Source organism: Argiope bruennichi, chromosome 11 (assembly GCF_947563725.1).
Source record: "Argiope bruennichi chromosome 11, qqArgBrue1.1, whole genome shotgun sequence".
NCBI lineage: Eukaryota > Metazoa > Arthropoda > Arachnida > Araneae > Araneidae > Argiope > Argiope bruennichi.
In genome coordinates, this window is record NC_079161.1 from 33094210 (window position 1) to 33158095 (window position 63886).

General features: G+C 30.9%; 2 protein-coding genes across 3 annotated transcripts; both read right to left on the bottom strand.

Moving 5' to 3' along the window:
- Positions 1-25556: 25556 nt before the first annotated feature.
- On the bottom strand, positions 25557-42074 carry LOC129957467 (uncharacterized). Of its 2 annotated transcripts, none has more exons than XM_056069782.1 (5): positions 41970-42074; positions 38245-38311; positions 34715-35059; positions 30577-30777; positions 25557-25833 (listed from the first exon to the last, which is right to left on the bottom strand). In XM_056069782.1, the coding sequence occupies exons 2-5, from the start codon at positions 38249-38251 to the stop codon at positions 25634-25636; spliced, it is 753 nt and encodes a 250-aa protein (XP_055925757.1). In that variant the 5' UTR covers positions 38252-38311; positions 41970-42074; the 3' UTR covers positions 25557-25633. The 2 variants fall into 2 exon arrangements, with proteins under 2 accessions (XP_055925757.1, XP_055925756.1); XM_056069781.1 differs by having other exon boundaries at positions 41903-42074.
- Positions 42075-47703: 5629 nt separating this feature from the next.
- On the bottom strand, positions 47704-60587 carry LOC129957474 (uncharacterized). The gene is made up of 7 exons (XM_056069794.1): positions 60456-60587; positions 58706-58757; positions 56942-57088; positions 55262-55384; positions 54431-54490; positions 50221-50412; positions 47704-47989 (listed from the first exon to the last, which is right to left on the bottom strand). Exons 1-7 carry the CDS (start codon positions 60516-60518, stop codon positions 47793-47795), a joined length of 834 nt encoding a protein of 277 aa, XP_055925769.1. The 5' UTR covers positions 60519-60587; the 3' UTR covers positions 47704-47792.
- Between the last annotated feature and the right edge of the window lie 3299 nt (positions 60588-63886).

The window sequence follows — 63886 nt, forward strand, 5'->3', positions numbered from 1 at the left end:
TTATATAAGCCGCAGGTTGTGCTGTTAGATAAAAAGGTCGTTTTGAAAAATGAAGATTTTGCACTTATAATGATGAATAATGCCAAAAATGAAATGCTTAAAAAGTATGGATCTGATTGTGTCTGTGTTGTGGAATACATGGTTTTAATGATTATGGACAATGAGGCAAATTGTCAATATGATGCCTTTTTCTGAAAAATGAGTCAGTAACTTCTTTTAAACAAACAGGCTACTATAGAGCAATTGGACTGAAGTGATGGTTCTAAGAGGAAAAAAAAAAGAAGTTAGAAACTATGAATTTGAATAAAGCACTAAGTGATAGGGCTTTGATAGAAACATTTGACTTAAATGTTTCTACTTAATTGAGTAATTATTCATCTCAAATTTCATGTTAATGAATTTTATAGTAATAATAATTTTTTTTTTTTTCCTTTTCTAATCATAATTCTTAAGGAACTGTATAATATTACTTGAAGTTTCACATGTGAAAAGTATTTATTTTTAAAGCTTTAATTTTCAAACATAAGTGAAATTTTTAAATTTTCCGTCATGTGAACGTGGAAAACAAAATATGCTTTATTAATAAAGAGTCATATATGAATGAAAAGGAAAATATCTTTTAAAATTAACTATGTAACTAAATAAAGTTTGGATATACTAAATTAAGGCTGACTTCCATTGTGCATTGTGTGCAACATTTTTGTCCTACATCTCCTTTACATGAAGATACAAAAAATTTCATTAAATAAAACCTTAACATTAAATTCTTAACATAAAACTTGAGATAACAACTTAAATAAATTTGAGAAAGCAGGCCAAAAAGTGTGTTTTGTTAAAAATTCAATGACACAACATTTGGCTCATTACTGCCTTATCTTGGATGCCAAAAACACATTGGCGTCCTTGAAGCTTGAACCTGCACAGTTTTGCCTTTGGCAATTTGTGATGGGAGTGGACTAAGGTCCAGTCATTTTCATTGCTTCAAATATATCGCATGATTCGCTGACATTTGGCACCTGATTGTGCTATGTTTATTATTTTCATTGAACATCGATGTGATTGTTTTTGTTTGTTTGTTTCCTCAATTAAGAATACTTGAAATCAAATTTCAATCATGATGGATATGCATACTTTTTAACTTTTAATTCTCAGATGCTAATTTGATTATTGTTTCATTGTTTTGTGCCAAAAAAAAATAACAATAGTATTGATTTCATTTTACTGTTTATTGGACATTAGTTAATATATATCAATATATAGAAATTAATATATATCGATAGTTTCCCAAATAATAAAATTTTACAAAACTCCAACGACAATCTCTTTCTGAAACAGACTCATTGTAGCAAAGTTAGCTTACTATCTTAAAGTATGTTAAACCCAATGATTACTAGAATATTAAACTTGATAATAAGTAATTACCAGAATATATGTGTTTAAAACAATTCAACCAATTAACTGAAAATTGTTAAAGTACAATGAATAATCATTCGAAGATACTTCTGAAAACACAGAATGCTGAAATTTAACTGTTAATGTGAGTATATATATATATATAATATAGTTTTGAAAATCTGATTAAGAATGAAATAATTATTGAGATAATTTATGCATTTTAAAAATTGATAATATTTTTACCTGAAATAAATGCTTGATTTGTGAATTTTAAACATCAAGATTTACAAAGAAACCTTTCATAATATGCATTTTATAAAAAGAAAATTTATATTTATTTCAACTTATGAAACTTATCTCTTTAAAAACTAATATATAATTGCAATATTAAATCAATATATACATATATCAATATATGCTTTTATATTAAGTCTGATGATTTGAAGTAATCAAAAATAAATATCTTTACTTGCTTCATTCATCAGCCAGGAACTAATTATGATATTTGAAACTGATTACTAGAAAATTGAATACATTGTAATTGTTTCAGTTCAATTATCGTTAAAAATGTAGATTTCTTTTTATTAAATCTTTGGTATTTCTGAACAAAATAAGGTCTTCTTTATATGTCAACATTAAAATTCTTCTACTTAAAGTATATGTGTTGTTTTTGATAAAATTATTAAACAATAATGTTTATATTTATACACACTCAAGAGTTCTTCACTGCACAGTTTGTTACATAATGGATTCCTTATTTTAACATTATAAGACACAGTAGTTTAGCATATTAAATTTTTTTTTATTCAGCAACAGTGATAGCTTGAATTTAAAATATTTCTACAAAATAAAACTATTTTTATGTTAATAACTTATTTTGATTTTATAAAATTTTATACGATTAATTTAAAACTATCTGAAATTTCTTTTCCTGTTAGTTTATATGATCACTTTCTTTGAACGATAAACAGTTTATTTCATATAGATTAATAGAAATAAAGAATTTATCATTTAAATTCTTTTTCCTGTAATGGCAGAATTTATTTATCTGATTTCTTATCAAAGTTAGTGTAGTTCCTATTAGGATTGACTGTGAAAATGAATTAAGGCAGTTTTGCTCATAGATGATAAAGCTGAAGGAAATGTCAACATATATTTAAATCAAAATCATGTCGCAAACATTAAACGCTTTTTATTTTGCCATCTTTTAAAAAAACACCTACATTTTCACCTTTTTTTCTCGCTTACATCTGTTGCCACACCTGAATAGAGAAATTTACCTCTCATGGAGTTCAATAGTGTTTGCAGAATAGTTAGATAACATTACAGAGAAGTTTTGAAATATATGGTAAGCAATAGTGACAATGCATTCATATTACAGTAACTGAATTCTACTGAATATTTTTAGCTTTAAAAAGAAGTAGAAAAAATTAATGAATAACAGATACATATACCTATTTCATAATGAAACATTACCTCATATTGTGATATTTTATACTAAAGTCCAAAATACATAATTGTAATTAAAAATTATGAGCCAAATAATGGTTTCACTCATTATATTTCCAGAAACAACAAGTAATCATGGTCTGATTGCAAAGAATAGCAATGAAATAAGATTTTTTTTCTTTGTACATTAGATTATAGGAAATTCGATTCTGCCTTAATATTTTAATACAACTATCATGCTTTTGATTGAGTTATTTTAAATTTTAGCAAAACAAATTGCTATGAAAGTACATTACACTAGTCAAATAAGAATATTAATAAAATTAGAATATAAATTTATAATGGTATTTTCAATATCCTGCTGTATGTCAAAGTGTTTTTCAATGATTGTTAGGCTCGCATATAAAAAAACTTTATTTGTATCTAGAATGTAAAATCAATTATGTACCATTTATATTATTTAATTTGTTAAAAATGTCAATATAAGCTGCATAGTTTGATCATTAAAGCTTTCTAGTTTACTTTATTAAAGAAATTTAAATAATGTAAAACTAACAGCTTAAATATTGTTACAGGATCTAAATATTGACTTTACCTAGATGAATGTATTAATTTGAAAAATTGTTTATTATACAATTAGGCATAAATATTTTTCTTAAGGAAATTTAAACATTCAAAAACATATATGATAATCATAGTTTTTTCTGTTGCAGTCACTTTATATAATTCAACATAATTTCACAGCAAAAAATATACTGAATAAATCTATAGTGGAATTATTAAATGAGAATGAAGTATATTGACTTAGCATACAACAAAAAAAAAGTTTTATTAAATAAAAAAGGTAATTTTCAGGGTACATCAAACATGTACAAAATACCATTTCACATATAAAAAAATCTTTGAAAAGAAAAAGTACACTTGATATGTTATAATAAATTCACAAATTCATCAAAAAAAAAAAAAAAAAAAATTCATCAATTCAATAAATTCATCAAAAGAAATAAATTCTTTTAAAATGTAAATTTTTTCTTTGGTTCCCATTAAAAAAGCATATATTTAAATATTGCTTATAAGATATTAAAGAACATGTGCATTTTAAATTAACCTTAAAAAGAATATATATATATATATATATATACTCATTTAAGTAAAAATCATATAGTATTAAATAGCAAAATAAAAAATTACGATAAATTTAATTTAAAAGAATAATAGGTTTAATAAATTTGAAAATACACTGAAGAATGAAGCTTAATTAAAGATAATTTTCTGGATATATGACCAAGAAAAGAAAAACAATCCACATCTTATTTAAGTAAATTCATCAGAAGGAATTATTTTTTTCACAAAATTAAAATACATGAAAAACATACTTTAATAGATTTCAAGATATAAAAAATAGACATTCATTTTAACTTTTTCTGAGTAATAAAAAATTTGTACACATTAAAATGGAATCATGAAGTATGAAACAACAAAATCAAACTTTACAAGAAATTTAGTAAACAAGGATATGCTTTTATGAACTTAGAAACACACCACTGAAAAATGCTTCATTAAATATAAAGGCAATTTTCTGGATGCATCACCAAGCAAAAAAAAAATTAAATCCCCCTTTTTTTAATAAATTTTCCAAAAAAGAAACAATTTTCTTGAAATATTCTCATTCCACATTTTTTTTATGGTTTTTCAATACACGTGAAATATAGTTAAATTCAAAATTACAATCAGATCACGTATACGGCCAATTAGCACCATTTTTATTTCGCCAATAATGCATACGAGTTATCTTGTGATTTGTCACAAGAACAGGTTAAGCATGTTAGGCTTAACTTTATAGCTCACAAAATGCATGAACAAATATTGTAATAAAAATTAATTGAAAACATAATTATATAAAAAGAGACTTATTAAAGTCGGGAGGTGACGCTGTCCCTCCCTGAACCCCGGAAAAACAAATATGAAAAAGTGAATACAACTTATATACTTATAAAAGTGAATACAACAAATATGAAAAAGTGAAAATACAACTTGGCCTTGATTTAGTTCTAAAGTTTAGGTTAAGAGCATAGAGCTGAGATACTGATATCTATATATCAGTTCTATAGTTAAGAGGTAAGATATAGGGTTACCATAAAGTAGAGCAAAGAGGCTGGTTACGCAGGAATTATGTTAACGTCAAAATTATCGCCAAGTTGGCGTACGCCGTAGCAGATAGCAGAACCCTTGTCACGTATCAACGCGGCTTTTTTGGGGGGAATTGTTTCTCTGGCTTAATTTATTTAGCAGGTAGGCTGTAAATTTTCGAAACATTCTTTTTCTTTTAATATCAATAATTTCCTAAAGAAATTAAATTTTTATATGACTGTTTAATTTTTGAAAGAAGTGTATTTTATCAATTTAAGTAATTTATGCCTTTTGTTTATGAGAAAATTCAAATAAGAAGTTGAAACTGTAAAAAGTATAATTTAAAGTCAGTCAAAACTGTATATGAAAATGGGAGAATTTTTATGAAAATCAATATCTATTTAAACAAAGCAAATAATTATATGTCAATTAGAATAATATTATTATACTGCTGAATTTTTCTGTGCAAGAGATGAGAGTTTATTAGTATTTCATACTAAAACTTTTGTAAAATTTTGAAATTTATTTGAATGAGTAAGCAGTTGTTAATTTGAAAATATATAGTTCTGATAAATTTGAATATAAGTGATATTCATTATAGTCATTTTAGAGTCGATATCTTTATATCAAATATATGAATGATTCATAAAAATGCTGTACAAAGAAAAAAAATTAAGATTCATTTTTACTTCATAAAAGTTAATTTTCCTAATAACAATATAAAAATTTCTATATAAGACCCGTTTTTCTCTTGACACCTTGTTGAAGGTATTTGTTTTGGATTGAATGGAATAAAAATGTACTCCATTATAATTAAGTAATGAATTAGGATAATTAAAGCTAAACAGAAAATGAGATATATTGTAATTTCTTGAAACATTTCTGTAATTAATTTCTATAATAAATTTGTTCAATTTTTTGCTTCCTTCAAAATTTAAGGAAATTTATTACTTCCTTTTAAAAAACTAATATGCATTTAAAAAAATATATATAACATGTATTCGTTAAATTTTATAATGATAAACTATCTTTTGATATTTTTTGACCAACTTTGAAACATATCTTTGTACCCTTAAAATTGTGAATCAAATTCTAATCCCAATTATTATGTTCTTAAAGACAACAAAGGATCATGGTCTGATTCCGTAGAATAGCTATGAAAATTTAGCTTATATGACTACTATTTCTATCTGAATTTTTTAAATCCAAATACAAATATGTTTGCAATTTAGCTTCATTAAAAATAAATTTACCAAAGCATGTTGATTAAACAATTTACAATGAAGCATATTAACAAAATTATCACATAAAATTTAATATTTACCAAATTTTTCCAACCCTAATATATATCAAAATATTTTATGAATGGTTCACATATAATAACAATGCAAGATTGGTAATGAAGGGTTTAAGATATCAATATAAGCTGCTTAGATTGAAAATGAAGTACTGTAAAAATAACTGTTTTAAAAACAATAGTAATAGTGATTTGCTTGAATATTTATTTGTTATGAATTTATTTTTCAGTTTATTATATAAAATGCCTGCATTGGTGTGTAATATGATATTCTTATATACATTGAGCCTAAAAATGACATTAGGAAATATAAGCAGCTATATAGTTTTAATTTTATGAAAATTTTTACAAAATTGACCAGAGAAAATAAATGCAAATATATATTTATCATACAAAATTTATTTAAATATTAATCCTTTTAGTTTACAAAGATTAAATGAATAATAATGTTGTAAAGAAATTTTAATTTTATTAGTAAAGAAATGAATAATTTTAACTAAATTAAAAATAGAAAATGTTAAGTTTGGTTAATAAAAGAGCCATTAATGAAAACTAAAATTAAAGAATTGCTTATAATTCTTTTGGAGTTCTTAGACTAGTTTAAGCATTAATCCGAATGAAATTCACATTTCACAATCAATGGTCAAAAGTTTGAATTTCAGATGATTTACATGAATTAACTTTTCCTATGCTATCTTCTTCACTTATAAATGATTGTACATTTTCTTGGGTCATATATTTATCATCTGGTTCATTACATTTCAATTTCTTTCTTTCAATTGGTCCTATCATCCCATTATAGAAGTTATGTGATCTGTATTTGTTTATAGTTGCTTTATCGAACATCAGACTTTTTCCTTTCCTTTTGCATTTCTTTCTCATATTCAAATTTTTATAAATATAAATGTAGTATGAGCCCCTATGCTATTCTCCCTCCCTCGCCTACAGATGGCAGTAGTATTCCGACTAGACGGTGAAGCAGACAAGCGAGTCAAAACGGTAGTAAGGAGACGCTTGGAGCGGGAGAGTATGAGCGGCGAAGTTGAAGGATAACAGCCATTCTATGACCGCCTAAACTGCAATCTACCCTATACTTTTTTTTTCTTTTGCTTAATGTTCGTGTAGTCCTGTTTTCGTATATTAAAACATAGAAAAGGCAAACGTGTAGTCTTCTTTCGATTGGAAACACGACCCTACATAAATAATAAGCATATTTTTTCCTCTGAAGCAACAATTAAAAAGTCTAATTTATTCCCACAAAAAAGAGTATAATGAATACATTATATTTAATATATGATGATACAGTATATAAACTTAGTAATACATCCCAGAAAACAGCTTTGGTAAAATATCCATGTAGCACAAAAGTAATAAAAAAATATAAAAAAATTCCTCAATCTTGTAAGAACTTGAAATGAAAAAGACATAATAAAGCTTATACAGAAATTGGTTTCCCATAAAATGACCTATATAAAGCTTTTTAAAACACTAATCAATGAAATGCACTAAGATTTTACATAATATTTAATTCAACAAACTTATTCATTAACTAGCCGCCTTTGGCGACCAGCCGGTTCGTCACTCTTAATGCTCGTTAAAATTTTAATAATTAAATATTTTACGTAACTCCTGCCTTAATAGCTTCTTCATCAAAATATTTTAAAACTGCAAATTTTGATAGTCATATAACTCACTCACGATATTAAAAGGCCTTCAGTCATTACGTAATATGTATATCTCTAATTTTCTGTTAGCTCCCGTAAAATTTATGCTTTAAATTAGAGTGGAAATGATTAATCTGCAATTAATATAATAATATTTTTTTACTGAAACAAAGCATTTTTTTTTTATAATATGATTACTGAAAACAGAGTCACTGAGCGTTTAAACTTACTGGGCACTAAAGAATATCTTTCTTAATTTATGTAATATCTCAAAAATTTGTCAACACTAAGAATTTTCTCAGATTCATTATCTGAAGAATTTGTCAACAACAAAATTTTCTCAAATTCATCATGAGCAGATCGATTAATTAACAATGTTCAGTTTTAAATGCATCAAACACTAAGAAAATAAACGGAATGGTTTAAAATAATCGGTTGAAAAAAACTACTTAAAAAACAATGTACTTAAAACTATAAGCATATACAAAAAAATATATATAACTAACATAAATACACTTTAATTACAAAAGCGTACAACTAACCTAAAAATAATTTAAATCAAGTGCACATCCGTTGAAAATAGTTGTCAGCAATCAGAACACAATGCACATGCGTGAATTTTCAACATCAGTTATGGTGACACAAATGCGTGAATTTTTCTATGCCAGTTGAGGTAAGGCTATGCAGATTAGAAATGTTTAATTTTTTTTAATCTATTTTATTTTAATTCAAAAGTACTTCAGAAGGAATCTGAAACATGGATTAATTGACAGTGTTTAATTTTAAATGCATAAAACATTAAGAAAATAAACAGAATCGTTTGAAATAATCCGCCGAAAAATGTTAACCCTAGCCTCATTACTGTTGGGAGAAAAAAAAAACTGAAGCCTTACTGATTTGGCGGTGGGGAAAATGGAAGATTTTTTTGGCGGGAAAGTTAATTTTTAATTAATAATTAAAATTCTAATTAAAAATTTAAAAAAAAGGGATCCCAGGTGCACATTCCCGACCTCCAAGGTATACATGTATCAAATTTGGTAGCTGTAGATCAAACGGTCTGGCCTGTAGAGCGCCAACACACACACACACACACACACACACACACACACACATTGAGCTTTATTATAAGTATAGATGTCAGAAAAATTATAATTAGAGGTAGCAATGGAAACAGATAATACAGGAAAGTTTTTATAGTGCAAAAATCAATCCTGTAAACCCATCACCAGATAAATTCATTTATCACTTACAAAATAATGGAAATCTACAAAATTTGCATTGATAAACTGAAAATTATATTGAAAGCAATATAAATATTTAATAAATATCATACTTGATTTATACAGTACTATAAAATGACATTTTAAAAAGTTTTGAATAAATAAATATGACTTCATGTTTTGTTTATAAATAGCAATTGATGATTTGTTTTTATATAACAGCTTTGTAACACAAGCATTCCATGTATATCACTGTAATGATAATATATAACTCTGAAATTTATGACCAATTGCTTATATAATTCAAAAATATCAAACTCTACGTTCATGATTAAATTAATTTTATATAAACCTAACAGCAAAATTTTGTAGAATTGAACAAAATTTCAAACATTTTTATGCAACAATCTTACTTAAAAAAAATCATACTATAATTTACAATATACAGATAATAAAATTACGGATTTCTCTTCAAAGCAAGAATGTTTAATAGATTACCTTAGATAAAATCAAAATATAGCAAGCATAATTTTTATTTTCTTCAAAATAATATTTCAATACTTTTCTTATAATGAACAAAAACAATCAATTTCAGTTTAAATACACGGAAACAATGATATTAGATTCTTTATTAGTCTAAACATTACTAACTTCTGCATCTCGAAATCATCACAAGTCGGCAACTGCGTGCGAAAAACAGTTGATCAAAATGTGATCAACCGTTGTTGGATAATCAAAAAATGGGGGAAATCGACAGCCGGTTTGGCTTGAGAATACCGATTTGACCGCTGAGCAGCGCTTAATCATCAGCTGATGTTTACCTACGGTTGGCGAATACGGTCGTTAATCGAACAATTCTGTTCAAAATTAAGATATGTCAAACAGATCAATCAGTCAATCAAGAAATTACTAAATGTTGAAATTGTTGTATAGAGTTTGTATGATTTTTGTTTCAGATTTTCGATTAGCAAAATTTTGTTTTGAAGGAATCTTAAGCAGTTTGGGATTTTAATTGTTCACAATGAATTTTTTTTAAATTGGAAGAGCCATTCTTCGATGCCTATGCAAGGTATTTCACTAAGTACTTTTTTTTCCTTCATATTTTTTTCTTATTAATCTGAAAAAATGGCAATCTGTATAGATGTATTTATTCTTCCATGAAATATCCAAATTCTTTTAGTGCAGTTGTATGTCAATTTTTGTAACATTTGTTGAGATCTGTTGATCGATTTGTAAGAAAATCTGATTATTAATGAGAATATTAAGTTTTGATTTTGGAAGTATTCAAATTTGTTTTGTGATAACAATTTTACTTATATTCTTAACTATGTCTATGCTTATTTTAAGATTAACTTTAATTAAAAGCTTCGTAAAGATGCGTTCTTTAGTACAAATATCCTATAATTATGTTTTGTTTAAACAAATATCCTTTATATTTATTGGCATGCCGGGAGATTCAGGATAGCGTATCAATAGCATAAAGCAATTCATATTTTTTGTTCTGATTACAAATGGCTATGTCCTAAGTTGTTATAACGACTATGGCTATAAGCGTATAATGGCTTCTTGAAAACAACGATACGAAACAAACAAACAAAAAAATGTACACAATGCAGAAGAGAATAATAATTTCTTTGAGATTTCCTTTAAGGACTAATTGTGTATTATTTCACGTCAGATATTGTGGAAGTTATTTTCTACCATTCATGTATTTAACCTGCATCAAAATGGTTCAAATGAGGTTCGTATGGCGAATTATCAGTGCATTTTCAACATTTTCTTTGTCCTTTTAAATCATAGCTAGCTTATGGAATGTTTGTACATAATTTATAATCAATAGGATGGTTAATTTAGATAGATAAAATGCTGTAATTGTGCAGCTTTTGATGTTTCTTGTTTCTTGCGTCTTTATTTCTTGGATATAATGGGAACTCTGTTTTAATGCATCTTTGACTTGTCATAGTAAATGAAATGAGAGAATGTTTCACGTGATCATGAAAAGGGCGGTTGAATCCTAGTTTAGTGTGCCACCAAATTTGTCGCCAATATGGTAACCCAAACAAGCAAGCGGAATTATTTTCCTAGTAACGTTAATATTGATTTCTTTATAAATTTTTTCTCTTGTTGAGTTGTACATCCACAACAGCAACTTTGTAAATAAAAAATAATCAATCAATAAACATCCGTTAAGGATTTTAATTAAATTGCGTTTTATAATTAAAAATATTGCTACTAATAATATAGTTGCTATAGACTATAATATATATAACTATAATAGACTATAATAATATATTGCTACTAAAACTAATAATATAGCTACTAATAATACTACTTTTTAAAACTAAACTACAGTGAACTATAAACAGATAATATTTATTCTTTTGTAATTCTTTCAGAATTAAAATCGTCTGTTAACGAATTTTGCCAGAACAGAAAATAAAAAATTAAAAATATCTGTTAAGCATTTTGAAATCGTTTGCCTTTATTTCACAGTCTTGCATTTTAATATTATGTTACCATTTTAACGGAATTCTTTGCAATTTGTTGTTCTTTCCTTGAATTTTAATTGATTATTCGATAAGTCTGTAAATGTTCAATAATCCGATGTCTGATTCGATGCTGGGATAATTAGAAAAAATTATGATCATGGATATTATGAGAGCTACTGTATTTGAGAATTCGATGTTTACATTACAAAATAGGCGATAGAGCGACGTTTGCATTTCTGAATTGTTCCACTGTTCTTTTTTAACGGAAATTCCTAAATTCTGCTGAAATGAAGAATTAGTTGAATTGAGTAAGAGTATTTAATTTATCAAAATTCTTCTTAGGAAAAGCCTCAATCTCTAGTACCGAACTTTTAGGAACGGATGCTTTCATTTTTCCTTAGGCCACTCTTGTTATTCCAAAATCCTTACGTATAATGAGCTAGTGAAGCTACTTGGTTTACACTCCTGCTGCTAGCGAAACCATAGGATATTTTTAATTTAAAATATTCTCCCCAATGCCTACTTCAGATGTCGAAGACATCACGTGTTCGAATTTTATTGTCTAAATTTCAGACCGGCACAGCAGGTTTGCAAAAGTTCGTTATTTCTGAATTTAAAGAAAATTCAGCATTCGTGAGCCATAAAGTTCCAAAAAAGAAGCTCTTAGATAAAACAGCCATGATCAATAAATATCATAATTTCAACATAAATGATGGGTAACTGTAACTATTTCACAGTATTATCTAGATGGTCGGCATTCTTCATTGGCGAGTTGGTATCTTTGGCGAAGGCTGTCAACTCGGATTATACAATCGGACTACAGCTTGGATTTTCTTCAGGTAATAAAGAGAAATTATCTCATATATAAAGAAAAAGCTTCTGCTTTTTTTCCAATAATAAAAAAATCATCCATTTTTCCGTTCTCCTATTCTCGCTTGCATCAACTGGATGTATAGCTGGATTGAGAGAACGTTGTGAGAGAAGCGGCAAACCCTCGAAAGTCACGATAATCCATAAGATTGAATGCTTCACCACACTCAGAGACTTCCCTAGTAATGATTCGTTTTGTGATCTGTAATAAAATGAAGAAAACTCAGTACGAAACTTGGATTCCTTTTGCAAAGATAAAATCCAAAATTTGACATGGATTCGCAATTTTGACTACAAAATCGCTTACCGAATTTTATTTATCTGACCCGTTTCGTTTTCTATTCACATGTAAGAGAATATGCAGACGAAGAAATGATTAACTCCCCTTCGAACAATTTGGTTAAAAATTTAATACAGATCTAAAATTCTAATGGTAAATCTGTGTATCAAATTACATGCATATAGTTAATTGAATTTTTTGTTTTCGGTTTTACAAGCATGCGGGCAAACAGATTTTTCTTTTACGCATTTGGTTCATTGAAAAGGGGATAAAAATTGCAAAATCATTAGTTTCCTTTATCTAATTGAATGCATTTTTGTGTTATTTTGTGCACTAATAGACATAATTCCAAAACGTATGTATCGAACTCAAGGCTGTTTCAAACATGGAGATTTTTTAACATTTCGAGGTCAAAATTTTTTGGAGATTATAATAATTTGGCTTTCTATAATTCTTATATCGGAAAGGAAACACTTTAGAGCCTTCTGTATTGTGTTAGAATCTTCTTTTATTATTGTTGTTTAACTCTTCAGCGCTGGCGTCCTGGCATAGGGGTAGTACGTCTTCCCCGTGATCTGGGGTCTTGGGTTCGAGTCCCGGTTCGGGCATGATTGTTCTTGATCTGTTCTATCTGTGAGATGTGTGAATGTACCCCCCTGTAAAAAGCGGTTGTGCAAGCGAATGTGATGCATAAGTAGCTACTCTTGGCCCTAGTTGGCGATACTAAAACAAGAGACGCTCCCTTGGCTTAAAATCGCCGACTTCGTCAGCGAACTTGTCCATGGCAAGTGCCATTATTAACAAAAACAACAACCCTTCAGCTGCGTATTCCGCGATTTCCGTGGGTTGGCAATCAGTCCATTTTCTGTTGCATCCGGCGTTTTTCGCAGTTTAGAGTATTTATTTTTACAATTACAGATTATTATTATATTATATTATTACCGTGTAACATATAGTAACCGTTCATTTTCTTTGAAAAATATTTGAATTTATTTGCAAACATCGTACCTAAATAGTGATTTTAGAAAATTACGCAGCCGGAAGGTTAAAGTAAGTTCCTGATGTTTGGAACTAGAATGAACGTTTTTGATTACCTTATGCTATTATCAAATTAGTTTTTCATTGACTGACAAATCTAACTATTTATATTCACTAATATCTCAATAAAAACTTCATTTCAGTTTTGCAATTTTAACTATAAAATTGAAACTAACAATAGGCACTTCTCGCTTCTTGTATCTATTTAACTACACAGGTCGAGATAGCCTGTTTGGTAGGGCGTTGGATTCGCATCCCTTGGGTTGTGAGTTCGAACCCGCCAGCCGAAGACTCTCCGTGTGTGGTGGTGGCTGACGCACGTATAAATCTGTCGTAGTCACAAAGCCCTCCATGTCGAGAGTGATACCACTGGGGGTACTGGATCAGAGGTGATAGTTCTCTGATTCATGTCTAAATTACGATCTGTGGTTAAATGAAGAAATTGCATGAATGAAGTCCGCCCCATAAAAAGGGTTGTGACGCGTGAGTAGCTAAGTCGTATTCTTGGACCTAGATGGCGCTACTGAAAAACAAGAGATGCAAAAATTTTGGCTTAAAATTCGCTAACCTAGTCAGCTGGGCTTGTCTATGACAAGTGCCATCAGAAACAACAACAACATTTAATTATACAATTAAAGTAGGATTATAGTATTGCTTTTTATAAATTTCGAAATGATAAATGTAAAAGAACATTGGTATACATTTTGATAGTTACATTAAAATTTCAATCATAATACCTTTGTTATATAATCATTAAGTGTATAATCAAACATTGTATAAAGTTACGAATTAAATTGATGGATTGCCCTTTATAACTGAATCGCTACGAAAGCAACGAAGTCACTTTTTTAGAGTTTGTGTTCTGAACTTAACTTTTTAAAAAAAATAATTCTTAAATTTTTTGTTTTATTAACTTGATTAGAAAAGAATATAGAGTCAAAAGACGAAGCAACTAGTAAATTTAATAATTTAAAAAATATGATTTCGTTAAAATTTACAAAACTCATAAGATCATAGCATCCTCAGATTTTCATCTGTTGGATAGGTGAAGTTCCTTGGCTCTAAGAAGTTTAAAGGAAGGTCTCTAACGACCTTATTAAATGGGCCGAAGCATTCTATGAAAGTAGGATCTTCAAACTGATGCGGCGCTGCAAGAAATGCCTGAATATGAATAGCAGTTGCGTTAAAAAATAATAAAAAGGTAAAACTTTCATTTCCGTTTCATGTTGTCATTCATTGCAGTTTTTTATTACTATGTGCGGTCAAATAATTTAATTTTTTAACATAAAAATGTTACCTTAAATTTTATAAGGTAATTGCCACAAGATTGCATACTATCTGCTAAATGTCACATGCGTGATGAAAAAAAAATCATTCAAACCCATCTGCAGGTCAGTCTGTTGAACATAGGTACCACATTTGGAATCTACTTATTTATTATTAGATGACAAACTCAAATAGTTTTTCAAAATTTTAATAAAATTTTAACTTTTTTTAATAACTTCGAAATATATCATTGTTCAAAAACAATTTTATTTCACCTTAAAATTAAAAATAATGCCTTTCAGTGATTCTATTTTCCATCTCGAACATTTTATTTTTTCTAATTTTAATAGTTTTCAAAATGTTTTAATTCATTTCTTTATTTTAAATATTGAATTTAAAATCCCACTCATTACAACGATATATATTTTTTGTGTGTGTGCGCACGTGTTATCGCTGCTATAAAATTAAATTTTCAAAATATTGATAAATGAATCAAGCCTGAAACAATATCACTCGTCAATACTTCGAAATGTATGTTTGAATCTTCTTTAATTGGTTATTTATTTTTGTATACTTTCGACTTTATAAACAATCCTTCAATTATTTTATGATAGAATAATTATATAATTATCTGTAGATTAAATCATTTAAATAAGTTTTTGAAAAGGATCAAAACATTTTGTCATTAATTTTCATTATTTTTATTTGGATTAGTTAGAACAATCATTATTATTGAAAATGGGCAGTAATTTTTTTTATTTCCAGAATTCATCCTGAATTTAATCATTATTTTTATAAATAACCAAAAATCTGAGAACTATTGAAATGGCAGGTTTTATTCCTTAACTTTCGTTTTTAATGCATTTTTTTTATCTAAATAAAAATGTAAATGTTCGTTTGTTCAAAACCGATTATCTTCGAAAGTTCATCGTCAATTGCTTTGAAATTTTGATACAATGTTAATTCGAATACAGGCGTGTTTTTATATATTTATTATATAGATAGATGTCATACAAGTAACAGATATATTTTTTCGCCGTTACTTTGATTATAGATTCCAATAGATGTCGCTGTTTTATATGGCGCCATCTGTTGGTTCCTTTTTTCCCTTTCCTCCTTTCTTTCTTTTCCATTTAACCAGATGAGTCATAGCAATATGACCGATTATAGCTATATAGTACGTCATAAAATAACTATTAGATTGCAAAGTGTATAAAATATATACTGCTATAACATACGCAAAAATTATAAATCTGAATAAAACCTCAGATACAGATCTCAAGCATGACAATTTTAAGTCATGAATCTTTAATGATAAATGTTGAAATATTTATATATTAATTGTTTCTTAATGAAGAATTAAAAAAAATCACATGTTCTTGCGCATGTTATCCATTTTTAATAAACATTTTTCATCTTCGTAAAGATGGAATTTTATATAGAATCTTTTTCTCATTTGACATGAAAAAACAATTTTTGATTCATTCCCGTAATTTTCTTGCAACAATTCATTGCGAATGAATGTAAATCTGCTTTTGCACGTATCGCCATCTTCTGGTGAATTAGCGAAAACAAATGATAACAAGATTCCATTTTTATCTACACATTTTAACCTTTTTTTTATTTTAAAATTAATTTTAAAAATTCATTATTTTGCTAAAGTAGAATATTTTAGTCAAAAATATAGGCAGCGAACAACAATACGATTAGGAAATGTTTTTTCTTTTTGTGATATTCGTTGTGGTTTAACATTCATTAAAAATATACTATGAATGTATTTTAACTTTCATTTCACTTAGATTAATTATATCATACCTTCAGAGTTTTGATAAAATATTCAACATTGTAGTTCAAAAATGCAAGACATTAACTTGGACATTAATGTGTAGACATATATAGAAATCTTCAGCAAATGCACTGACTTTCCTTTCCATCAATATATCGTTAAATGTAATACATATGATTAAATCACGATTACATTATGAGTGTAGGACAGTGGCATAGCTATATAGAATATTGGTAAAATATCAGGAGGTTTGTACCTAAAGACCAAAACCAGACATGCTGCAGTTACATACATTGATACTTCCGTGGTTCTTTGGTCAAAAACTTAAATAAATAAATGCTTAAATAAAATCTATTTCCTAGTAAACTTTTAGATAAAATTTAAAAAAAAAGATTTTGCAATGCGGCAAAGCAATTTAGATAATTAGTAAAACTTTTCTGCAATATGTGCTACTTTGTTATAATTTTTAATCTTCCTTTTTCTACAACAGCTTCGAATATTAATTTTCAAATTTAAAATTCATTAAATTCTTCCTAAGGAATTTCTTGAGATTAGAGAGTTTTCTTCATGCGCTGATATCATTAATTAAACGTCCTTTAATTAGAGTACAATTGATTCGCTGATTTGAGGGGCGCGGCACGGAGTTCTTGAACTTCAGGTTCTTAACCCCTGGACATTGCAGGTAATTAGAGTATTAGCACGGCATTGAGATTACTTAGCAAGTGGTTGTGAGTAGAGCATGAGATTTTGAAGAAGTAATTCATAAGATTTCTGAAATAAAAACTTGAAATAAATAATTTAAAACTATTTAATATTAATATTAATATTAATTTAATATTAAATATTTTTAAGTTCATTACAAAATTGCCAAAAATATTAATAAATATTGAAATATTTTCTTCTAAACAGCAACCTTTAAAATCTGCTAATAATATTACTATATTAATATTTAGGTTATTAAGTTCTTCAATAATAAGGCATTTTTATAATTATATATAAGTGTTTTACTTATGATAGTAATCAGTTTATTTTTCTAAAAGCTCTATCTTATCTATTTATGCGAATATTGAAATGGCAAGTACTGTACTAGCAAATATGTTACTTCTAAATACAGGCATAGAAAAACTGTTTCACCCCCCCCAAAAAAAGATATGTATCTTCGAAATAGTTGGCTTACAATTTCATTTTCTTACTGTTCAATTCATTAGGGATGAATGCATTTAATGCTAATTAATAAGTTAAGCGCGCCACGTCGATATTGCTTTCTTTTCCGTTTGGCCCGTGAGCTCCACCGATGCTGAGATTCACCTTAGACACACGATGTTTACCGTGTTTTAATGAAATCTGTTAAAATATTTTGACGAGAAGAATTTAGACGCATTTATTAATTGAAAATATTTTTTAAATATTTTATATTGTATTTTATTATGTCAGCCACCAGCGACTGTCACGATCTCTACAGAAAATTTAATGTCAGTCACCAGTGACTGAAGCGGCCCGAACGGCGCATGACATGACGCTTAACGTGATAAGGATAGAAAAAATATTAGCATTACTGCCGGTCAACAATCACTAGATCTTCGAACTATTTAAAGAGAAAGAAAGTAAAGACGCTTTCCGTCTCTTACTGAAGTTTCATTACTTCGAAATTATCTGTTTAAACACCTAGTAATTTTTTAACGTGGTCTAGGACTCGTGGTGGCCTAGTGATAAGACCTCGTTTCGGAATCGTAGGTTTCAGGCTTGAAACCCTATAATACAGAAGAACCATTGTGTAAGCGGGTCTGGCGCATGTTAAATTTGTCGGGGCTAAACATCTTTCCACTGGTGTAGGGCGGAGGTGACTGCCTGCTCCGGTTTCGTCCTCGTCATCTGACCACAGTTCAAAAGTACGAGGTCCGTTCCAAAATAGCCGTACTGTTTTGCTTTGAAAAACGGGACAATTATATAACTGAACTGAACTTTAACTTGCTCTATGTTTGTATAGATGAAACTTTTGAAAAAAAAATGTTCTGGTCTTTATATGATAGTCTTGAATTTTTGTTTGCTAATACATTCTCCATGTTTCGGCAGGGCGAAAGACGAGGAGTGCATAAGTTGTGGAACAGTGCAGACCATTATAGTCTGTGTAATTTCTGTAGGCGGTTCAAGGTCAAATTTTCTACCTCGTTATTGGTTGTCTGGTAGCAGTAACGCTGTAGAAAATGTGACCTTGAATCGCCTACAGAAAATGCACAGAATAGTCTACTATGAAATTGATTTCAAGGCACTATAGATTTAGCAGAAGTGCCTATATTCTTTTCATCTGAGACTTCTCATGAATGACTCCGCCTACGATGACCCCAGGACGACCCGCCTACTCGAAAGGGTATAAAGGCCATGAATGACTTGTAGTTCATCTGATCTAGCCGAAGCAGAGAGGTAGAGGAGAAGGACTCTATTCAATGACGAGACACTGAAAGGCAGTTGTACTGGCCAATGGGAGAGTGGAACTGTGTTAAGAGTTGTTTTGCATGTAACTTAGCAGAGTCATGTAGGAATTTCGGACTGACGAATGAGAGAGTGGCAGTGTGTTAATGAATTGTCTTGCATGTAACTTAGCAGAGTCATGTGGAATTTCGGACTGACGAATGAGAGAGTGGCAGTGTGTTAATGAATTGTCTTGCATGTAACTTAGCAGAGTCATGTGGAATTTCGGACTGACGAATGAGAGAGTGGCAGTGTGTTAATGAATTGTCTTGCATGTAACTTAACAGAGTCATGTCGGAATTTTGGACTGACGAATGAGATAATGGCAGTGTGGTAATGAATTGTCTTGCATGCAACTTAGCAGAGTCATATCGGAATTGCTCCTTCTCAAGGATGAAATCAGGAAAGGAAATCCCTAAGAGGAGAGCGAGAAGGTAACAATACAAAGCCCTTAGAATCCTGACCAGCTGAGGTGAACTACATTAGTTTGAAACTTCAAGTAAGCAAACTCCTTTTTTGTTTTATTTGTGGGATGAGTATATGAATACTTCGATTTAAAAGATAAGAATGATCGCGAGTCTGCTTGAGTGTATATCTGGTACTATTTTTAATCAAATGATTTCCTTTGTATTTTTTAATTGATCACAAACATTTTTCAATCATTATGAAAAGTTACGTAAAATCATTAGTTCAACGTATGTCTAATCTAGATTAAATATCATGCCTGGGAGATTGTGATCCCTCGTGATCTTGTGCTCTATCAGTGGTGTGGAAATTAAGGAAGTTTAATGCCTTTTTCTCTTCAGTTTTAGAACTCTTGCATTTCTTGACTGCTTCCGGTAGATTTTATTTCTTTTAGGGTGGGCTGGGATAGCCTGCTTGGTAGAGCGTTGGATTCGGGTCCCTTGGGTTGCGAGTTTGAACCATCCGGCCGAAGACTCTCCGTGTGTGTGGTGGCTGGACGTGGTCACAAAATCCTCCATGTCGAGAGTAATACCACTTGGGGTACTGGATCAGAGGTGATCGTTTTCTGCTTCAGGTCTAAATTATGATCTATGGATGAGTGAATAAAATGCATGAATAAAGTCTCCCCGTAGAAAGGGTTGTGACGTGTGTGTAGCTAAGTCGTACCCTTGGCCCTAGATGGGTGCTTCGGAAAAACAGAAGAAGCACCCTTTGTTTTGAAATCACTGTCTTCTAAAGTCAGTGGGCTTGTCTATGACAAGTGCCACTAGAAACAACATTTCTTTTAGGGGTGCTGTTTTTAATTTCTTGTATACGTAGCAGAGAGGAAATATTGTAATCGTCGAAAAATTCGAGCTTGAGATTTTGACGAATCTTCATATTTCAGAGCTCAATTTAAAAAAACTTATTTTTGGAAAATATCTGTCTGTCTGTGACAAATATTACTCAAAAACGCGTTGAACTCTAGACGATGAGATTTGATATACGGTGTTTATACCAAATTTGTAGATTTCTATGAAATTTTGAGCAACGTTCGAACAAAGGAAATCTGTCCGGCTATTCGAATGTATGTTAACCCGATAAGTACAGAAGAAAAAAAGCTAGAGAGATAAAATTCAGTACGCAGATTGAAAATCTATAGTGTAGATAGACACCTGCCAAATTTTGAACTAAACTCGAAGAGGAATTGACCGTCTGTCGGTTTGTACTTTTAGAAATATGTAAATTCGATAACTCAGATTCTGTGACTTGAAAATATCAAATTTGTTATTTGATTTTGTGACTATTAGGTGTAGTTTTCTATCAAATTTTTGTTTATGGAAAACATGCCTAAAATCAAATTCAATTTTCGGATACTATTAAAGCATGCGAGGGATTAATCGCCAAATAACTCGCCAAGGATGACGCGATAGATTCAGTAAAAATGCCACGCCAAAGGTGAATATTTAATAATTATTGTACGCCAGTGCCTTTCAAAGCGTTCTCTGGGATAACACCTTTATTAGAGAGTATAGGGAAAATTTTGAGGAGTTTGAGATCAGTAACTTCAATTATGTTTCCGTTGGGAATGTCTTTCGTCTAACTATCTTTTCGCTCTTTGTTCTTCAAGGTTGCTCGGGCTTCTGGGTCTTCTTTCGTTTTTACAGGAGCGGACAATTGGATATAAATGGTTTTGTTGTTTAGGCGAATCCGTTTTGGTTACCCTCTTGGATCCTTGGGAAGTTCACACCTCCAATCAAGAACATTTATTGGTTGGAGTTAGTGCCAATTAGGTTAATGATCGATTTGACAGTCTCTGGCTTCATGATTTTTTTGTATTTGATGCATCGGGGCTTGATGTCGCAATTTTTGTTGAGTGGTGAAAGCTTGATCGATTGAAACAAATTGTCATTGCTGAGTTTTCTGTACGGTCCGTTCAGTTTAGTTGTATTGAAGTCCCGTTTTTAAAGCAACACGAGGAAGGTTTAAGGATTGACCTCGTAATTTCGAACAATGGTCAGAAGACGAAGACGCCATTTAAGTGGGCACCCTCTTCTCCAACTTTTCCACGACAGTTCTTCGGTGGAATCAGGTCTCGAACTTGAAACCCTCCGATTCCGTAGTCGAGACGTTACTACCAGGCCATCACGACCCCCTTCAGTATGGCCCGAGTCTCACTTTTTGGAAACATAGATTGATGACTTTAGATAGATTTTTTTAATCTCCTGAGTCAAATCATTTTCATTTAAAGGAGATAAGTGTTTTTTACTTGTAATTTTTCATTTAATTTATGCAGATGATTTTGAACTTTTTGGTTTCTAGTTCTTTAATATTTTCAGTATTGGTATCGAAAGAGTCCTTTATTGGCCTGACTTCCGATGCTTCGTTTATCGTATACTAGCTATTGCCCGCGACTTCCTTCGAGTGGAAAGTTTGATGTATTTGTATGAGAACTGACCTAGGCATCTTGCGCCTCAATCAATACCTAAGCTCCGCTAATAATTAGGTCATTGTGAGTGCCATCCAGCCTTTGCACGATATCTTCTGATAAAGCGTCCTTGTATTTATCACACAGCTAGAGCGGGTTTGATAGTCCGCAAGTGCTCACTAAAATTGCAAACAGGTCATTGTGAGCAAAACGACAACACCGCCCGGTTGCCGCGGATGTCCTGCAGGCTGCAGTTTAACGCCTCTAATGCATGCTTTTGCGGCATTGTGCACTCGTCCCATAATATTTACTTGTACTGCTGCGAAAGGATTCCCTAGCCGATGTTTTTGGTGTTGTTGCTTGTTTGGTATATTTGCTTGCAAGATTAAGCGGATGTTTGAAAACGGAATGTACCGTCCGGCCGCCGTTAAGCAAAGTTGCAGCAATGCCCGGGGAAGCTACAGCCAGAGCTATATTGCGGTCCTTGAGGAGTTGGGCTGGCAAAAAATTCAAATCAGGTTCGTATTTTTTTTTTTAAATCAAGTCTATTTTATTTATCCATCGAGATTAAGATAGCTACAACAGTATAATACACATAATTTTTTAAATTTTAATTAAAATGAAAATACAGTTTTCAACAATAAGAACAAACTGCGCATGTGTGAATTTTCATTGCATATTGGAGTAACGCAAATGCGTGAATTTTGGTTGTTGGGGTAACGCAATACAGTTTAAATATTTACAATATTTATTCTGTTTTAATTTAAAAGTACTTCAGAATGAATCCGAAAGATCGATTAATTAACAATTTTTAATTTTAAATGCATGAAACACTAAGAAAATAAACAGAATCGTTTGGAATAATCGGTCGAAAAAATGTTAAGCCTAACCTCGTTAGCGGGGGGGGGGGAAACAGGCCTTACTCATTTGGCGGTGGGGAAATGAAAAGATTTTTGGTGGGAAAGTTAATTTTTATTTAATAAAAAATTAACCGGAATAAATAGTAGCCTATGTCCTATTTCAGACTATAATCTATCGCTGTGCAAAATTTCATCCAAATCTGTTCAGCCGTTCTGACGTGATCGACTAACAAAACAGAGGTAAACAAAGAAATGTATCGCCTATGCATACCACAGCTCTTGCTATTTGCACATGCGCAGAATAATTAAAATCGCAATTGTAAAACTCCTTTTTTTATTTTGATATGACTTTAATGTGCCAAAACCTTCCCTAATAAATGCTGTACAAAATGGTATAAATATCTCCAATATCCGTTAATTATTTCTCGAGTTTTTGTGGTTCAAACATACAGACGCTTTCAGGCGACTTCATTTTATAGTATGTATAGAATGGTATTGTTTCTTATTGAGCAATTCATTTATTTCGTTTGAAGTGAGGCAGATGTTTATATATCCGCATGCAAATTTTTTTCAGTATCAGGTTTATGTAATTGTTACTAAGTTTCAAGCTGTTTGAAGATTTTTTTTTTTTTTTCATCTTATGTGGTTGAATGTGTTTTATATGTTGATAAGAATACTCTTTTTCAACTCTTCTTTTATGGAGAAATTTTCTCAGAAGAAGGTTGAAAACTGACGTCAAAGGACATTTCGCTTTCTGCTTTCGTAGGAGTGAATAAGTTTGAGCTATTTTGCTTCATATAGAATTCCCACTGAAAATACTTTTAGATTTTGAAAAGCTAATTGAAAAATATCAAACATTTCTGAATAATTTGACTTAATTAATAGCGGTTTGGAAATTACCCCCCCCCCCCCATCATGTTGCAAGAGATCCTGAAACATTCTATTGACATTTCTGTAACATAAGAGGAAGATTAGGAAATTCTTTCTCTAATGATATATTAAGAACAAATAGCTAATGGCGTTCTAAAACGGAATGATGGAGTTGGAGAAAGGCCGAGAGTTACGTTCAATTATATTAATGTCCCGTTTTTAATGTAATATTGGCGTTATTTTTGGACGGACCTCGCAATTTTGAACTGCATTCAGATAACGAGGGCGACAACTGAACTGGCACTTTCCCTCTCCAAACTTCCGCACCACACCAGCGGGAGAACGTTTGACCCTTACGGATTTAACCCCATCAGACCGGCTTAAGCAATGGTTCTTAGGTGGAATCGAACCTGAAACCCTCCTGTTCCGAAGCCGAGATTTTACGACCAGGTCTCCGCGACCCACCTAGTCGAGAAAAACTACGATGCAAGTTGGTTTGTAGAAATAAAAATTATCTTGATCAGGTAAAAGGTAACTTGTGGAACAAATGGAACAATTATGCCTTCAGAAATTATATGTGAATCTAATTTATTTTAATTTTTACAAATTTCCATGATATTTATATACGACAATGAACTATAAATTAAAAATAAAACCAGCTGGAATGGTCTCCTGAACACTTTCTGGCATACACTCTAATTAAGGTGTTATCCCAAAGAATTTCTTGCATTTCATTGGCGTACAACAGTTGCAAAATATTAACTTTTGGCATGAATTTAGCAATTGTACTGAAACTGTCATGTGATCTTTGGCTAGATTTTGGATGATTAATCACTGACATGCGGTTAATAGGATTCAAAAATTGAATCTGTGTTTTATACAAATCTTTCTTTATCGGTAGAAACTGAAATTTGACTCAGAGTTACACTTGTGGCCACAAAAATCACATACTAAATTTCATATATTGCATTATCTATTATCTCCTGAATATCTAATGAATTTTTCTAAAAATACATACCGACGGACGGTCAACCCCTTGTTGAATTTGTCTCAAAATTTGATAGGTGTCTATAGAATAGATGTTAAATCTATGCGCCGCATTTTACTTATCTAGCTCTCTTCGTTTTGTAGTTAACGTGTTAACATACATTCGAACAGTTGTACAGACGGACCTTTTTTGATAGAAATCCATAAATTTGGTATTAAAACCGAATATCACATTCCATCCGGCTAACTCAATGTGTTTTTGAGTTATCATTTTTCAAAATTGTGTTTTGTGAACTCAGGAAAGTCTCAAACGTAGATTCAAAATCTTGAATTCAAATTTTTTGACGATTACTATACTTTCTCTATACTACGTATATGAGAAAATAAAAGCACATTTTTATTAGTTTAAAAAATTTATAAATAATAGTTTAAGATTTGTTACTAAATTTATTATTTAATAAAATCTTCTGCCATTAGATGATGATTCAAAAAAAACTGTGCAGTTGATGAACTGCCTTATGCTTTGCTTATATAGTAATAATTTGTTACTCTTATATCTATGAAAATAAATGAAACGTCGGATACCTAATTCAATAAATATTTTCTCCTTTATTTGAAAAATAATAGTTATATGTTTGATTAAAAGAGTAAAAATGCTTATATAGAAATGGAATTTTATGAAGAAATTAAATTATTGAATAAATCCTGGGAAGTCTAGTCTGTCAGCGTAATAGTAAACACTAAGACCAGGTATATAAAGCAAAGCTGTTAGAGTAATAATAACGCCAAATACAATATTCTTGTAATATACAAACCAATAAAATACTTCATTGCAGTAATTTTCCTCTCTTTTGTGGAAGCTGTACGACATTGTATAGAACTCCGTCATTTCTGAAACAAATAATTAAAGTTAGAGGTGCATTTTTTTCAAAATTGTCTAGAATATAAAGGATAATCCATATATAATATACAGGGTGATTATAATTAAAGTTTCACTTTGAAATGGTCATAAAAGGAAAACTACTGGACGAAATGTTATCAAATTTGGTAATAATTTAAAGAAGATCATAAGAATTTCGTTTTTGCCAAAAAAAAAAAAAGTTCAAAAACTCACCATCAGCTGTAGGCAACATTGTTAAACAAAATAGGACATGAAGACATCGGTTTAAAATTGTCCTTAATCATTTCTCACACATGTTAAAAAGCTTGTTCAATATGGCGTCCACCATTTTCTGAAAGCAAGTTAAATCGCATTTCTGAATTCTCAACAATAGCTCTGAGCATACCAGGAGAAATGTTACGCACGTCAGTGTTTTCCATCTTTCAGTTCCGCCAAATTGTTGGGATTATCACCGTAAACAGTGCTTTTGAGATAACACACACTGAACTTGCTTTGTAACACGTTTCAGAAACGATTCAACACATTTTAAACCGGCGTCTTCATGTTCTATTGTCCTTAACAATATTACATACAGTGCCATTTTCTCCTGGTGGCGAGTTTTTGAACTTTCTTGGCAGAAAAGAAATTCCTATGACCCCTTTAAATTATTACCAAATTTGATAACATTTTGTCCAGTAGTTTTCCCTTTATAACCATTTCAAAGTGGAACTTCAATTATAACCACCCTGTATACTAATAAACAACCTAATCCATTAAAAAGTTACGTTTTAACTTCCGTGGCTAAACATACTGTTCGTTTCAGGATCCCGAAATTGACACTTTTCGATGATTGTATTTCCCTAAATGGTGGTGAGGAGAAGGTTCAACGGTAATTACTCCTATTTCCTTGAATAATCCGAGTTCATCTTATTGCTAAAGGCATTTTCATCTTTTTTCGTACCCTTTTTTTAAAAACTAAGTAAACGCATCCTGACACATGCGGAAAAGTGCGGAGATTTTATTTAATATTGTCACGGAAATTCTGGAGTTCTTCGCCGATTTGTTGGTCATAAGAGTCCGTCATAAGAGGACGAAAAAATTCCTCTTATGACGGACGACGACGACGACTTATTAAACGCGAAGACACTAATACAAAGACAACAAATACACAGCTGAAACGAACACAGCAGCACACTACTAAAAACAGTAGCGCACAAGTAGAAATCGGTAGTAATAACAACAACAGCACATAAAGCGGCCAGACAGAATTCAGCAGAAGAAGGGAATCTACGTAGCTACACTCTACAGTCTCTCCAAACGCCTGCAATTCCCCTCCCTTTAGCTGTATCCAACTGCCAACTCACTACTACACAACTGGCTACTCCACACACGACTCGATGCTGCTTCCACAATAAGCACCAGGACGACACACAGTTCCGTACAACGCTTGCTTTTCACTAAATTGACCCAACTATTCGTCGTTGAATCTTTTCACGATTATGACTCAAGATACGACTGACTTAGGCTTGAGACTGCCGGCCTTTTATAGAGGCGGGCAGCGAAGACTCTAGAACAATTAGGCATATCTCGGTTCCTATTGTCTCTGTTGCCAAAATTCTGAAAATTTCCAGTATTAGCTATTTTGTCGCCGAGCCCTGAAATCACTGATTCGGCATCCGATCAGCATCCAGCAGAGCTGATCATAAAACGGTATTTCCAGTGATTGAACTAACCGTTCTGGGAAGTAACATTACATATTTGTAAAAATATTATGGAATTAAAGGTATTATTGAATTAAGTCAAACTGATCTGAATGACGTAACTATATTTTAATTTTAGTTATATTAACGTTCCGTTTTTTAAAGCAACACTAGTGATTTTTTGGGACGGACCTCATAATTTTGAACCGCCTTCAGATGACGAGGGTGACATCTGAACTAGCATCCCCTCTCCAAATTCCCACATCACACCAGCCAGAGGACATTTGACCCGATGGATTTAACGTGCATCAGACCCACTTACACGACGGTTCTTCGATGGAATTGGGTCTCGAACATGAAGCCCTCCAGTTACAAAGCCAAGACTTTATCATCGGGACATCACGGACATATATTTTACGAGTAATTAGATTATATTTAGATATTGATTTATCTGGCTTCCATTTATCAGGTTTTGAGATTTTTCTGGGTAAAAACTTAAGACATATCACACTAAACTTTAAAATATTACGGTCTTTAAGGTAACCGAACACGTTAAAAAGGTCGATTTTCGCCAAGAATGAAATTAAAAAAAAATTCTTTTATTGGATAGACCAGTCTTTGAGCTATCCAAAACAGGTTTACTTTTATCTCTACGTTAATTAGAAGTCAAGATATTAATATTTTCGTCATGATCGGTAAACCGGAAGTGGGCATTTAAATAACCGGAAGTACCGATTTAAAGGGCCAAAAACATGTTAAAAATGTGTATAAACACAAATTTAGTTTTAAATACGGAACATTTTTTGCCAATGTGATTTTCACGGTGTTTTACGGAAATTTGTACCTAAAGATGTCTTTGTTGAGCTCCGAACACTCATATTAGGGGCGTTTATGTCTGTAATATTTTTTAATGAAAGTTTTATAGGATTACTGAATGTTCTTAAGGTTATTGGAGTGTATAATAGTGCAAATGCAGTTAGAGTATTTGCTGAACTCGACAAAAACGGAATATACGAATCTAGGCGGCATTCATTGCCAAACGCAAAAATTGCAAGAAAAAAAAATGATTAAAAAGAGGAAATTATTAAATGCTGAGGAGGAAGAAGGTATAACCTATAAATGTGGTGAATTTTAAGTATGTACACACATAATTTATTATTAAAACATGTTAGTGTATACTTTAAATGCATTTTTCTCAAAATTGATTTTTCTTTTGTTTTGCTTATTTCAAATCATGTAACTCAAAATATAATTATCATATTACTATAAAATTTGGTGGACTTTATACTATTTTCTAGGGAATGAACTATAGGAATTTAGATTGAGTGAATATTTTTTTAATTTACAGCCTATTGTTTGAACAATAACGTCATAAATTTCCTAAAAAAATCATGATAAATCCTTCAACTGGTTCTAAATTTTTTATTTATTATTATAACCATACGATTGTAGTTCATTCCGTAGAGAAAACTATGTAGTTCATTTTGATATAAGTTTTGTTCGGATGAGAGTAATAGTTTTTGGTGTAGCCAATTTGATGTTTTTAAAAAAATTGCTTAAATTTATGCTATTAAATGTCAAATAAACATTAAAACTTTTTGAAAATTAAAATATTGACATCCTATTACTAATTTTGAATAGTTTTACACCTAGAAATATGGTTAAAGTATGTCTGCACCATGTTTTTCTAAAAAAGTGCCCCGAACGTTTTCGGATACCTTAATGCCATTCACTTTTGAACGCATTCATTTTAAAATTTAATTTTGAACCACGGTCAGATGACGAGGACGACACCTGAGCTGCCCCCCCCCTCTCCATGCCACACCAGCGGGAGGACGTTTGGTCATGACGGATTTAACGCGCAACAGACCCCCCCCCCCCCTTACACGGCGGTTCTTCGGTGGAATCGGCTCACGAACCTGAAACTCTCCGGTTCCAAAGCCGAGACCTTACCACCAGGCCACCGCGGCCCTTTTCTTTTGGTAAATGCACTGCAATAACTATTGCCTTCTCATAGTTTTTATAAATCGAATTATATTTATCTAGCTCTTTAATTTGGTAGTTACTATACAACTGCACTAACAGCCGGATGGACAGACTTCCTCTGAATGAATTTCGTTAAAAATTTAATAGAAACCAACAAATTTAGTCTTCATGTATACCAAATTTCATTCGTTTAGCTGAAAGCGTTTTTCAGTTATCATGTCTCCAGACTGTCAAACAGAGATATAATGCTAAAAATGTGGTTTTCTAAATCGGGGAAGTCTAAAACATGAAGATTTTCTTTTCGAGGAGGAATAATAATAATAATAATTTTACATTATCGTCAGATATTCTGATCCGTTGTAATTTCCCAATCCGACTTTATTGATTTGCTAATTTTGCAATGCTCTTTTGCCTGATCAAACAACCGAGTCGGGAGTTTTGCAAGTTCATTGCAATCAGAGCATTCCACTTCATTCTGGAATGTGCTGATGTTTACATCATTCGCTTGCGTCATGGGGACAGATTTTTGTGCCGGTGATATGATAATCAGGATGGTTGATATATGATGTTGTTTATACAAGAAGTAGCTGTAAAAATCAATTGAAACGAAAGCTGAAACGGTTTTAAATATCTATCAAATGTTGAGTAATACTGTTCAGAGGAAATCTGTCTCTCCGAATATAATTTTACACGATAGCTACAAAACGAGGAGGGTTTGGTTTGGTTATATTAACATCCCGTTTGAAGCAACACTAGGGCTATTTTGGGACGGACCTCGTAATTTTGAACCGTGGTCAGATGACGAGGACGGCACCTGAGCTGGCACCCCTTCCCCCTCTCCACACCACACCAACGGGAGGACGTTTGGTCATGGCGGATTTAACGTGCAACATACCCCCCCCCCTTACACGACGGTTCTTCGGTGGAATCGGGTCACGAACCTGAAATCCTCCGGTTCCGAAGCCGAGACCTTACCACCGGGCCACCGCGGCCCCAATGGCGCCGGAGAAGAGACATCCGAGTGCAAAGGGTTAATGTTGCTATGCGGTTTTATGAAATGCTACTTACCAATTAAAGTCATGACTATAGCAACCCAACCTAAGAGAAATGCACACATGTATCTCAGAAACTCTTCTGAACGATGTAAGACGAGTGTCCAGAGTGAATTCATGCTTCTTACACAAACAGAAAGTGTGGCAATTGCTCCATTGAAAAAAACATAACGAGGTATATATACATCGGCAGGACACAATGGCCAGTTGTAAGCGCCTGGAATAAATATAATAAAAATCAATTTTAAAAACACATACCATAGCGCTAAAGATAGAAATACTTCTAGTCAATTTCATCTATAGTTTTTAATTCACTGCTTGTTCAAATATTATAAGATCTTCAAATCATCTTTTTTACTTTCTCCTATAAGTAAGTATAGAGAAAGCACAGTAATCCCCAAAAAATTCGAACTCGAGATTTTGCCAAATATTCACGTTTTAGACCACTCTGGGTTGGAAAAACACATTTTTGGAAAATGTCCGTCTGCCAGTGAAAAAACTAAAAGGCCGCATACCGAATTTCTTGCTTTGAGCTGCATGAATGAAATTCGGTATACGGTCTTTGCATCAAATTCGTAGATTTTTATCAAATTTTGATCAAAATCCGCTAAGAGGAAGTCTGTCTGCTCCTCTGTTCGAATGTAATTTACCAGGATAACTACAAAACGAACTTCAAGTTGTATTACTAAGTGTATTGATGCACTGCTGAAGACCTTGGATTTCAGTTTCATAAGGATCTAAATTTCAGATATTGAGCCTACGTAATAAATTTAATTTATCTAGTCCCATGTGGGGCCGTGATGGCCTGGTGGTAATGTCTCGTCTTAAGGACAAGAGGTTTCCAAGCTCAAGTTCCGATGCCGATTCATGGGGGGGGAAGTGCAACTTCTGTAAGTCAAAAGACTGGAGCACCAGGAGGTAGACTGTCTTAGCTCCTTCGCCTGCAGATTTTAGCTGGGCATAGTGGAAGAACAGATAGCTTGATAGAAAAACCAACACTTATTTATCGCGCTTTGCCAGTGACCACCTTAAATGTCTTTTCTTAGGGTGAAAAATCTTACCCTCTTTGCCCGAAAGGCTGCCAACATCGGGCCTCTGCTGAGCATATCCTAGACTGTTTAGGACTTCTTTGGAGAGAAATTTATTCTTCTCCCTTCCTCGTTTTTGACTTTCTTCTTGTCAACGGATTTTAGATTTGGTCTGATTAAGTCAGGCCATGGAGATTAGCAACAACAACAACAACAGATCCGATGCCACTGAGGAACCATCGTTCTTTAGTGAGCGGGCCGGATGCATGTTAAACCGTTGGGGCTAAATGTCCTTACACTGGTCTAATGCGGAAGTTTGGAGAGGAGCTAACAGCTCAGGTGTCATCCTCGTCAAAATTACGAAATCTATCCCAAAACAACTCTAGTGTTGTTTAAAAAGGGACGTTAATACCATTAAAACTAATCCAGCTCCATGCATTTTACAGTTATTGTTTTCACTTGTAAGCAGGCAGACTTTCAATTTTACTCGAAATTTGACAATCTACAAATCTAATGTAAAAATTACATCTTTCCCAAAACATTTGAATTATATCTGTAGACAGACAAACGCTATTTCAAATATGTGTTTTTTGGACTCAAGGAAGGAGTGAAGCGTCGAAATTCTTCAATCTCGAGATCAGATTTGGATTTTTGTGTACGAGAAATTACAAACGTAGCTACAAAGCTGCCTTTGCAATGATGTTATAGATCCGTAAAAATTCTGAGCAAAACTCAAAGATTTTTATTGTTTGTCTTCCTATGTGCGTGACATGAAAACGCCAATTTACAGATGAATAAAATTTAGCGAATAATGCCGATACAAAATTGTGCAGCTACGTTCCACATTTTGAACCTTATCATTCAATGAAAACATATCTAAAACGCAAATTCCATTATCTACATTATTATTGAACAAAGCTAAGCGCAAAATATACCATGTCGTATACTGAAGAGCCGGGGAAACCTGTACAGGTGTGCATATGCGAATAACAGAGTTATGTACTAATCAGAGTATCGCAATGCAGGAACGCGTACCTTGTTGATATTAAATACTGGGGGGTCAGAAGTACTCATAATATTAATATTGTTACAAATCTGAAATGCTGCTTCCCAGCTCGGTTAGTTCAATCACTGGAAAGACCATTTTACAATCAGCTTTGCTGGATGCTGATCGGATATCGAATCAGTGATCTCAGGGGTTAGCGACAAACTTGGTGACCATTTGGCGACAAATTTAATGGTTTTGGTGACAAAATAGATAATGCTGAAATCTTCCAGAATTTTGGCGATAGAGCCAATAGGAACCGAGATATGTCTGATTGTTCCAGAATTTTCTCTGCCCGGCTCCGGGAACTATAAAAGACCGACAGTCTAAGCCGAGTAGTCGACGACTTGACGACGCATAACTATTCAAATAAGTTTGTTGTTTAATATCCTTTAATCGACTTATAAAAATTGAATCCAATATTATTTACAAGCATCCAGTTTACTTATGATTGTTTCGATGAATTGAAAATTTTTAAAAAAGGAGCTACTTAAATCTGGTCTATTGTGTTGAGTAAAAAATCGTACTTACCCATAAACAACATGTTATGGTAAATACCAAACAAATAATTTCAAACGGGAGTAGATAACCTGAAAGTAAAATTATTTATTTAAAAAAGGTGAAATACTAAGTTCCTAATTGAAACTGATTTCAAATTGCTTGCATTTTATCTGATGGATAAAATATTTATTTAAAAGATCAGCAGCATGTTTTAAAGTGCATGAAAACTATTTTTAAATGAATTCAATGTTTTGAATTGAAATCAGGTTAACACAAACAACATCGGCGCAGCACATCTGTGTATGTTTCCTTCACAGAAACGGCTGAATGTTTGGTCCGATTAACACAACGCGAAGCATACCACTTCTCTCTTTGTCTTCCCCATAATATAATTAGATATATAATTAGTCACTCAGTAGATATTTTCACTTCCTTTCTGTTGTTTTACCTCGTATGTTATAGATAAGGATTCCATATATCTTCTCCGTGATCTGGAAGTCCCGGATTCGAATCCCGGTTCGGGCATGGTTGTTCTTCATCTGTGTTCTATCTGTGAGGTGTGTGAATGTGCCCCCCTGTAAAAAGGGGTTGTACAAGCGAGTGTGTGGGTGTCATCTTCATATGAGCTAGAAGTCCGACTTCTGCTCTCGGTGCTCAGGGGTCTTTACCCTCAGAAGCTATTGCAGCCCCTTTCCGTGGTAACGCGGACACGACATCATCATCATCATCATCAAGGAATCCATAGGCACCCCCACTACCACAAAAGAAAAATGACTCCTCCAATGAGTTGAAAAGGAAGGAGAATAATTCAAATATTCGGTTGTAAAATGATGTTTTAAATTGGAAAAATCGATGCAAGGGTTGGTAAATATAAAAAAAGATACTCATTGGATAAATAGTTTTTTGTCGAGGAATTTCGAAAAATAAAACGGCGAGAATTTTGATGCCCTTCATTCACTTCTATAATAAAAATAACGGGAGAATTTGGGATAAGTATGTTCAAGTCAAAATTATTACTAATATGTGTACGAGTAATAAATCCACCGTTTTCTGATGGATTTTTATAAATATAGGCATAGGCCAAAGAGCTAGAAATCCCCATCATTTATGCCAAATTACAGACTAACAGACGATTAATCCCTTTTTGGATTTGGCTCAAAATTTGAATTGTCTCTAGACTATAGCTGTTAATTCTGTGCACTGAATTTTATCTTTCTAGCTCTTTCCCTTTTGTAATTATGGAGTTAACTTACATTCGAACAGCCGTAGAGATAGACTTTCTTTGAACGAATTTTGTTCAAAACTTGATAGAAATCTACAAATTTGGTATAAAAACCGAATGTCTTTTGGGTTATTTTCGCAAAAGTCGGACATTTTCCAGAAATGTGTTCTTTGAACTCAGAGAGTTCAAAAACGTAGGAGTTTCAAAATCTCGAATTCGAACTTTTTGACGATTACTATACTTTCTCTATATTACGTATACGAGAAACTAATAAGTAAAGATATTTAATAGCGTTTTAATATGAATATAAACATCGCATTGCAAAGTCAAATTTTAATTAAAATGATCTCTCACTTACCTGCACGTCTTAATCTCAATGCCAGCCTTGCATATTTTTGGTAGAATCTTCCCAATATTCCACAAGGTGGGGAATATTCGAAGTAATCTGACCAATCAGATGAAGAATCTGCCGTAGATAAGCTAATCGAATCGGATAACCCACAAGTTGAATTAGGAAGATCCTGATTTATAACAGGAATCACGTCTTGTCTTGGATCAGGCTGTTCAAGAACAACCTGATTGTTTATGTCTACTGCTTCAGATGTTGAAGCAGTATCGTCAGCACTTTCCTGTTCATTGGATGGACGAGTGCAGTGTTTAAGGATCTTTACAGCTGTAGCATCCTCTAAGTCAGGTGATATTGCTACAAGACAGAAGATTAGATGCATACAAAGTTGGCATTAATTATTTTTTTTAAATTTCTAAACCATTAGAGATATATATTTCAAACTGAAAAAATGTTTCAAATAAAGATTTATATTCTATATTGTTTGATTCAATAAACGTACTTTTGAAAAATTGTGATTGCTGGAATTTTTTTTATGCAGTGCTTCAATTTTTGTTAGCTATATGTGATCAAACATTTATGAAATTCTGAAATTTCGTACAAAAAAAAAAAAACATCTATTCTTTTGTGACCAAAATCTGACTGAGTTATTATGCTTTGAATTTCCTTATTTTATGCCAATCAGTGGTTGCTTCTAAGAAAACGTCATGCATTGACTACATGCCCCCTTTCCTAGATGTGGCCATTGAAATGACCTGAAGTTGTTTAAGATCTTTCTCATGTTTTTCATACTATTGATATTAAATTAACACCAATTTCATGATCTCACGAATAAGTAGAAATAACAGAACTGATGCAGATAGTAATATTGGTTTCACAAAGCAAATTAACCCTTTGTAAGGCCATGGAAAGTATGCTTCCCACCATTCCCTACCTTTGGGTGAAGTTACGTATATTGGCTTAAGTACTGGTAAATTTTTCAATGAAACAGAAAATTAGATGTTACAGTTCCTTTTCTCGCACAAAATGGCGTGTCTTGGTTTGTTACTTACTTATTAACTTAATTATTAATTATTAATTAACTTATACTTAATTATTAATTAACTTATACTTAATTATTAATTAACTTATACTTAATTATTAATTATTAATTAACTTATACTTAATTATAATTACTTATAATTATAATTATATTAAGATACTTAATTATAATTACTTATAATTATAATTATATTAAGATACTTAATTATTAATTAACACAATAAATTAATTAATCAAATTAAATGTATCTGATGTTAAATGAATCACTTTCCATTAGCCAGTCTCATTCCAAAAAATATTTTACTATACTATAACTAGAAAAAAATGACATTTTAAAGGGTTAAATGTTTACTCAAATTATTCTGCCCCATAAATAAAAATGTTATTTTTGAATGGATTGCTGTTTAGTATTTTATTTTAAATGTTAGTTTGGCAAAAATAAAAAATAAAAATCATTCCCATATATCAAATTTAGTTGTGGAATTTTTTTTACTCTCCATAATATGAAGTCAGATTTGCAAAAAAGGAAGACATCACCAATGAGGAAGAATATTACATCATTCACTTTATTATGCATAATATGACATAAACAAGGTCTTTCAGAAGGAAACTATTTTAATGCCTAAATTATTAATTGATAAAATACTATAAAAACACAAAATTTTCTAATAGTTCCCACTTTTTTGATAGAAAAAAGAAGTATATTTTTTGAATTTATACAATTTTCAAATTTTATAGATTATAGAAAATTACAGATCATCCGATACTATTTTACAAAACAACCAAACACTAATTTTTCAGTTCATTCTTTATAATTCATTTAAAATTCAATTAGTTTTCACATATGAAAATTTAAATCCCTTTATGGACGCAAGGAAACGCAATGATTTAAAATATACATATTTTAATTTAACCGAAAATGCAAGATTAAAAATTATATAATCTTTATAAAGTACAAAAACTACTTTTTTAATTAATTAAAACTGACTTAAGAAACATTTAGTAAACATTCGCTAGGGGAATATTTGCCAGTAAAATGTTAAGGAAATCTGTTCAGTAATAACGATTTTTATGAAGTATAAACTATTTCTTCAAATATACGCTAAGCCTAATACTTGAATACAGAGCAGTATTCAGAAACTTACTCGTTGGGGAAATTTTTAAAACTAACAAACCGAATAAAGCTATATTTCATATGCGGACTATGGAAGGTAAGTGGAGATGAATTCAATGAAGAAAAAAAATTCTTCTCCGCTAGCTGGAAGACAAAGATTCCTTTGCATCTAACTGCATTTTAAACATATTTAAACAAAAAATAAATTGTAATTTAAATTTATTCTTCTTTCAATTAAATGCAGACAATGACGTTTTATGATAGAAAATACTAATTTATCGTTGGATTTTTTCAATTTTATTGGAGGGAAAAAATCGTCTGCACAAAACTTCATCATAAAGTCACATCTGCCACATTTCTCCTTTTAAAGAAAATGTGAAGTGACATTCCGTAGAGGATTTTATAACCCAGATGAAGTTTTTAAAAAATATCATCATTTTAAAACAAATCAATTGGATAAAAAGAATCACTCTCACTTCAATAATAAATATGATATCCAATTAGTGAAGAACAAAAATTTTGCAATCTTTTTAAAGAATCTCTTGGATCCAAATTTAACATAAGCGCTAAATTAAACAGAATTTGAGAGTTGGTAACAACTTTAAATTTAACTTTTAAAAACTTTTTTTGCACAATATAAAAAAAACTAATTGTAACATGCATATCGAACATTTCAATTGAATTAATTGTATGGGAAACGTCTGATATTTTATAAGTTAATCGGAAATACCTAATAAACGTAATTTCGAATTCACGAAGAGGTTATATTATCGTGAAGTCGCCGATTCGTTATCAAAAACTTTCCATACTTGATAATTTTTTAAAATAAATATGAAGGGTTAAATTTATAATGGCGTAAATGGCATTATTTTTATTGGCCAAAAATTAATATGTCACAAAACATTATTCGGGAACATACATTTGACAATGTTGTCATATTAAGAAATCTCTTGGATCCAAATTTAACTTTGTAAGGACGAAAATAAGAATGAGAATAATTATAAAGAGAAGCATTTTTAATATTTACAGTTATTTACAAATAGTAATGTGGGGAAAGAAATTAAACGAAAACACAAACTTTACCAAATATTGTATCCTTCACGTCTGAACTAACATTTTATCTTACACACAACTTTCAGTACTGCTCCGAGTTCTTTAATTCTTTCTGATGGCAGCGCCACCTGCTTGCAGTTCAGAGTTCGGCAGAATATATCCGTCACAACTTAAGTGTTGAATTGACTTAAATATAATTTGCGCTTTGATAAATTTAAACTTTTCTTTTAAGAAGTGATTTAAATCATAATACTTTCATCAGTTCAGTTAATAAACATAAAGAATTAAAAGTAATGAAAGAATTTAAATTCTGAGAAAATAAAAATTTACCCACTAGTCATTACAGAATGCGAATTGATTTCACTTGCTTCTGTTGTATCAACAAGTGACTGTTGAAATTCCTGTGGAAAAGAAAATTATATATATATAAAAAAATCAGCAAACATTGAAGTGCAGATCAGTCGTGTGTAAGTTGATAGTTTGAGAGTTCATTTTAATATATTGAACAATAAATATGAAAAACCCTGCACTTTATTCTAAAATACTATTAACAAAATATATTGAGAAAGCTGGAATTTGAAATTTAATTTGTAATAAAAGAATAAATGTAACGCTGCATAAAAATATCGCAAAAGTATCCACTTTTCTCTTGATAAACGACAGTTGAAAAAAAATTCATAACAATAATGCTTTGGAATTCGAAAATGATCAACATTTTTTAAGTGAATAAATATTAAACAATTATATCATCGCTTAAAACTCCAGGATGCTATAATCATAACGATAATCTGATAAAGATATTGAGGTATGAAGAGTAGGTCAATCCATTCCAAAAGGTAATACAATATTGATCAACAACTTACAATTTTGTAAATATGCAAGATAAATAATATTAAGATACGAGTAAAATCTATATAAACACTATATATTATATTTAACTTTCTTAAAATTACAAAAATATGCATTTTGATTTAAGGAATGCGAAAACTATAGTTTATACAAGCAAGTGTATTTATTTAGATAATATATAAATTTTATCAGAAATTAATTTAACAATAATATATCCATATAACTTCATAAATATTTGTCACATTATTCAACATTTTCACAATCACTTATGTGATTGTAATAAATAAGGCATTTTCATAAATTTATCATTTCAGGAATTAATGACATTTATTTGTGGCAAATTCATAAGAAATCTTTATTTTTTTTTAATACATCCTGTTCGGTAAATATCATAATCTAAATCTGTTAACAATCATTTAGCAGACGATTCCTTTTCAGACATCTTATAACTGCTACTATTTTTATTTACTTAAGATATTATTAAAAGGTAAAAGCAAACGATTTTTTCTTTGATAAACATATTTTATTAATATTATTTCATTTATTTTTTGTATAATAGCTGATGATCTTTTGGAATCTGGCAATGTTTATAATATATGCTGTTAAGTTGAAAGTATAAACAAGCCGATGGAATTCTAAAATGTTTGGAGTATTATTTTAGTTTTTAAGAATTTAAGATGCGCTGCAAGCTATAGTTTGAAGCTTAAGAAAACGGGTAGTTTTCTAGAAAGCATACAAAAAATATCCTATGGCTTTCGTTCAAAATAAAAATAAGATAATAAAATTAAATTTATAAGCATTTTTGGAATTCTTGTGTACAGCCAACCTCCCCGCCACCACTAAACGAAGTAGTATCAATAGGATTTGTTAAGCATCCTTGGACTATAGACTGATTGAATTTTACAGTCAACCGATTAAATAAAGGATTTATTTAATCGGTTGACTTATTTATTTAAATAAATATAAAATTAACATAGCATTTAAAATCTAGCAAATTATCAAATGAAACCAAATGAATGCATTTTATTAAAATCTTCTCTATGGTTATTAAATTTTAAATTAGAATGATTCAATCATTCCTCTGCCAGACGTTGAAAAGATCTAACCAATAGCTCATAATGTTTCAAAATCAAAAGAATACACATGCCTTCATTTGAAAAACTACCTTTATATTTCAATGATCTCTAATCAGTACCATGAGATAAAAATCACGAAAGAATAAAAAATATTTAAAATAGGTACTTTTGAGTTTCGAATGCAGTAAAATATATTGAACATAAAATGTATTCTTATTCATTTTATTGTGCCCCATTTTATTTTAGTAAAAATGGAATTTTGTTTCTATATCTTTTATTCGCTTCCTGATGTGTTAGCTTTTAGAAATTTCGTGTGAACACTTACATATTCACAATGACAGTATGCTACTTAAAATTTTTAAAAACTTAAATTAATCCATTAGCTGATAATTAAATTTTTACATCATGCACGTCCTGCCACGAATCTGAGGGAAAAAATGGTTATAAAATGCTTAGAATTTGTTATAATGAATCATGGAATTTATTGAAAATTAAAATGAAGAAAAATAATAAAAATTGAAATATTTTTAAACAGATGCTTTCACCTCTAATAAAAATTAGAAAAACAATATTTTTTATCAAAAATCTGGGGATCAAAAATAAAAACAAAGTTTAAGACGCTATAAGCAATTCTTTAAAGATAAAGCTACAGTGAACGAACGCTATATGGAAAAATATTTTTAAAAGACGCATTAACTGTTTACTAAGAATTAAAGAGAATGTCTGTGCATCTATCTTTCAGTTCTGCCGTGGTACAGCACAGACCGTTTTATCTGAAGTTCCAAATTTCGCACAGATATTCTTTGAAAGGTAACAATATACTATGGGAGTAATATTTTTTAAATTGTAATTAAAATCTTCATTAGAGTTTAACCGTGGGTTTGGCTATAATTTACGAAAATATTCCCATGAATTTTTTGTACATCATTTTAAATCATAAAAGGTTATTTTTTCAATGATAGCAATTTAATGTTGCTCAAAATTCGAGATTTATTTAATTTTTTAAAGTCACTTCAAAGTATATTTTTAAACAATTTCACTATTGTGAAGGAAATCCTAATCATCTTTTATTGTTTTAGTCATAAATTTAATCTTCTGATTTTTTTTTCCTATTGTTAAAAGCCATGTGATAAGGATTCTATTCAACATCTGTACAGTTTATATGAGGAATACGAAAATGAAACAATATCGTGAAAATTCGATTAATTTTACTATGATGTCATGGGATTTGAACTATCAGGATAGATCATATTTACAATGGATTGACGCATGTAACATTATTAAAATGAAACGGCTTTGATGACTATCATAATTTAACGTTTAAAAAATGCATTTCTGGGGGAATTTATTTCAAAATTGTTAACTAATTGAATTAACATTGTTGGCTACAATGTAAGCAAGTACAACCAATATTAGTATGTACGACCAAGATTCCCGACCAACCAGCTGGTTGTCAAAGGCGGTTAGTATTAAAACAAACAACAAATGCAATGGAATTTCAGCTTATATAGGATTTTTCTTAAGAATTCTTTTTTTTTCTTTTTTAAAAATTTAATTTTAATCAAACAAATCAGCTTTTTCTAATTTTGGTACACTAATAGGAGTATTTCATAAATTATCCAAATATAAAATCGTATTTTAATATTAGCAGTCAATTTTTTTATATTAAATTATATTTAAATATATTGCTTTTACTGTTACATAAAGCAATTAGAGAAAGATTCGACAAGTACAGATAAAGCTCAATTCTGAACCAGCTTTAGAAGCATTCCTTAAATCAGCTTTTAGAACCAGTAACCGAAACCAGCTTTTTATAGAATGTCTCGGGATTCAGTTTTTATTAAGACATCTTTTAATTGTAGTTAATTGTAAATTTTCAGCAAAACTTTAGTTGGGAAAGTATAGGAAAAAATTCATGTTCCCAGCTAGTTCCAGAAAATAAAAATATGCATTGGCAATCATATGAATAATTCTACTATCAATTGACACTTAACACAGCAATTCATTAAAATATTTCAAACAAGCAGTATCAACATTATAAATTTTTAAATGTCAATAAATAAATACCTCGATATTATCTTGAAAGGACATGGCGATAGATTTGAAAACAGCAATAAGTATCAAAGCAACTTACGTTATAAAATTATCCAATGTTTGTAAGCAAACTTGTCAATTTAGTAAAATGCTAATTGTTTTTGTATTTACGTAATATATCAATGGGAAGTGCAACACATGAATGTTTTCGTCAAATTGTACGGTTGAAGTTAAAGAATATTTTTACAGGCTTATACTACGACTCTATGATATATATAGTCTCTTAAAGCCACAACTGTAGCAGCAAGAAAGGACGATAGATAACACACAATTTGTAATCACACTCTAGGATTCGAAATCCTAGTTTCTAGAGGTTTATATTAAATACCATTCTAAAACAAATATTATGCTTACTTAAAAATTGTAATGCTAAATCATAAAAAAATACATCATTATTGAAATGAGTTTTTACAAATCGAAACGATAATCGAAGCTAGAACTAAAGATCTTGAAAGTTCATTCTATTAGGAAAGACTGAAGCAGCTACTTTTTTTACTACTTGACCTCAACCGAGGAATTGAAAGGGAAATGTCATCCAAATGGTTAAATTGAAGACCTGCTCCAAGCAAAAGAACACAGGGTCATAAAGGAAGTTTACAAAAGAAATGGAAATTTCCTTAGCAAGAGTTACGATTCATTTTAACGATTTATATATCTCAAAGCATTTCAGGTTTCTATTGATTAGGAAATGTAATTAAATGCCAATGGTTCGTGATAATAAGTTCTTGGGCTTTTAGTTTGCCGGTAATAACCACCATGACAATGAGTATTATATACAGATAAGTAATTACTTGTACTTTAACTTAGTATTACTTGTACTTGTACTTAAGTTTTACTTGTAATACAATAATAGTACAAAAAAATTTGATTTTCTCAGCTCATTCAAAATTTATTCAGTGGAATTTAGAACTCCAAGATACACTCATCAATAGATTGTGAAACAAAAATCATATCCATATGAAAGCTCCAAGAATTGAAATAACACAATGCAAATTTGCCTTTTAATACATTAACAGATTTTTTTGAAACTTTGTGTCATCTAGATGAGTGTGAGAAAAATATTTTATTTACTAAATTTAACTTTTTATATCTATCTTTGATTTTTCTAACTTTTCCAAACTTCCTCTATATCCTTCCCTAGGAAAGCAAAAATATTTTTTATATTTGAGTACTCTATTTGATAAAAATTTGTGTTTAATTTAATTTAGTTTAGTTATATTAACGTCCCGTTTTAAAGCAACACTAAGGGCTATTTTGGGACGGACCTCGTAATTTTGAACCGCGGTCAGATGACGAGGACGACACCTGAGCTGGCATGCCCCTCTCCACACCACAGATAAACCTTTGTGATTTGGAAATTTAGGGATGGTTGCAATTGTTAAGAAAACAAACCCATGTTTTGAGACAACTTATATGCATATAAGAAAATAGATAAATTGACTTTAATAATAACACTAACTTTTGAATAAATAACGATTTCATTGCAAATAAACATGAATTTTAATAGATTGGTTATATTTTTAATGGAAGTACGGATTTAATAATCAATACGAAGCTGATCAATCAATGAAATGTGAGTATGAAAGGAATGAAATCGAGCGAAAAAGAAATTCATCATAAGAAAATGTACTGTATATTTCCTTCTATTTAAAGCTAAAGTGGATTTTATATAAATTAATCTAAAACAGTGTCTATAGAAGGTATTTAGATAAGCAGATATATTTTATTTCTTCTGATGAGGAATTTAACTGACATATTTATGAAATAGTTGCACAGAAACTATAATTTCAATTTGTATTCATACTAATGCTGTATTTAATAAATAATGCATTTCAAAATTACATGAAAGGGTTTTGAGAAAGGCCTTTTAAGTTTGTAGTCACATGAAGGAAAGGACGTTGCAGCGCTGCGAAACCTCGAGCGCATTTTGTATGGATGGTGAATTTGCTTTATACCGACTTCACATCAACAGCACATCATTAATGAAATTAAGCGAATCTTTGTAACACAAATATCGCGATCTCTTAAATGTAAAGATTTTAAATAAAAATAATCTCAGGTCTCACTCTCTTTTTTCTGGTTCTTTCAAAGTGATTAAACTTTTTAGAGCTGAACGACGATACAATGTAGTACTCAGACTATTGAAAAGTGTTGTAGTGAATAGCTTATAAGCCAGTTAACAGCGTCAAGTGAATCTGACGACTTTGGTTGCGGGTAGATGGCGCCACAACAGCTATATGAAGGTTGAAGGTTCGTCGTCCGAGGTCACCAATGTGGCGGATTGAATTGAGCGAGGATAGAGCCTGGGACCTTGTGGTTCGTAGCCGAGTAACATAACCACAATACAAAAGCAATTGCTCGTGTAGCGTAGCTGTTAACTGGCTTATAAGCTATTCATTACAATGCCTAGGACAATAATATATCAATGGATATGCGATGGCGCTTTACTTTTCAGCAAATATTGAAATGGATTTACTATTAGGACATTCTTTCTTTATTTATCTTCTTGTATGGAGGAAGTATTGTAAGCGTCCTAAAATTCGATCTCAATATTTCGACGTATTTCCAGGTTTCAAACCTCCTCGGTATGAAAATTACATTTTTGCTATTATGTCTTTTTTACCTATGAACATGACAATTCAAAAACGTATTGAAATAATCTGCTGAAATTTGATACATTGGTTTACGACCAAATTTGTGGATTTCTATCTATGAAAGAAATCCATTTACAAGAAATCTGTCTACTTTTTCGAGAACAAGTAAATTCAATAGTTACAAAAAGCAAAGAGATACATAAATAAAATCTGATCACAAATTTAATATCTAATATTAAGATTCGTATAAAATTTTGAACCATATCTGTCAGACGGCCGATTGTCTTTCCGTCTGTACTTTTGAGTACATGTAAATGCAACGATTTGAATCTCTGACATTCAAAATATTATCTTCCGACTACAATTGTAGTTCAAATGATCAAATTTTGGTGTCGATCAGTTGGCAAAAAAGGCGTCAAAATACATATTCTCAAGATAAATGTAGTAAAACGCTAAATTCATGGCAACGATTTATATTTCCCAATTATTTTCACCAATGCCTTGCAAGGTATTCGCAGGCTTACCCAGGGTCAACAATTTTATGTGGAAGGAAGATGGGGGAAGGATTAATTAGAGAATATGTGAGAAAATTTCAAGGAGACCACGCCCACTGACTGCATTGCATTAATATTCTTTTGTTTTATACGAACTTTTACTCGAATCAGCAAATTAGTGAAACTGGTCCGGTATTCTTTGCGCACTTACAATACTGATCAGCACTAAAAAGGTTAAGCTAGGCATCACTTGCAGATATTTTGGAGTTTTTCAGAAGATCATGTGAGGCTAAAGACCCTGAATGGATTTCAGAAAATATGATAAATAAAAGGAAAAATAGATGGCGCTACATCATGCTATGAAATGAAAAAAAAAATATTCGAATATTTTGGAATGAATATATCTGATGAACCATTCATGAATTATCTATAAATTGATGTGCTGCTTTGAACTCAACTGTCTTAAAGAAAAATATATGGAAAATTTACAAACCGTCTCAGCAGTAATTTAACGAGGCTTACTACTTTATCTCTCTTTAGACATGACAAAAAGCCAATAGCATCGCATTCTATCTTCAATATTGATTGTTCGCAAATCAATATGCTCGATTTGCCGATTTCAGGAATGTGCCTTGGAGTTTTTGAACCCGATGCACTTAACATATGGATTTAACGGTAATATGAGTATTGCCATGGCATTGAGATTACTTATTACGTGGTTCTGCATAGTGAAAGTGAAAGCAGTAGGCTCCTTCGACTGTATTTCATGTTTTTTTTAAATATAACCAAATATTTAATTTCTTTAAAGCGTTGTTTATGTGTGGTTTAAGAGATCGGATTGTTTCAGAACCATTCAAGATACATAACGAAGTGGTAAAACAATTTCAGAATACAACTTAAAAAAATAAAACAAAGTATTTAGAAGCTTATCTCATTAAATGATATTTTCTGTTATAAAAGTGTTATTACGATTTAGTTGAATCTATGGAATATTTCAATACACTATCTACCAATAAGTAATTGGACACCAGCGATAAGAACGATAAACACAATATATGCATATTCAATAGTTGTTAGAGCATCCACTTGAGGTAATTATAGTCGTAACTCTCTGAATAATGTTAATAAGAAAGCTTCGAGAAACTATATGCTCATGTTGTGACTTTAAAACTCATCTTTACTGAAGTAGTAAACCGAGTAGAAGTGTTTTTTCTGGATTTTTCTTTGTTGTATATGCCCTAATTTTTTCCACTCGGCTTGGAGAAAACACACAAGTTCTTTCACCAATTTTGTACAATTGCTGCACCCCTTAATTTGGCGATCCAACTCTTGACAAAGGTTTTTTTTCTGTAGGATTCAAGTCTAGATTCTGGGCACACCAGTAATTTCACCCCGTTGTCATGATACTTATTCATGGTGGACCTCGCAACATAACAAGTAGAGTTGTCATTATGTTAATAACAATGAACAAACCCGTAAAGTTACCACAGCTTTGTAAACACATTGTTGTCTAGAGAAGTGGAGTAGGAGTTTAGATTACCATGAATTGGGATCAAGGTTCCAATCTATGCCACGAAAAACATCCCCAGACCATAATTCTACCTTCGCCAAACTATTGTAGGGCCAGTGCATTCTGGCAAAAGGCCGTCCTCCATGCATACACTAAACCCAGACTTTGCCATCCGACTGGTAGAGATTGAATCTTGATTCATCACTCAAGAAAACCTGTTTACACACACTTTCGATGTGCTTTGCACCACCTCAACCGAGCAGCGTGGTTGGTTTTTGTAATCAAAACCGGCAGTCTCAGATTCTTGTTGGAACTCCATGAGTGTGCTGGCTACCGGTTTGATGCATTTTTCCCCGTATTTCTTTGAGCAGCACTGGTCGGTTTCTATCCCTTAGTTTCGCGAGTTTGCCTGGTCGAAGCACATTCTGATAATTGCCACTCACTTTCCACTTCTTAATCACAAAAGCCACTGTCGATTTTGGAGTGTTTAACTCACTAGATATGTCCACTAAGGATCTGCCATTTCTATGTTAATCGACAATTACACCTTTCTCAAAGACACACAATTCTTAATTTTATGGCATTTTGCATGCAACTAATGCAAATGCTGTGCTCGACACCATATTTAAGTACAGAAGGCGTGACGAAGATCAGGACCGCAGATATCCTCAATTGCTTGGGTGTCCAAATACTTATTGGTAGAGTAGTATTTATCGATTGTATGCAAGTTCTGTATCGAATTATAATGTTTATGGAAGAATTATAAACGATTTGTTAAAATTTAAATATTTTTGAAATATTAATTTATTAACAGATGGACTAATTAATTTTTTTCCTATTAAGCCTTAAATACGTTTTATAGTTCGTTATTATAAATATTCTGGAATTTCGAAATCAATTTTTCCGAAATTTACCACAAGGTGGCGCTCCTTATTCTGGAAAAATCATACATCCATTACCAGATAAATTCTAAAGAAAAAATATTCTCTAATCAATAAAGTACCATTTTTCAAAATCTGAATACCTTATGACAGAAGAAAATGAATTGTCGCTTGCAAAACTATTTTTACAAATATAAAACAAGGTTACGAATTTTTGAAAAAGTATGCAATTATAATAATTATGTAACATGCACACGATAATTATATAGCAAAAAAATGTACATAAGTTGCAAAAATGTTTATTGAAGTCATTCCTTTATCAAAATAAGCACAGTTTTTGAACAATCGTAAAAAAAGTAACAAAGTCAGATGTTGGCTTAAAGCTCAAGTTCGCTGTGAATTCTTGCGAGTGAAGTTCAAGTATAGCCATAATAGTTGGATAATTTTTGTCAAAGCTAAAATATTGAACGATGCAATTGAAATCATATTCAGGAAACCGGCATAGAAATAAAACCACTCGTTGCAATAATTCTCTGATGAAACATCAAAAGAAACAGACATGTGGAAAAACTGGAGGATTTCTGAAAATACAGAAAAAATAGTATATTGATTTTTTTCAAAATAATTTAAGAAAATTTAAGAAAACAAATTGCGTGTTAATAAGAAAGCTGCGAGAAACTATATGCTCATGCTGTGACTTTAAAACTCATCTTTACTGAAGTAGTAAACCGAGTAGAAGTGTTTTTTCTGGATTTTTCTTTGTTGTATATTTGTGTATTAAGGTGCATGTTGTGCTAACTTCTATAACATATTGAAGGAAATGGGTCATGCATTCTGTATTTTTAACAGAATGCATTTCAAATATTACACCGATTAAAAAAAAATTGGTATCCAATACATTTTGATTCAATTCCAATATATTTTAGGCTTATTCATTGTTAATTTCATGAAGGAAAGACCAAGCATTCTATTTTTTTGCTCTAATAAAAATAATCCTACATGAATGTTTATTGAGTGTTGATTTGAGCATTCGTCGAACACTTTCAAATGAAATTATAGAAAAAATCGATGAAATCTGATGAAATTTCTACAGCATCAAACGATGATTTTTCACAAAGTTTTGAGTATATATCTCTTATTGCATACATATTGCTAAACAGGTATTTTTTACCTTGTTTTCTATTCAATTTTTTAAAAACATTTTATAACATTCTGAATTGTAAAATGAAGTAAATTTATCAGTTTAGAGATTTTCCGAATTAATAAACAACTATGATGAAAAGTGATCACTTTTTGAATTTTATTTTTCTTTGATACTACTAACCATTCTAAAATAAATAAAACAGAAAAAAGATTAAAGCCAAACGATTTTTTAAATGGCACCAAAATGCAAAAATAAAAAAAGAGCAGACGACAATTTTAGTTAAATTTATCCGAAAATTTTTCTATGTAAAGCATTTTATCTGTCTTCTTAAATTTTCCTTTTTATTAAAAATAAAATCTTTTTTTCCCAGAATCATTTTAAAATGAATGAAAAAAATATATATTTTTATATTCAAATTCACTTCCAGACCGCATTCCTTTTTTCACATTTTAAAAGTGTACGAATACTTTTTGCAGCTTCTGTATATGACTATCTGTTAGGTCACAAGGTGGAACATGCATACAGATTTTAATCTGTATTACAGTAACTATGTATTCCGGTTCGCTGGTTATATTTAATTTCAATTAAATCGTTGAAATATAACTTCATGTCAGCGATTTCAGACATTAAAACCATGCTATTTTAATTGTCTTGCATATGTTCTGTTCATTGCGTACATGGATCTTTGTAATGAAGATCAATTCCATGACAGTGCTATATTAAACGTGAATGTTCGGTTCATCTATCTGCTAAAATTCGCGATATTGCAGTTCCACTGTTTTTATTCGTTCTGTTAACTTCACAGATATTAAATAAAATCTTTATTCTATGTCTTTCAACAAAGACAGGTAATCCAACTGTCAAATATTTGAAGAAACAATAAAAAAGATTTGAATATCAGAACAGCAATGTAATCTTTTGAGTCTGGCAAAAAATAATTGCAAAGTTTTAGGAAAAATTTGCAAGAATATTAAATAAGTATCATTAAAAAGTTAATATTGTGACATTTCAGATATTAAAAAATAATTTTTTGTGCTATAATATTTTTAGAAGTTACGATAGAAAAATTTCAACATATCAATTAGTTCTTAATTTTATAAAGTCGCTAGGAAGTGCACATTTCCACCTCTCAATGTGCCATGTTTGGTAATTTTAGTTCAAATGGTCTAGCTTGTAGAAAACTAACATACACATATCTATGTTATTAGTAGCAATTAATGTTTAAGAACTTCTTTCTGATAATATTCATTGTAGTTTAATACATTATAACACGGTTTTCATTGGCTACCGCTTTTATGTTTGTTTTTAACTTTCAAATACTTTCTTATAAAGTATCAAATTTAAAATAAGAAAAAAGCTTTTAAAATCTTTTACTTTTTATTTACTAATACATTTCATAATCCATTATGAATACTATGGAATCTTGACATTTTCTTTCATAGATTTACAACCAGATGGCGCATTTCACATGCAATTATCATTAATTAAAATTAATAAAATAACTTATAATCAACTTCAGAACATGTTAAAAAGTATTGTGAACTAAACATCTATGTCTAAAAAATTTCAAAATATGGAAGTGATTGAGATATCCATTTCGAAATTTTATCTTTACAAATAAGAATTAAATCTTGTTAAATAATAACTTGAGAGAAATTTAATACCTACCAATCAGTAGAGCCATCCCTAGGTACCAGTAAAATAGTTTTCCCACAATTTCCACTTTTTCAGGATTTTTAAAGTACCCTCCACGTAGATTTGAAATGATATAAAACGTGAAAATTGTTCCCATTAATCCTATTAAAAGAACGAGATACGGCAGAAGCCAGTTTGCGGGACAACGGTTGATATAATACGAACCTGAAAAGTAATCCATCAAAAATATTCTAAAAAACAAATAACTTGTAAACAAATTTAATGAAAAACATTTGTGTTTTATGACGTAGAATCATTTTGACTAAGCCAAACTGCAATCTTTTATGCATGATAAAATTATCAAATGTGATTACCTAACTGTATTCTTATGTTAATATTCGATGAGTTCAAATATTTGCACAGTTTACCAGATATTGGCGAAAAATCTGTACAGTATTCTCTAGTTTTAATCATTTCAGTTACAATAGTTCTTGAATTTATAATTCATTATTTAAATTAAGATACTAAAGTACTACTAAGACTATAGAAACTAAATTCTCAACCTAGTGGCGCCTCTTCAAAGAAATCAAGATTCATTTAATCATCTACCATCAAGAATGAACACTGAATTTCTAAACTCTAGTATAATAAAAGATGAATAAAAATCAATTACAAATTTCCATCTTATAAACTCGAAGCAAAATTAAAAAGTGCATAAACATGTATAATTACTTATATTATCTATTAAAATTGAAACGTGAGGTTAATTTTTTTTCATTCGAGTCTATTGTTCTAAAATATGTACAGTCACTCAAAAAAGTGCTGGAACACTTGGTATAAATAACTATAAAGCTATTTATAAATATTTATCACATTAAAATGAAAAGAAAATGAAGCTAGGAATATTTTAACATTTGTACAAAATTGTAAGGAAAATTTTATTGGCATTTTAAAATTATAATTTGATCTAGCTTTTCAAATATAATTCAAAGGCAAATAGAAATCAAAAAAGTATTGGGACACTTTTGAAATAAGAAATTCAACAAACATATAGCACATCAATAGAATTGAATTTACTACCACATTTTTAGACAATAATTTTAAACAAAAATATCAATAGATAAGATTTCTTAAAGAAAAAAAAAAATGGCGAGAAACAAAAATATGTTGGTTGATATGTGAAATATTATAATACGCCATTGGAAAAATGGAATATTAGTTCGCTGTATAATACATATCTTGAAACTGAATGTCTACTATTTTTAACATTACTTAGAGATTCAAAAGCAGAAATGGTATTGAAAACAATCAAAGATCAGGACTTCCAAGGACACTTAATGAAAGTGAGGCGAGGTAGATTACGAAACAAATTTATTTTAATTCAAAAACTAGGGAAGTAAAATTGACTCTGCAATGTAAAATTAAGTTCGGAAAATCTACAAATCCTGAAACTGTTGGAAATGTTTTAAGAAAACAAATATCATGGCATAGTACGTCAAAGAAAGTCCTACATCAGCAAATCAAATCGACATGCTAGACTGGCATTTGCTAAAATATATGTAAAGCAGCCAAAAGAATTTCAGTAAAACGTCATGTTTGTTTATGAAAGCAGATATGACATTTTAGGATCGGATGGCAAGCAAAAAGTTTGGCGGAAATCAAAAACAGCAATGCATGCCAAAAATGTACTGCCTATTATCAAATATGGAGGTGGCAATCAAATAGTCGGGTTTTGTATGGTCAACACTGGTGTCGGGAACTTGCATTTGATTGTTGATACTGAGGAGAGAGGCAACGACCAGCATTAACTCGAAAATATATTTATTATAATTAAAGGACAAAACATTACTATACTAACATAAAACATAAAGATACATGTGCGTGAGCTGTACGTCTTACAGACTCACTGCCCAACTCTCGTCTGCCAATAATGGCGGGAAAGCATCACGTGATTAATGACGTGACGCAGCATGGCCAGCATGGCGCTATACAGGATACGAGATCTGTCAGCAGCTCCCACAATACAATGAATACAGTAGACTCCCGATTATCCGCGGTGCGGATTATCCACGCCTGCCGCACAAAGTTTTTTTTTTTTTTTTTTTTTTTTGACTGATTTTTTCAAAAAGGTGCAATTTTACAGTTATGCTTTTGTAATTACATAATACATTACAGCATTAAAACAGTACATATGTATTAATTTTTCTGTGTATCCTTGACGCCTCTCGTAAGTAGAAAGCACTTTTCTGTTTTCATTAACAAAATGCATTTTAGGTTAGTTTTGAGTGATATACTAAAATATTAAGCGTTAGTTAAACATTTCCTGATGTTTATTTTACGTTTAATTGTACATAAAACGATTTTTCAAAGTTGGAATGACTGTTTTCTTTTTTGCTATACCCGCTTTTAGCTTTTTTCGGATTATCCGCGATTTTTGTTATCCGCGGCGGCCGTGCCACCCAATTCCGCGGATAATCGGGAGTGTACTGTAAATATGTCTATCTTGACATTCTCGAGCGAAATTTAAAGCTAAGTGTGAGCAATTTGGAGTCTCAAGACAAACTGTACATTAATTTCAAAATTTAAACTGTTCACGATAATGACACGAAACTTGCTGCTGATATTTGCAAGTTATGGATCCCTAGTGTTATTAAGATACCTGCACAAAGTTTAGACTTTAATCCCATTGAATATGCGCAAGAGTATTTTCAGCAAAAATTGTATGAATTTCAAATTTTCAACAAGCAGGATTTAAGAAAACATTTGGTAAAGAGTGAGCCAAAATCAATAAATCATTTTGCAAAAAAACTGATCCAATCCATGCGAAGTAGGTCATAATAAGCAAGGGCGGTCGAGCAAGATATTTTTTAAGTTAGCATTATTTTTGTTATTTTGTCGGGAAGCGTCTCAATACTTTTTTTAGTATGTTTTTTCACTTGATTTCTTTTATTTCCAATTATAACCGTAATTATATTAATACGAAAGTTTTATTTGAATTATTATGATTAGTATATATCAAAATGATATTCATTATTTTGTTTTGGTGTCATTTCTGCATTTAAGTAAAATATTATAATAAAAATCTGCGAACTTATAGAACTTCAGAAGTGGCACAAAGGATATTTTATATAATATCATTAAATGTGACCGAAATTATCTATCGTTATTACTCTCAAAAGGTTACCAAAAATTCAATTACAAAAGTTTTGTAACAAAAAAAAAATGTAAAAGTGAGAATATCAAATGTTAAGATCAGAAATCTTTCATTTATTCATCAGAATTTAATGCTTTAGAACCCTTGCAGTAAATAAAAGTATGTTTAAAATATTTAGTTGGTACCCGACGCATTGCTGCCGCAGAAGAAATAATTTTGGAAATATCGTTTGAAATAGCTATCTTGTTTAAATATCAATAATAGAAAGAATGATATTTTCTTATCGACAATGAATACATTCATTGAAATTGAATGATATAGAAAGGAGAAATATAAATAATATCCATTCAATTTTTTTGACTTTAGATATAACTATACTATGCCTATAACCTTCTCGCAAGTGCAAGCAATACGTTTTATTGTAATCGGATGAACAGTGCGGCAGCTCGTACAATACAAACCAACAAACATTCGTTTTTATATATTAAGCCAGTATTATTTTATGACAATATACGATTCGGTATTTTTAGGTCTATCACCGTGAATAATCCGAGTTCTCTTATTGTCAAATGTAAACATCTCATCTTTTCATCTGTCTTTTCCTTTTTGATTAAGCAAACGCAATCTGACGCATGCGCAAAAGTTCGGAGAGTTTTAGAATCTGAGAATGAACAGTAAGTAGCTCGAAAGAACTTTAAAAGTCGGAAATGCATTGCCATTATATTGATACAAATTCCAGTGAGGATACCAAGAAATGCACTTAAGATTGTGTCCCAGAACTTGTAGATATGTCGGGTGATGTTTTTTTTATTACTCGAATGAAATTACTTTGAAGAATAAAGGAACGGGAAGCCAAAGCGGAACATTGACAAATGCATTTCATTGCTAATAAATGTATACCCATTTTTTCAGACTTTCTTACAAATCTCAGAAGAAGGCTGTTTGCATCGCATTTTTATACAATCGTTACATTGATTTTGTCTTATTTTCAGTGAATTCGGATATTAAAGACTCAGTTTACTTTAAAGTAATCAATAGAATATAGTTTAAAGTGAAATGTAAAGTTTTAGTATCTAGAAGCGTTCTTACCGACAGCAAGAGTAGAAACTGCCCCCATCATCACAAGGATCAGAAGCAGATAATCACCAACTAAAGAAATTCGAAATAATTTTATTCAAGGCATTGCATAAAAGAAACATTCTCAAAGGCAAAGCATATGGAGGATTTTATTTAATTTAAAATCAGTGAATTCGTTATTTTCTAAGAACACTTATCCAACTTCTTCCCAAATCAATAGTAATAGAATTTTTTTTGATTTTGTTTGGTAATCATTTTAAACTAAAAATATTGCATATTACCAATTAATAATTTAATCACTAAATAAAAAAAATCGAATGTTTTACCAGTGATAAAAACGCAATGTGTTCTATTTCTATAAAATTTCATTCCATTATGGGGGAGGATATAAGAGTGAGCACGAGATTTAATACGTTTTAAGTCGATATAGTGCATGATAAATCTTTGAAGCTGAAAGGCCACAAAAATTAAAATGGATTCCTTACCATATAGTCGATGCGCCTTTGTTTAATTACCTTTGAAAGGGCTGACAATTATAAACACTAATCAAGTTGTTAGTCTGCATATTGTTTATCGAATGTCATTCTTCAATACGAATGAACGCTTTTTGAATTTGGAAAACATTCGAATGCCTAATTTTAACACTTAATATGATAGCAAAAAAATTATTTTAGTGATTTGATTTCTTAACACGTTTAAAATTATGTTTTTACAAAAAAAACAAACCTATAACAACTTTTTTTTTTTTAATTATCGTAATTCGAAAATTTCAAATACATTGTCTATTAAAATTATGGAATACCACAGACCTTTTAAAATATCTATTTATACAGTTTTACTCACTGCTCTGAAATTTCTTTTGTTTGAATTCGATCTGTCCATCTGAACGTTGGAAGACTTCTAGCTCACCTCGAACAAACAGACGAAGAAAGCATTTAAACTCTCTGCCAAATTCTGGCATTTCGTCTGAAAGAAAAAAATAAGTTCAGTTGAGTATGTGTATTTTCTAGATTTGAAAATCTGTACTAATTTCTAGAAAAAAAAAATGTATTCTCTAATATCATTAAATTCTATGAGATTTACGTCTTTAATAATAAAATTTTAAAAAGCCTATTTTATATTAAACTGTAACATTCTTTTATAAAACATGTAAATATCTTAGCAACAAAATCAGAGATGCAAGAAAACTAATTTAATCACGATGAATTTAATATTTCAAAATTTCTTTATGACATACATTGTAGTTTAATTCCTCTTCATCGTGACCATGCGTCAGACTTAAAATTTCCTTTTTGACATGCACAATTTAAAAATTGTGCATTTTAATGTTAAAGATACAACGCTTAATTTATTATTTTTATTTTCAGACCTCAAATATTGCAACTCATTACAACAAAAATAATGGAATATTAAATTCAATTACCCAAATTACTTACTAGATGGCGCTGATTATAAAATCAAATTTTTAAGTTGTTTAAATTGTAACTAAATTTTAAAAGTTATATTTTCACTGAGAAACTTAAAAATGGATCGGCTTCAAAGAATTTGATCTTGTATTTCCTCTTCATGTCTCAAAATATAAAAATTTTATTTCTATTTAACCTGTATTCTTATTTAGCGTTTCGGGACTAAAAGAAACGAAAACCCTGCTTATGAGTAAATTTCAGTTTCTTTGAAATTTCACTGTAAAAGTTAAATTAACTTTTTTAAATTTGGAAACAGAACTGATGCCATACTTGATAGGTTTTTTTTCTTTGTAAATTAAAAAGCCTTCTGTTTCTTCATATTAAAAACCAATTAATTGCCATGAATAAATAATAAGCTGAATAAAAAATATTTAAAATCAATCTTAATAAAAAACTAAAAAAGGAAAAAAAAACAGAAAATAATTAAACAAGAAATAAGTTTTTATAAGTTATTATAAACATTATGGAATCCGTTATTCTCAAATAATTCTAAGATTAAATTTTAGAAGTTCATTATCAGATGTCGCTCCAAGTCTGGAATTAAAATTTTTATCTATTACCTATGTCAATATCTGGGAATACGTATAGTAATAAATGAGATAAAATAATGTACTCGAACGAGAATACATGTCTGTACAAAACTGTACGAGTCCAGAGCATTATAGCGATTAAAATATCGATTGCGAAACATCACCTCAACAAGTACTTAGACTGAATATAGGTGTGTGAAATGAGCATTCCGTAGTAAAATACATATTGAAACATTGCAATATTTTTCCAAATTTAGTTATTTTTTCAATAGTAGTTACTGCATTTAAACCTAGAATAGCCTATTCCTATTAAGATCATGAATTAACTAATATCAACCTGTAATGAGGTAGAATGGGAGGATTTATAAGAAGAGGATATATATATATATATATATTTGCTTTCTTTTTATAGTCTAAGTGTAATGCAGTTAAATTCCTATCAATATTATCATCTTGTTAATAAAAACCATTTTGACTCAATTTATTTCTTGGCTTAAAAAATCTGCTTAAAACTTTTTTATCCTTACCGATATTACAATCATTTGTTGGAAAACTAGTTTTATCGGCGGTAATCCTTGCATCATCTTTATTTTCAGCTTTTGTTGAAGCAGCAGCTGGCAATTTCCAAGACGGTCCAATAAAACTTAGATTGGTTGCATTTTTTATAGGATTATCTAGAAAAAATATTTGATTAACTGCGGATAATTCTGAAACTAAACAAAGATAATATTTTTGAAAAATATTTTTATAAAGAAAATGTTGATGGTCTATTGTGTAATTAAGGGAGTTATCCAAGTTAAAAATAAGGAAAATTATACTTGTCACTTATTTTACATTAATAAAAACTTTCACCAAACCATCGACTAAAATAATCTTGACAAAATTTTCGAAATACTCTTCATTGAATTAGCTAACATTATACAAGACGATTCAAGCACAAAGTTGCCACTTTGATCAAAATGCACTTGCAGATTATGTCTGCATTCATGAATACTTCAAAGAAACTTGGAAATGGATTCGCGAACTGATGTTTGAGAAATGCCATTAGATTTTTCAAAAAATACTTAATTTTTACCATTCCTATTGGCTAAATAAGTAGTTTCTTGTATAAAAAAATGACAGATTCAAAATTATAAAGTTAATTTGTTAAATTTTTCAAAGCGAAACATAATTTAATCAATTTTTATAATGACAAAATTTTCACCATAATAATAGTTCATATGGTAACTTGTATTTTACATCTAGAAACTTAAGAAGTTCATGAACCAACGAAGAAAATATTTAGGGAGGTGTATCTGCTTATTACTTCAGGAACTATACTGTAAATAGGCTCCTTTGAGGGCTGGGGACTTCTTTAAATAATCTGTTAATACGAGACACGGGAAAAATTTCTTCCTGCAAACAGTTTCCACCACTAATTATATAGGACTAAAACACTGCACAAATATGATAATGAATACTTGAAATGGAACCAGGAATTGAGAAAAACTGTATTTAAATCATTTTATTTAATGTAAATATTTTTCTTGCCAAAATTACAATTAGGTGGGTAAGCATATAGCACAATCTTAATATATATATTGTCTTTGTATGCTGAAATCAAATTTAGATACATAGCTTGGAGCACTGTTAATTTTAAGTCTTTCAAGACGGACCATAGTGTATTATTTTTTTCTCTTAAATACCGAGTACCCCAAGATTGCACAACACAAGCAAACTGCTGGATATTTGGAAACAGTCTACTAGTTTCTAACGTCACCAGAATTTTCTGAAGAGACAAGATAAGTTACATATTAAAATTGAATTTGTATCTTGCATAATTCCATGGTCCTTAACAAAATTTAATAAAATTTGAAGCAAATGTTCCTTAGCCTCTATAAGTATATAGTACAGACCTTAGCAAATGTTTGCGGCATAGTGAAATAGCAAAGTTTTTTTCCCTAGATACAATAAATCTGAATACTGAATTCCGATTTTAGAATCGCAGCATTGTTGAAAACTGTTCTACGTGACAAGCACTCAGCCTCATACACGACTTATACGTTTGATTGTGAATATGGATTCCACTAATATTTTCTCTATTTAAAAATTATTATTAAACTGTCAGTATGTTTAGAGGAATTCATAGGACAACATTCAAAGAAGCACACTGGCAAAAATCATCATACCGGATTTCTCCTTGCCTGCTCATTCCAGGTCAAATTTGAATCACCAAAGCTCTGTTACTTAAAATATTCCCACTATATCAGTTTGATTGCGGCAAGATTTTCATATTAAAGAAAAATACTCACCGGCCTTTAAGTCTGCCGAAGATTGATCATATTCACCAGTATTTGGCGATATCTGAAAAGGAAAGTCAGACAAAGGTATATAAATTTTATGGTAGCATCAGGAGACACCTGATTTTAATTCATACTTATATTTCACATAATTCTTGAGGCGAATAGTGATTTGCACGTAACACGCTTTTTATAATGGCTACAGAACGTTATCCAGAACATTGCCATTCATTTGTGTACACCCAAGAATTTCGTAAAACAGTGATCGACATTTCGTAAAACAGTGATCGACATTTCGTAAAACAGTGATCGACATTTCGTAAAACAGTGATCGATATTTGTCGACATTTTGAAATTTTGTTAAACAGTGATCGATATTTGTCGACATTTTGAAATTTTGTTAAACAATATTAAAAAATCTTTTAGAAATAGATCTAACCGAATAATTACCATCTATTCTACAAACTGTCTTGCATAATATCAGTCATCGAATAACCTCGAATTGTCAGCAAGTATCAATAAATTGGTTTTCATCAACGTTTTTGTTTATTAATGTTCTGATTAAAATTAGGCTTTATACTTCAGATACAAGTTAAGTTTTTGAATAATTCGATTGAGAAGATGCCTGTCGACTTAAAATTCGAGTAAATAGTTAAAGGAAAAACAATTTTTGAAATAAAAATAGAAACATAACTAGGTTCTGTTTAAAATGTTGTTGACGATTAAATTGCTAGTACCTTTATCTAATCTCTAAATAAAATGATTTCCATTGAAATTAAATTCCATTCCATTCATTTTAATGAATTAAAATTAGTTTTAAACTTAGAAATTAAAATTCTGCAATGTACACTATAAATTATATCCTGCACTGAGAAGTTTAAATTTTAATTAAGATTCAAACCTGTGGTTTATCCTGCAAAGACGTGATTAATTACACTCGTATCCACTTTAATTAGATGCTATGCATTCCTGAAGTATTTCAATCATACATATTTTCAGCCCAATCCATTTCAGCTTATTTAATTGTTACTAACATACAAAAACACTAATAAATTTATTTCAGGTGCAAGTTTATTCATCCATTCAATCGATTAACTCCGAGATTGCGGGCTCTTGAAGACCTAACATGACCGACAGGCTCCAAAAACCAACACATCGTTTCTACATTAGATTTTATAAATAAGATTCATGGAATTGAATAAATGGAGCAAATTTATTAATGTAAATTTAATTTGAATATACAAATACAATTTATTTACATATAATATACAAATATATTTGTAATGGAAAAAATTTGTATAAAACATTAACTGTGCAACAATAAAATGTCCTTGAAAATTAAATTTTAGAAAAAGATTAAAAACATGCATTTTCTTAGTGGTTCTTATCGAAACATTCCAAAAATAAATGTGGTCCGTCTTTGAATTCATTACAAATACCTGCGAATATTTTGGTTCATTTTTTAAGTTTTTAATCGAAATATTTACACAATAGTTTTTAGCCCATTTTCGAAGAAATAATAATTTCGCCCCTTCATAGTCGCAAATGAAATGTCTCTTTTGCTCAGAACTAGATTGTTAATTTCCTTTTATCGCCTATTTTGCGCAATTTATTGAATGTAAAGTACATGACTCCGTTTAGAACACACTGAAACTCAAATTTGTGTTAACAAAATTTATTAACATTTAAGGCCCCAATTTTTATACACATATTCGAGATATACATACATGCATGCATATTTGAAACTTGCAAGAATAAATACCTGACGAGATTCACCATATGATGGTTCAGCAGATTTAATAAAATGCAAGAATAAGAGTCTCATAATGAAGGAATTAAAATCCAATCGTTTTGCAATTCGTCCAATTAAAAAATAAAAAAAAGATACGGTTCCTCGCCGAATCAAAACAGAAAAAATAGCATAAGCGCTTTATATGAAACTTTTATAGACACAATTAGGTGTTTGAATTGATTGATTGATTTGTTCGGCTAATTGATGAACCTTCTATATTGTTGAGTATTTTGTTTGATTGATTGAAAAAGGTTTTACGAGTTATATGCTTATAAAAAAATCCTTTATCTCAATCAGCAATTTTGAAATTCATCAAAAAACTATGATTTGTATTTATATTATTTGTTATGGGTATTATCATTATGAGTGTTTTCTTAATAAACAGATGCTTTGAATCAATATTATTGAGCATTGGCCTTAAGGTGGGTTCACATGAGGCTAACAGTTGCGAGCAATTGTTGTCTCACTACTATTGTCCCTGTATTGTCCCCGTGTGAACAGTTGAGACAACGTCGATGGGACAATGGCTAATAGTTGTTCCGACGGGACAACCATTTGCCATTGTGCCGTAGCAGTCACGTGATTATCCTGAAGTAGGCGTGACCTTTTATTGCGCACAATAGTTGGCTTCGTGTGAACCCACCTTTAGACTCTTGAATTTAAATCAGCTAGATTATGAGCTCAGACCCTCATTTCACATTTCAAATCAAAAGATGTTTTAGATTAGATTAACAGTCAACTGAACTTTCGCTTTATCTTTTATAATAATGTCTCATTTCTGAGTTATTCGATGGCTGAAGAAGATGATTTCATGGTTTCGAGCCTTGATCATTTGAATAGAAAAGTACATGAGGTAAAAGTTCAATTTTTCCATTCTTTTTTATAATTCCACATAACATGATTGTGTGATTTGATCCTCAAAGATAGATTTAATGAGCATCAAGCCCCTACATATACAGCAAATCTTTGATGAAATCAGGTCTTGAATCCAAAATTTCTTTGTTTTAAAGCCGAGTCGGATATCACCATGTCATCAGGGCCGTGGGACCTGGTGGTAACATCTCGGCTTCGGAACCGGAGGTTCTCAGGTTCGATACACTTTCCAGCGAAGAATCATCGTGTAAGTGGGTCTGGTGCACGTTAAATCCATCCGGGCCAAACGTCCTCCAGCTGGTTTGGAAGCGCGAAGAGGGGATGCCAGCTCTGATGTCGTTCTCGTCATCTAACCGCAGTTCAAAATTATGAGGTCTGTCCCAAAATAGTCCTAATGTTGCTTTAAAAACGGGACGTTAATATAACTAAACTAAACTAAATATCACCAGGCCATCAAGGCATCTCAAGCAGGAGTGAGCATACAAATTTTCTTGCATGAGTTTCTTGCAAGTACTGTGATTATAATCCTTAAGCCGATTTTGTGAGAAGAGATTTAATGAATGAAGTGATATATGATATGTGTGCTATCTATGGTAATAAGTATTGCATTCTTAAAAAAAAAAAAATTGAATATGTTCATTCCGATTAACTACCTTGGTATTTCTGTCAACCAGAATAACAATACTTCATACATACTGGCTTCCCCCTCAAGTCCTGCAGCCGCCTCATAGTGCGCTATTGTAGCCTTCGAGGGGGTGTTCCCGGGCGGAACGGTCGAAGCACGTCAGGAGAGTATTCTCCTGGCAGGGTCACCCAAGGCGTGAAGACCGTTCCATTTTGCTCAGCTAAGGTCTGCAGCCATTCGGGGCTAAGTCAGTCTTCCGACTTCTTTGTCCCAGGTCCACGGGCCTATGAAAGCTGCTCACTTCCCTTTATATATATAAAAAAAAAACTGAGGATCTTTGCTGAATGTCCTTGGTGCAAGGCAGATCAAGCCTCCCCCAATCATATTTTTAAATTTTACGATTTTTGAGATTTTAAGGGATCCGTTATTGTTTTTGGACTTTGTAGAGATCTTTGGTTTCATGGAGGTGCTATACCACCTGGGATCAGAAACAACAACAACATATGACCTTGAAGTTGAAAAGCTGGTGAGGTTATTTACAAAAATTATTTTATTTTGGGGGTTGGCTTACCACACCCATCAAATTAGCGATTTTTGATCATCTCGGCTATCATTGTAATTTTTGACTTAGTTTCTAAATAAATTATAACAAAAGCAACTTATATTGTTGTATTAACACACATTGCGGACGGTTCTCTGGGCGCTCAACACGCTCCCATGGCCTGCACATTTTTGAACGCTCTAGAAGCATGCTTAGCAAACAATAGGATGCGTATGTACATATTTTAATTTGCATTTGCTACTATATTTACATAAAGTATTCTTAAATATTACTATATATTTTATACAAGTATTTATTATATAAGACTTTTTACATTTTAACTGTTATTTATTTCACAGACTTGAATACTGCTTTAGAATGTGATATTTAGTAAAGCACTGATTTGGTAAAGCACATTCACTTGTGCAATGGTGTTCAGCACGATTTGCAGCAATATCTTGTTTTAAGACATTAAGAACCTCTGACGAATTTTCTCTTGTTTCGCGTCCCATCAATTAAAGACCGCTCACGAGTTTTCTCGTGTTGCCTGTCCCGTCTATTATTGCTTCATAAATAACAAGGTTATTATGATCTGTGAATATACAAGTTTCCCTAAAAAAGTGCTGTCACAGGCATACTGTCTTACAGATTTCTTTGCGGTCCTGAATGTATTAAATATTTGCCTCTGGTTGGTTATGCATCGATTTCGCCAAAGAAACATGAAAGCGAGATATCTTGTGACCTCTACGTATTGTATTAACAATTATTATATTAATAAATTATTAATATAATTCATTAATAATTAATTAAAAAACCAAGAAGAACAATTTGTATTTGCATTTATAGAATAACCAGTTAGAACTTTTAGTTCTAAACTGAATCGTCATCGGAATAAAATCGATCCTATTATAAAGGCTGCCGAAGCTTTTTAATTAATTAATATAATTTCATATGAAAAATGCAATTCAAATTTTGCCAGGAAATATCTGAAAGCGAATGTTATAAATGAATGTAAATAAGTATTGATGTCTATGATTGCATAGATGATACATAAAATTTTATAAACTTTGAAATAGCTAAAGTCGCCATTTTGACGGATCTCTATACAAATAGGTCGTACGGATTATAGAAATTAAAATGGCTGAATGAAAATTGAATATGAATATGCAATTATTCTGATATTTCTTTAAAAATCGTCAAAGTTCTAGAACAATACATAAATTTTATCAGAAGTTTTAGAGCATAAAATTTGAAAACCGTCAAAACGACGGACTTGGTAGCTCTAGTGTTACTGATGAAAAGTTAAGGCATTTCCCTAATGTCTTAATTTTTTGTGTCTCAGTATTTATGTTTCGTGTGTTT

What these genes read in the sequence shown, in the direction of transcription:
- LOC129957467 (XM_056069781.1), bottom strand. Translation starts at nt 41,926, where the DNA reads ATGTCCTTTCAAGATAATATCGAG. An exon ending in TTCGCATTCTGTAATGACTA is followed by an intron (nt 35,060 to 38,244) that starts GTGGGTAAATTT and finishes TCTGTCTTGTAG; the next exon opens with CAATATCACCTGACTTAGAG. An exon ending in ATTGAGATTAAGACGTGCAG is followed by an intron (nt 30,778 to 34,714) that starts GTAAGTGAGAGA and finishes TATTTATTCCAG; the next exon opens with GCGCTTACAACTGGCCATTG.
- LOC129957474 (XM_056069794.1), bottom strand. Translation starts at nt 60,518, where the DNA reads ATGAGACTCTTATTCTTGCATTTTATTAAATCTGCTGAACCATCATAT. An exon ending in TTCGGCAGACTTAAAGGCCG is followed by an intron (nt 57,089 to 58,705) that starts GTGAGTATTTTT and finishes TATTTTTTCTAG; the next exon opens with ATAATCCTATAAAAAATGCA. An exon ending in ACAAAAGAAATTTCAGAGCA is followed by an intron (nt 54,491 to 55,261) that starts GTGAGTAAAACT and finishes GAATTTCTTTAG; the next exon opens with TTGGTGATTATCTGCTTCTG.